This window comes from Vombatus ursinus, unplaced genomic scaffold (assembly GCF_900497805.2).
Source record: "Vombatus ursinus unplaced genomic scaffold, bare-nosed wombat genome assembly UNPS02014801.1, whole genome shotgun sequence".
NCBI classification, from domain to species: Eukaryota; Metazoa; Chordata; class Mammalia; order Diprotodontia; family Vombatidae; genus Vombatus; species Vombatus ursinus.
In genome coordinates, this window is record NW_020954579.1 from 4,473,425 (window position 1) to 4,542,499 (window position 69,075).

At 47.1% G+C, this 69,075-nt stretch overlaps 5 protein-coding genes across 6 annotated transcripts; all 5 read right to left on the reverse strand.

Annotated features, from left to right (window-relative positions):
- Nucleotides 1-13,727: 13,727 nt before the first annotated feature.
- On the reverse strand, nucleotides 13,728-16,305 carry HOXB5 (homeobox B5). The gene is made up of 2 exons (XM_027873216.1): nucleotides 15,701-16,305; nucleotides 13,728-15,003 (listed from the first exon to the last, which is right to left on the reverse strand). Exons 1-2 carry the CDS (start codon nucleotides 16,254-16,256, stop codon nucleotides 14,756-14,758), a joined length of 804 nt encoding a protein of 267 aa, XP_027729017.1. The 5' UTR covers nucleotides 16,257-16,305; the 3' UTR covers nucleotides 13,728-14,755.
- A 2,527-nt stretch (nucleotides 16,306-18,832) lies between these two features.
- HOXB6 (homeobox B6) lies at nucleotides 18,833-21,390 on the reverse strand. The gene is made up of 2 exons (XM_027873217.1): nucleotides 20,917-21,390; nucleotides 18,833-19,764 (listed from the first exon to the last, which is right to left on the reverse strand). The coding sequence occupies exons 1-2, from the start codon at nucleotides 21,326-21,328 to the stop codon at nucleotides 19,505-19,507; spliced, it is 672 nt and encodes a 223-aa protein (XP_027729018.1). The 5' UTR covers nucleotides 21,329-21,390; the 3' UTR covers nucleotides 18,833-19,504.
- A 10,877-nt stretch (nucleotides 21,391-32,267) lies between these two features.
- On the reverse strand, nucleotides 32,268-35,558 carry HOXB7 (homeobox B7). The gene is made up of 2 exons (XM_027873095.1): nucleotides 35,079-35,558; nucleotides 32,268-32,536 (listed from the first exon to the last, which is right to left on the reverse strand). The coding sequence occupies exons 1-2, from the start codon at nucleotides 35,476-35,478 to the stop codon at nucleotides 32,283-32,285; spliced, it is 654 nt and encodes a 217-aa protein (XP_027728896.1). The 5' UTR covers nucleotides 35,479-35,558; the 3' UTR covers nucleotides 32,268-32,282.
- Nucleotides 35,559-37,996: 2,438 nt separating this feature from the next.
- Nucleotides 37,997-39,563, reverse strand: HOXB8 (homeobox B8). Of its 2 annotated transcripts, none has more exons than XM_027873121.1 (2): nucleotides 39,140-39,563; nucleotides 37,997-38,325 (listed from the first exon to the last, which is right to left on the reverse strand). In XM_027873121.1, exons 1-2 carry the CDS (start codon nucleotides 39,561-39,563, stop codon nucleotides 38,021-38,023), a joined length of 729 nt encoding a protein of 242 aa, XP_027728922.1. In that variant the 3' UTR covers nucleotides 37,997-38,020. The 2 variants fall into 2 exon arrangements, with proteins under 2 accessions (XP_027728922.1, XP_027728921.1); XM_027873120.1 differs by having other exon boundaries at nucleotides 37,997-38,328.
- Nucleotides 39,564-46,916: 7,353 nt separating this feature from the next.
- On the reverse strand, nucleotides 46,917-52,604 carry HOXB9 (homeobox B9). Its single transcript, XM_027873118.1, has 2 exons — nucleotides 52,027-52,604; nucleotides 46,917-48,931 (listed from the first exon to the last, which is right to left on the reverse strand). Exons 1-2 carry the CDS (start codon nucleotides 52,535-52,537, stop codon nucleotides 48,696-48,698), a joined length of 747 nt encoding a protein of 248 aa, XP_027728919.1. The 5' UTR covers nucleotides 52,538-52,604; the 3' UTR covers nucleotides 46,917-48,695.
- Between the last annotated feature and the right edge of the window lie 16,471 nt (nucleotides 52,605-69,075).

The window sequence follows — 69,075 nt, forward strand, 5'->3', positions numbered from 1 at the left end:
ACTTTCCCATCCCAAGCTCCCTTTAGATATAAATACATATCGAGGAGACCGGCTCCCGTTTCTTTCCTTTTCCAAGTCAACAGCCTCAGTCGTTTGGTAATTTTTATCCCTGGTGCTGCCCCCCCATTCATATATATAATATATAGGTGTGTGTGAGGTGGGGGAAGAGAGAGTTCTTTTTAACTGTGGTCTCCTGAGAAAGCTAGAAAGAGGTAAAAAAAAAAGAGGGAAGAAGCCAGGCTGTGTGGGTTCCCTAGGGCAAGGAGCTGAGATCTCAGGTAGATAAAAACCTCCTCCAATAAGGAAAGAGAGAGAGCGAGAAAGATAGAGACATAGGTACTCAGGACTTATAGAAAAAGAGCGCCATTCTGGTAACATCACTGGATCCTCTTTATTCTAGAATTTTTATTTGCTCTTCTGGGAAAAAAAAGCGGAGTGTTTATGTCAACTACATATTCCCCTAGATACGAATTTGTGACCACAAAATTCCTTACACAAATTCGGATCTACAGGGTATATACAGAAGACAGAGAGATCTTCTTGGCATAGAAATCCTTCAGTTCGTTTATTCTGAGAACAGTCTTCGTTTTTTGTTTTTTTGTTTTGTTTTGTTTTGGGTTTTTTTGCGGGGGGGGGGCGGGGATAGCGATTGGTCTGGTTTGGTTTGGCTTTTTGCCTGTTTCTATGAGAGTTGAGGACAGAGCAGAGCTCCGTGAGGACTCGGCGGGGCGGTTCGCTTAGCCTGTATTATGGGGTGTCACTCTTCTTCCAACCCCTGGAAATAGATGCGGCTGATTCCGAAAATTCGCGCGAGCTAAGACCGTAAACTGTTCAACAACCAGGCGCATGAATTATGAGACATAAAGATTGGCTAAGTACAAAAGAAGGAAGGGTCACCCAAAGGCTGAGGAGCAAAAGCCAAAATTTGTCCCCTTTGGCTTCCCTCCCTCTCGTCCCCCGTCCCCAAAGGACTTTTTATTTCAAAAAAGAAAAACAGAAGACAAAAAAAAAAAAAAAACAACCCAAAACACCAACCCCTGCACACAGAACAACTAGGGCTCCCTTCTCCCATTTCATCCTGCAGCTCTCAAACGAACGAATACTCGATAGTTATTTTCTCTGGTGCTTCTCAGAGGAAAGAAGAGGAACTAAGGAGCGACAGAGTGGAAGGGGAGAGGGTGTCATTAAAGTCCTTTAAAAAAAAGTCTATTGTAAAAAAAAAGAAACAGCTGTAAAGAAAAAGGCAAGGAGGTGAAGCAGATGGGGCCGCGGGTATTTAATGATGGGCAATTCTGTTTACAACCTGAGAAAAAGATCAAAGGCGTTCCATTTCCGAACGAGGGGCGATGTAAAACAATAAAATATTCAGCCAGATGATGCAGTAACCCCTACCCTTCTCTATTTGGAAGAGAACTGAGTAAAGAGAGAGAATATTCTATGAGGAGAGAGAGAAGTCTCTGACTTCCCAGCTCCAGGCTCCTACCCAATCCAGTCACTGATGTCTAAACTGCCTTGCATTCAAGTCACCTGGCTGCTTGGCAAAAAAGAGGTCCAGCAGAGGGAAAGAAATAGGGAGAGAATAGAGCAGGTATTGAAATGATCTGCAAATTGTCTTTAACCCTCTCCCAAACTCTGCTAAGAGGATAGGCTCTCAAGTGAAGAGATTCAGGGGACTGAGTTTAATTAGAGATGAGGTTCTAAACCTGGGGTCTACAAATCCCCAAAGAATGAATGGCTAGATTTCAGAGGGTATGTGAACTTGGATGGGGAAAATATACATCTTTATTTTCACTAACTTCTAACTAGAATTTATTATTTCCTTCAATTGTTTAAAAACATTATTCTGTAAGGTGGTCCATTGGTCTCAGCAGACTGCCAAAGAGCACATGATACAGTTAAGAATCAATGCATTAGAGCGAATTTAATACTATTTTCCACCCCTATCTCCCAGGTGATTTATTCTCCAATCTCCCTGTAGATCTTTACTAGGCATGGGGAATTTGGAGGGTGACTGGAAGCCCTCTTCATTGCCTAAAATGTCCATATTATAACACTACATTCTCTACACAGTCCCCGAGCCTGGAAAAATGTTGTTTTCTCCAAATGAGGACAGCAACAATAACAACAATAATACCCCTCCTTAATAAATACTCAGAGAACTGCTGTGTTTTCAGAAGGCCAAAGCCTCTGACTTGGGATACTGGGAGACTCAGATAAGACAGGATTGGAATTGCTCACCCCTCTCTCTCTCTCATTTTAGATACCTAATTTCAAATCCAAGAGTTTACAATTCTCTTGTCCCTTTCTTTCCCATGTGACAGCATTATAGCTCGAAGGAACATTATTTAATGCTTTTCCTTAGACCCATTTAACACCAATGGCTACAAAGGTAGTGATTGTTATTGCTTTTTTCAAACTCAGATTATTTAGGTAACAATTTGCTCCGGAAGATGCAGGGATATTTGAGTTTATTCTGGACAGCAGACAAAAGGAAAATGATAGGAACATCTCCAGCACCCCTAGCGTCTAGCATGGACCTTTCGAAGTCTTGTGAGAAGCTATGCTCTGTCTTGTACTGGTCTCCAAGGCCCCCATCAGTCCTGGTCCTCACTCCTCACCTTCTCCGGTCCATTCCCCACACCCCATATCTCCTTTCCTTTTCAACTAGGCCCTTTGCTCATAAACCCGTCGGCATTTCGGAAGTTTAGGAAGACTGATCTGCAGCTGGGCTATCTCTACCGTTTTCCATTTCAAAAGGGGAACCGGCTGGGGGAGCGAGGGAGATTGCATCCCCTCAGGTTTCACTCCAGGGAGCATAGGGAGTGAGACTCAACCTCCGCTTTTTGGTCATGACAACCGCACAGTAAGGAAAAAAAAAACCGAGTGGGGTGAAGGGAACTTAGGGCCTGGCCATGAAGCCCGTTAAGCCTGATGTACTCCCTCCTAGGACTAGACACCTGCCAAGATGATTCTTCCCTCACACTCCTTGACCTGCATGCACAATCCAAAGACGCAGGAAAGAAGGAAAGAAAGTAACTTTTAGAATCTATTTCGTCTGAGATATCGGTTCACTCCAGAAAATACTTATTGATGTTATTAAAGGGCCAGTGTCCATCTCCCTCCGTCTCTGAGCGCGTATCCTCGCGCTTCTCTTCTTGCACCTCTCTCCGAAAGCCACAGGTTGAGAGCGTGACCTCTCTCCCGCTTCGCCGCCTCCTCCCGCAGATGTACCTTATGTCAACTGGAGAAGGGGGCTAAGCGGCGCGAGCCATTCCACCCCTGCGCAACTGCTCCAACATCCCTCCACAGCTCAGCTCAGCTTGGAGGGAGAGGCAAAGAGAGGGGATCGGAGGGGAGGGGGCAGAAGAAAGACTGAAAAGGGAGTCAGGAATACTCACAGCTGTCGGGTTAGGTCCTCCCTTCGCTTTTCTCGATAAGATAAGCTCTCCTTTTCCACTATTGTGGGAGAGGCGGACGGAACCGCGGCTGTGAGGAGAACCAGTCAGTCCCAGGCCCCCTCCGAGGCTAGAATAGGACTTTTTTTGGGTGTGTTTTGTTTTTGAAGCCTCAAGTTTTCGTATTAATCTCATACTTTGGCAGTCTTTGTTAAACAGCTAGGCGTGTCACGAGTCTCCTGAACATTTTAATATCTGTTAGACGCCGTGACCTACGTTTCACCCCTCTCCCGGCCTCTCCCACTAGCAGGCCGTTTCTATAATACGCTCACATAGTTCGCTCGGTCATATTGAATTTTACTCAGGTCATTACTTGGGAGAAAAATGACATGGCAGGAATTTTATTCAGCTCTTCCTCGCTGGCTTGAATTTTCTCCAGAGCCGGTCACTTCCAATCCTCCGCCTTTCCCCTACCCCATCCTTCTTTAACACCCACATTTGGATACAAACTTGCCCTACCCTATACGCTACCGCAGCAGTCGCTGGGATTTTCGAGTAATCAAATATGTTTTTTGGCCCTGGGACTTGTTTCCACCGAGGGCATGAGAGTTTGGGAGTCTGGGCATTTTCTCCTGGGGCTGGTTCGCTCAGGCAGAGTCGGGCTGCAGAATGGGGAAGGGTGAGGGGCAGCCGGAAATATGGGGTTGTATGGACCCGAAGGAATCCGGCAAAGAGCTATTGACGGACGGATGCACTTTTCCTTGCCACTCGCCCCCCACTACTGCCTTTCCACTTCCAGGGCATCCTTCCTTCCCTGAGAGCACCACATACACCTACCTTCTTTAAGGCCACAGGTCCTTAGGCGATAGGGTAACCCATTCCCTATTTTCCCAATCCCCGGGAGAATCGGATTCCTGGGACATTTGCGAAAATGACAGAGAGGTAATGGGCCAACTGGGGTGGGAAAATTTAGGGGCATTGGAGAGTCATTTTTTAGTTACATTAAGTACAAAGAATACATTGTGTCTTAAAGAGATTAGATTTCTTCTTTTCTTTTTTATAAATCAGATCTCATCCTTTACAGCAGGGAGCAGATGGTGGAAGCATTTCAAATGTAAGGGGATATTTTCTTTTCCTTCTCGTAATACGGGTGAAATATATTTTAGATAGCGAAACTCATCCCCTCTGCCTCTTGTCTGTCTGATTCTAATGGAAAGGGAGAGGCCAGAAGAGGACGGCTTCGGGCAGTGAGAACTACCTGTTCCCCACAGGTCGAAAACCAGTTTCGCGATGCAGAATTTTTAGTAGCAGAATTCGGGGGCCAAATAAATGACAGGATTGTGCCACATCCCTCTTGATTCTGATGGGAAGCAGACGGATTGTCATTTGAGAAACACTGTACCATTCAAATGCATTTCCACCTATCTACCGTTGGCCATCCCCAACTCTGAAATTCACTGAAATTCCCAGATCGAGCACAGAAAGGAAGAGGAAGAGAAAAAAGAGACACTGAGCCTGCCTTTTCTCAGGGGCTCCCTTCTCTCTTCCCGTTTCCCGAATTCCAAGGAAGCTAGTCTTGTCCCTTCTGAGACATCCAGGAGAATAAGAAAAAGGAGTGGGAAAGGAAAGGAGGCCGGTAGTTTAACCAAAAGACAGTCAAGCTGTATTTGAACAGCATCCTTACCCATTTCCCTCTACTCCTTGCCTTATCTCAAACTCAGAGTGTACTATAAAGCCTAAAAGCTAGGATTATCGTTATCCATGCACACACTCCAGGCTTTCATATATGAAATACTCATATAATGATGTGATGACATAGTATAAAGTAACACGCATTCATTTCTACGCCTACAAGCAACACATGCGTCGATGTTATGATTACAGCCCTTCTCTAAATATATATATTTAAAATCGTTTGACCTGTAAATTAAATTCTATAGGGTGTGTCGAAGATTAATATCTGTTGACTTGTTACAAGTACAGGAGATAAATAGATAATTGTCTGGAGGATAATCTTCCTTCTTGCTTTGCCTCTTTGCAAATGTGGAACTAGGTAAGAAATTTGACTGAAAGCAGAAATTGGGGGGAAGTAAAGATATTGGTGGGGCTTCAAAGTTCCAGGAGATCAAAGAAGGAAACCCAGAGATACAAGGGAGGGGTTCTGATGCCTACTCAGTTGAGGATATAACATCCCTCTCCCCCTTCCCCCATTCTCACCCTCTGCTTTGACTGTATTTCGTTAAGATTCTCTTTCAGGAAGACTTCAGAGTCTGGGAAATGAACAGGAGGGAGTTGTTAAGCCAGTCCTTCACCAGGGTCAAAACAATGTTAATAATGATGATGACCATTTTGTCATCATCATTGCCATCAACATATTTTGGGTCTTCACCTTTGAAGACTTCGTTTGGCTCTTGTTACTGTCCTGTTAGAGAGAAGAGGGACTTCTCTCTAATTGGATTTAATAAATGTGTGTGACTGGTAAAATTTTAATTAGATTCTCTTACGGTATAGCAAAGATTATGTTGAGTAGGGAAACAGGATTTAAGATTTGACACTTGAAGTCCTTTCTAATCTAAAAGTTCCTCCCTCTTCCCCTTCCCCCATTTCCTACTCTTTTTCCACCAAAACACACACCTCCTTCAGCACTATTTTCAGGAAAACGTCACAATTCTTACTCTTGCTCTATTCCTGGCTATTACCTTCCTCAACCACCCCATTTCTTCCACTCCCTATCTCTCTGCTCCTTGTCTCCTGTTGTCTCCACGCAGTCCTTCTTACCTCATCTCACTAGCTGTTTTATTTCTTTTCTACAAATAACGCCCCCTCTTCCTCTGGGCCCACAACGCCCCCCTCCACCCTTTACATAGCCTATTCAACTAGACACGTTCTCAGCTCCATACTGTTTCACAAACAGCGTAAACTTTTGACCCTCCAACTTTGTGACCTTTCCAGAAATAATGCCAACTCAATGAGCACCCCAAGGTCGAATTCTCCTCTGCCTACTCCAGAAACCCAAACTGAATGTTTCTCTCCATCCCATTACTCCTCTCTAATTCCTCCACTGTGGTCCTCAAATCTTGGTAGGGGGAAGAACATGGGGTTTAAAATTTTCCTTGTGAAATTTAATGATTTCCTGAAGACAATAGCGGATATTCCTGTCTATTCCATCAAGTCTCTGGTTGTGGTGATAGAAAGGTGACATTGCTACTTTCACCTAGTGTATCTCTCTCACCCACATCTTCTCCTTAACATTATCAAATTGCTTGCTAAAGGAGGTTTGGGGCATTTAAAAAAAATTTTTTATATTTCACTGACAGTTCATCTAGCACTGTGGTGAGCTGGGAATTTATTTCTTTTGGGGATGGAGAGTGGTGAGAAGCACTGTTGGAAGTGGGAGGGCACTATTTCTTCTGGGAGGATGGCTATGGTGTGGGAGACGTACAAGGAGGGAGTTCTGAAGTTCTTGCCTGGGTTGTAGAGACAGGAAATCGGGGGAGAAAAACAGAGGAGGCAGCATTTTTTCGTCCCCTTAACGAAGCCTCCAACTCTGCCTGGCTGTGAACTTGGTCTGAGGCGGACTCTACTGGTAGCTCCGGGACGTTACAGCTTCTGCCTCGGGTGAAAATCTTTACCCAGTTCAAAAATAAAGGAAGTCACAGCTTTGGATTTTTTTTCTCCCCCAATAACATCTCGTTATCCATCTTCCCCCACCCTTTCCCCCCTCCAGAGAAGGGAAAATAAAGTTTCCTTCTTTTCCTTCCGGGTTCCTGGGAATCATCACCCTCACTCCCACCTTTATCCCAGTTCAGAGGAGCTCTGGAGGGCAGACCAAAATTATCGAGGTTCCAGTTTTGCCTCTCATTGGGAAAGGAGAGAAGGGAAGAGGTGCATATACCCAACGGGCTCTTCCTCCACTTTCCTTCCAAACAATTCGCTTAAGGACTGCTTTCTCCCTTCTCAGCTAGTTCTCTCCCAAGGAACTACTTCATCCTTGGAGATGAGAGGACTACAGGAAAGTAAGGTCCACTCCCTACAAGCAAGGCCACTTTTCTTAGTAGCCCAGAACTACTAGGCACAGAGCACCAGGAGATGGTCTAAAGAGAAGCACAAGGGAAACTTTCCTTGCCCCTTCCCTAGAGTTTGAAGCCTAATAGGTGCAGAAGCTGCAGACTCCCCAACCAGGCCTGGCCAGTCTAGGCAAGGCGGTTAAAAAGGACTAGGGAAAAAGAAAACCCATGCCCATTCAAGAGGATTAGAATGTGTAAGGCAAGGTCCCATTCCTTCAACCTATCTTTTCTGTTGTTTCCTAGAAGAACATGGAAGCAAGAGTTCATGAGGAAGGAATTCAAGGGAGATAGTAGAAATTACTACAGGGACAGAAACCCAATGAAGGAAGGAGAAAAGGTGAAAGGGGGGAGAGAAAGAGAAGAGGACAAAGTGAAAGGGGGAGGGGAGAAAAACCAACAAACGGTTAAGGGATATTTTAGCTCTTTTCCTTCCAAACTCAAATCGACTGGGCGCTCACACATATATAAAGTCCACTTCTAAGTTGCCATTTCCCTGAACCGGCTCTGATCCAGATCTAGCTCTCATCTTCGTCATACAATTGCATAGAAAAAAGGAACGAAATCACACCGGGGGGGGGAACCCTGCCCCCTCTCCCTATGCTACACCCACCACCCCCTGCACCAGGCTAGGAGGTTGTGCCGGCGCTGACCCCGCAGTCGAGGCTAAAGCGAGTGGCTACGGTTAATGTATTCAGGGAGCCCGGCTTGGAGCCCCACGTAGCCAGCCTCTCCTGCCCCGTCTGCTGACCTCCGCGTGATCCCGGACTCTATGAATTATTGATGAGATATGAGCGTTGATTTCCCCTTTCAGGATGCAAACTCCATTATAGTGTTAAAATGGCGATTTAATCGTTCAGAATAGCTTTGGTGTGTTTTTTTTCCAACTCATTTGTGTCTCCTTCCTTTTCATTTAATTCTCTTAATTAAATCCTTTAACAGATTTTGATCACTTTTGGAGGGAGGACCATTAAAAACAACAACAACAACACTCAACAGCTATCAAACCTGTGTCTTACTTTCAGGAAGTTTGAGGTTTCAGGGAAGATATGCCTAGGAGCGGGAGATGGGGATAAATGTCCACAAAAAATGGGAGAGAAAATGATTTTTTCGTGGAGACACACCCCGAAAAGAAAGACTATTCTGTCTGGTAGAAAGACTATTGAAGCCTTTCTTCTTGAGCTCAAAGGGATGACAAGTTAAGAAGGGTCTGTGGGAAGGAAGAAGGGTTGGAGAGAGAAAATAGAATTTGATTCAGCACCTGAAATGCTTATGTGGTGCACAGGCTGCAGCTGACACCTAGAGTGGGGGGGAGGTGGCATTCAGAGTTTTAGGGTGAGTTAGCTCCATTATTGTGGGGACCCAATATAGTGCCTTTAAATCTTTAGGGGTATTAGGAAGAACTAATTCCCCTTGAGGTCCTTGGACTTCTCACCCTAAACCTCTCCAATTCCAGGCTCAAATCTAGCTTAATTAATACAGATGTGTAACAGTGATTCACCAATCGATAAACACCTCAATAGAAAGATTCCTGAGGCCTAATAATTTTATTATACCAAGAAATAAGAGGGGAAGGAAAATCCTGCCCAAAGAGCCCAAGTCTCTTATCCCTGTCTCCCCTTTTCTGTTTACTAGACTGAAGACATGAAGCCCAACCTCCCCAAGGAAGGCCAGTTTATTCAACAAAAGTTCAGGGCTCCCCATTCTTTCATTCCCTCTACCTCCTTCCTCCTCCAGCAAGAAAGGGTTTCAGCTGGATGGAGGTTAGGGCTGGACCATATAGTCTCCCTCAGTTGGAATCTGCCCCCCTTGGAGAATCTCCAGCTTCCTTCCTCGGACAAAAATTCAGACCCAAAGGAATAAAGAAGAAGGAGATGAGAGAAGAAAATAGGGGGAAAAAAGGTGTTTCTATGGGAGTCATGCCATGTCCTTCAAACTCTTTGTTAGGAACTATTTGAAGGTTTCTACTGTGTCCTTCAGTCACTGAAAGGTAGTGTCCTCTGTTTTCCATTAAGGAGAGGAAACAATAAAATATGGGCCATATCCAAACTATGTTCAGGAGTTCTCTTTCCTGTTTATACTTCTTACTTCCCCTCCTATACCAATGAAAGAAATAAATAAAACAAAATCAAAAGAGCAAAATTGGAACTGTTGAAGGCTGAGTCTTAGGATGAACTCAAAAGGAAAATTAAACCTTAGTATCTGGTTTGCTTCTCCTCTTATTCCTTCTCCTCTAGGAAAGGTAATGAATCCTGACCCCTAAAATAAAGTCACTTGAGAGGAGAGTTAGACCCTCCGCTGCACAAAGTAAGCTAGAGAGTTCTAGGCCTGGACCAAGAGAAGAGGCCCAACCTAAAGAGGAAATGGAAAAGAAAATGAAAAAAGGATGAGAGGCCAGGAGAACACCAAAAGGGGAGCAAGGCAACAATCTAGAGACAAACCTCTGCCCTCGAGGCCACATGGGGCCCTTTAGGTCCTCAAGTGCAGCCCTTTGACTGAATCCAAACTTCACAAAACAAATCCCCTCAATAAAAGGGTTTGTTCTGTAAAACTTGGACTCCATCAAAAGGCCGAACATGAGGACCTAGAAGGCCACATGTGGCTTTGAGGCCACAGATTTCCCACCCCTGTTTTAGAAAAACTTCTTTGGGGGAAGGTGGGGGCACCTGGCCTGCAGTAGGGTCAATCTCAGTGAACAGCTCTTAACTTAAATACCTCCTCTCTCTCTTAAAGCACACCCTAATTTGGGTGAGGGAAGCAAAGAAGGGCACTGGCTTACTACATAATGTAGGATTAAGATGTAAGGAAAAAATGGAGAAAGAAGGAAAGACATAGCTATAAAAGAGCTTTAGAAGAATCTTCTGAGAGATTGAAAGGAGAGCATGATATTATTGATCTCTATCTGGACCTCACAGAAGGAAGGAGGCAGTCTCATACTGAGCTGCTCTTGACCATACCGGGAAATCTGTCCTGATATCTCCAGCAGATGTCCCTGGGATGCCCTGCTCAACAGCTCTTTATCAGAGTTTGCAGAACTTATGTTTGGGAGAAAAAATTATCTCCAGTGCAGGCCTCAGGCTCTCTGTCTTGTGGCTCACGAGAAACCTCTGGCAGGGATGGATAATAGGGAGCATTATAAAGAGGGCATGTTTTCTGGGACAGTATTGGGGGTGTGGTGTGGACACAAGAAATCAGTATTCTTCCGAGAGGCTCAGTCAGCTAGATGGGGGTGGGGGAGTCTTCATTTCCATTTTTCTAGGTTTTTCCCCCAAATGCTCTGATTTTTTCGTTTGGGAAGGGGAGAGATTGCAAAAGGGTATCTTAAAAAAAAAGGCAGATATTCAGAAAAATTTGGAAGTTAAATGGTAGTGGTAAAAAGGTCATAATGGAAGTAGGAGTTAGGGTTAATTATTTTAAAATATAATTGTCTGTGATCCTGCTTTTCCTGCACAGAGATCAATGTGTTTTGGGAGAGATTTTTCTTTGAATTGGGAGATGAGAATCCAGACTACAACCACCTCAAAACCCATTCCTGTCCTACCTTCCATTTTTCTTTTTTCCATGCAAAGGTTTAACAACTTCTCATTTGTGGAAACCAGGGAGAGAACGAAAGAGAAATGGAGGGAAGGTGAGGAAGGAGAATATTATTTTAGGTAGGAAATAAGAGATAGGACCTGCTTCCTTGTCAGAGGAGTTTGAGCATCTCAGAGAACTCAGATAACTAGAGTCCTTCCACCCCATCACCAGAGAGAAGGCTGGGTGATTGAATCTTGAAACAGCAGCGCAATGATAGGGTGAGGAGTAGGTGGATGTTGGGTTGCTTTGGGGAACAGGAGAACTGAGGGAAGGCCTTCAGGCCTCCAGGTAAAGAAAACTGTCCTTTGGAACATTCTTGAATAAGAAATTAAAATCTCAGAGCTCTTCTATGCTCCCACTCCCCGGCAGAAAAATAAAACGACCTCTTGGGTGAGAAGAGTTAGAAAAGAAGGGAACAGAGAGAAGAGGGAAACATCTCGCCTGATTTTTCTCTCCTAACTGTTAAGCCTTTCCTTCTTTAGAGAATCATATTCACTTCCCTTGAAAGACTTTCAGAGAGTTTTTTTCATTTCTCCCAGGCCTCCAAACTAAAAAGCAGCCTCCTATGCCTATTTAGAGCAGTCCGAGGTAAGAGTACGGTTGGGCAGGTTCACCCCAGTTGGACAGGTTTTCCTTTCCCTCGAATTTTCCTCCTCTCCAGTCCCACTGCACTTGAGGACCAGAGGGGTCTGCTTCCAACCCTGAAAAGTCACGGGGAGTAACCCTAAAGGAGCAGAAGTAGAATTCTATGGCTGAGAGTTGACTCATACGAAACCAGTGTTTAATAGCGCCCAGGGCCAAGTTGCTGCGGAACTCCATATAGATAGAATATCTTCTCCCTGATCATTCATCTGGGGTAAGGATAGTGGAGACAACTTTCATCTTCCCATACCCCTAGGCGGACGAACTACACAAGTTCCTTTACTTTGAGGAAGAGGAGTGGCCCCAAATTTCTAGCACATAAACTTGCTACAACCCCCAGGCCAGAGTCTTCCAACGTCAATCTCATTCGAACTTGCTCCCCAAGTTTGAGGGAACTTTGTAGGTTCTGGCCCTATCCAAAAGCTGACCGGGTGCCTCAGCCTCAAAGTTGACGTGGCGCTGGAAAAGCTCCCCCCAAACTCTCGAGAAACACTCCCCCAAACAAACAATCGACAACGCCCCAGATTTAGGACCTTCGCAGAGGCCACCTCCTTCCTCTGGCTAGCCTGCCAGTTAGGAGAGGGGGCAGAACAAGGCCAAACTGCCCCGCAATAACGCTCGACAGCCGTGAAAGCTACCCTTCCCCCACCATCTTCTCATCCAACCCCCAAGCCCCTGTTGCCCTAAAACACCAGGGAGAGGGGGAAAGGAACTGGACTTACTTTGGCGAACGCTGGGCCTCGGGCCTCCCTCGGCTGCCGCCGCCGCCTTTGCTGCTGCTGAGGCCGGGCCCTCGGCTCCTCTCAGCTGGGAGAGAGCTCACCTACCTCTGCCCCCTTCCCCGCCACTGCGAGCAGTTAAAGTGTCACTTACATTCTCGAGAATGTGAAATATACCGCGCGGTGTCAACTCCCCAAAACCATAAAACTAACTTTATGGACCTCACGTGACTTTCTCGAGCCAGTGAGGGGTATCTGTCTGACTTCTCGGCGATTTTTACGATCTAACTTCGAGATAAAACCCCTATCCATTTGACATCTAAATGTCATAGCGACTTTTGGGATAGTTTGCTAACGATAAAGGAAAAAAAATAAAGGGGGGGAGGGAAAAGGGGGGCGGACAGACTCTCCTGGACTCTCGACCGGTCGCCTCCCTAGCTCTCCCTCCCCCTCCCCCCAAGTCCTGTAAGAAGTTTGGCTAAGAAGGGAGAGATTGAGCTGGGTAAGTGATCTAACTCGACTTTACTTGCGGCGGGCGGAGGCTGGCTTTTGGAAGCTTGAGACGCCCTGGCTCTGGGCCAGCCAAGGCTGAGGCGGGGTATGGGAGGAATAAGAGGGGAACCCCCTACTCATCAGGAGCGAAGGTTCGCTAAGGTACCCTGGTGGGGAGGGGAGAGAGAGAGACAGAGAGAGACACAGAGAGAGACACAGAGACACAGAGAAAGAGAGACACACACACAGAAAAAGAGAGAGACAGAGACAGAGACAGAGACAAAGAGGGTTAGGATGAGGGTAGGAGAGATGGGGAACAACGAAGAGGACACCATTTAAATGGAACCGAATTTCATTTGGCGGGTGGTAAATGGTAATGGGATTTGGTGGCTCATATTCTACCACAATTGTTACCCCTTTTCCCAAGCCAACCCCAAAAAGGATTAGGGCCTCAAGCGAGAGGATTTGGGCCTAAGTAGACTTCCCTGAGGATATTCAAAGATGACTTTTTGGATACTAGTGTTAGTGAAAGAGCCAAGAGTGGGCACTGGCCTGGCCTTCATTCTTTCCAGTTGTTTTTTGTTCCTTGTGGGGCCTTTCAGTAGTCAAGCAGGGAATAAATCTATCCTTCAGCATAAGACAGAGAGAAGGAAGAGAGTGGGACTGAGCATCGATAAGTGGGGGACAGTGTTGGGGATCAGGGATGGAGCAGAAGGGAAAGGGCCCTTCTCACACCAAACCAAGAGAAAGCATTTGGGGACCGTTTTGGTGGTTTTTGTTTTTGTTTTGCTGGAGCCGATGAGAGAGGCCCAGACAAGAAAAGACCAGGATGAGGGAGGTGGAGTAGGAGAGATGTTTATTCGACTTCAAGAAAAGCTACAAACAAATACAAAAAGCGTATCACTGAGACGGTCCGGCAAAGACAGATTTCACACAGAACACAGCATCCACTCGGCTGACTACAAATGGTCTTGGGGGCAGGAGGACTGGGGAGAGGGTGCATCCGAACCTAAGTATTCCAATATTTACACACCCTGGGGCCTTGAAGATTGGCCTGATACACACCTAGATTTCCCATTTGATCAGGCTTTCCCGCTCCCCCCCCCCCCCTTTTTGGCTTCCTCAAAGTCTCAGGTCCCGGCTTCTTTTGCTGAGACTGAGACTTGCACCTTAATATCCCCTTCTGACCAGTCCCAGGCCTATCCCTCTGCCTCAGTCCCACCCAGGATTAGGCAAAAAGGGAGATCCAGACCTGTATGAGAAGAGGAGAAAGGGAGATGGGGAGAAAAATATATGTATATATATTATATCTTTTTTCCCTATATTGGCAGTTAATCTGAGATTATTTTCCTTTCGTTCCCACTGAACGTCTCTCTCCCCATCCCAGGCCCCCACCTACACCCAACTGCAGTTCAAGTACAGAGATTCCAAGCTATAAACGCAAATGCATCCATCCTCCTTTTATAAATAAGTTAGAACACAGAAAGGGGAGGGGAATTCACATTAAACATGCGAGTTTCTTTCCTTTTTTGGGGGGAGAAGCAATCACGGACACGAACATTCAGAAACACTGATGGGGTAGAGGAGGGCTTGGAGTGGGAAATAATAATAATTATTAATTATAATAACAATAATAACCAGTCCAAAGAGGTTGTGGGAAGGTAGGGAAGGAACAGGAGGACCTAAGACCGAACGGAAAATCTCAAGCCACAGCAATGCTGTGGAGCGTTCGCTTCTACGGCATTAGGAGTCGGTTCTAAGTCCACAGAGAGCGACAGAAAGGAAGAGGCCGGCGCCTGGAGACTGACTGTGTGTGGAGGGACTGGGGGGTAGGGGGATTGACTGTGGGTTTGGGCTCCTCCAGAATTTAAGGCTGGAAGGCGCTGCCGGCCGTAGCCAAACTCATGCTCTTCAGTTTGTTATCTTTCTTCCATTTCATCCGGCGGTTCTGAAACCAGATCTTAATCTGCCTCTCCGAGAGGCAGAGAGCGTGGGCGATCTCTATCCTCCGCCGGCGGGTGAGATACCTATTGAAGTGAAACTCTTTCTCCAACTCCAGGGTCTGGTAGCGAGTGTAAGCGGTCCGTGCCCTTTTTCCATCCGGGCCGGTCATATCTGGAGCAGACAGACAACAGGGCAGAGAGACTGCAAGGTTATTCCGGTTAAGGGGAGGAGAGATCTTGGGGGGGACCCTAACATGCCCTGCACCCAGCTCACCAATGAGTTGAAACTCCTCTCCCCCCCTCAGATGCCGAAATCCTGGCTGGTTTTTCAGCGCCCCCCCCCCCACCTTCCAGTATCCATCTCTGCAGGCGAATTAAGCTCGCTTTGTCTACTGCCTCATTCCCCTCTCCCTGCCTCGCCTTTTGCTTGGATTTTCGTCCTCCGCTCTCCCGTGGAGAAGAGGAGAAAGCCGGACTTTTGCCCGGATAGTGCCATTTTATCTCCCCCCACCTTGCCTTTCTCACCCCACACGATTCACCTAATATTGGGGGGGGGTGGCACATGATGATTTCATAGGCAGCATCACCCCCACCCCTCAACACCCAGAAAATATAGCCAGGAGAAAAGAGAAACCCAATCATAAAAATAATTTTAAAAATATATCCACCCCCATGAGAACTTCGTCTAATTCTCTCCCCCAAGCTACAGGGACGCCTTCGAAGACCTCACTCTCTTAAAATATATTATTTACATACATATTTTTAAAAATCATCATCATCTCATCTTTCCTCAAATGTAAAAGAAGAAAACAGACAGGATTTTCTTCCCCCCCCCCCCCCAGGAAAAAACAAAAAAATCAAAAATATACCGTGGCTAATGTGCAGCTTCCTCATCCAGGGGAATATTTGTGGAGTCTGTCCCTCCGTTGTCGCTGTGGAGGTCGCGATGGGTTCTGTCTGGGCTCGGCTTAAGCTGCTGTTATTTAACTGACTTGCTTCTTCGGGCTCCGAGGACGCGCTGGTCTCGTCTATTTCTGTAAAATTGGTGTTGGAACTGGCAGAGGTCGCCTGGTCAGAGGGGGACGAGGCAGAGGGCTTGCCTCCGTGGTTGTCGCTGTTGGAGCAGGGCAGGGACTCAGGAGAGGACAGGGAGCAGCTTGAAGCCTGCCTGAACCGGGACTCCTGGCTGGGCGAGGGGAAGGCACGCGAGGTCTCCCCCACCGCCCCAAAGTGGCTGGAGGAGGCTGAGGAGCGGTTGATGCTGAGATCCATCCCATTGTAATTGTAGCCGTAAGAGCTGGTATGCATGGTAGCAGAATCCCTGTAAGAACCGTTCAAAGAGCTGCTACTGCCATAATTTAGCAACTGATAGTCCGGGCCATTTGGATAGCGCCCCGAGAACGAGTTTACAAAGTAAGAGCTCATTTGGGTTATTTTGGAGGGCTTGATTTGTGGATCGTGGTCGTTATAACCCTGTGCTTCACGATTTATGATGTATTAATGAATTATAGCAATGCACTGTACTTCGTTTTGCTATGTATGCGGCCAAATATGGGGGGGGTAAGAAGGGGGGATGGGGGGGCGTTGGGGAATCACGTGCTTTTGTTGACCAGTCGTAAATTCTCGCTGATGACCTCAAGAGGTAATTCATGCTCTATGGTTACAAATAATGACGATCTGAGAATCGTTAGGGCCGATTCAATGCAAGCCTTCCAAAAAAAAAAAAAAAAAAAACCGAAGGGGAGAAACAGGGAGAAGGTTCGAAGCAGCCTCTTAGCATAGCTCGCCACCTCCCGGCGACAGTTGGAAGTGCAGGCGGAGGCCGCGATGGCGGCTGCCTCCCTCCCTTGAGGAAAGTGGAAAAGAGACTGAGGAAAAGAGAAAAGACGGGCAAAGTACAATTATTTGAGAATGGTGTTGAGTCGACCCTTCCTACAGGAGGGACATTACTCCATCTTCTGTTATCTCTCCTTTTAAATGTGTATACGAAGCTCAGAATACTAACATTCTTTTCTCTTAGTCCCCTAACTCTGGTGCTTTTTCCAGTGGGGGAAGGGAGAGTGTGTATGAAATAACTATTTCAACCGATTTTCCGTAAGGTTCCAAGATTGGGAGAACCCAGGCTTGGTCTTGGTTCGAAATCTCTTAAATGTTAGGGTAGACATGGAAAAAGATTTGGAGACTATAGAAGGGACTTCCAAAAGAGCAAGCAAGCAAGCCCTTTTACTTTCCAGGAAAATCTGGGACTTGATTCCTGTCCTCTATTCTTACCCAAAACTCTAGTCCTGTCCAGGGGAAGGGAAAAGGGGAAATACAGAAGCAAGTCAAGTTGATTGTGAAGGAGATAGTAGGAGAATAATGAGATAAGTAACTGACAGTTAATTTGGATGGAAGAATGAACATTTCAGAATATGGACGCTGGTGGAACCTCTAGAAAGTAAATTGGAAGAGAAAAGAGGTTCCAAGGCTCCAAATCCTTTTTTGGGACTAAAAAGGACTCCAGGACTACCTTTTCTTTCCTATCTGCCCACACTCCAGGGGATTTTGGCAGAATTGAGCTTGTCGACTCCTGTGATGCTTTGTTAGATTTCCAGACAGTTTTGGAATTTTCAGAGCTTGCTTGCATATCGTAATTACGTGCCATATTGAAAGTGACACAATTATAATAATTAGGGACTCTGAAAAGAGCCCCAGCGATCACAAAATGCCCCAAAGCTGGAACAGCTTATGCCTAGATTGTGAAAGAAAGAAAGAAAGAAAGAAAGAAAGAAAGAAAGAAAGAAAGAAAGAAAGAAAGAAAGAAAGAAGGAAAGAAGGAAGGAAGGAAGGAAGGAAGAGGAAGAGGGAGGAAAGGAGGGAGGAAGGAAGGGTGGAAGGAAGGATGGGCATCATTCCCGTTTTCTTTGGCAGGAGAAAAGTGACAGACCAGACTTGGTGTTTTTTGAGGGAGCAGAGGACAATTTCCCTTCTCCCCTTCCCTATCACCTTCCTTGATCACCCTCTGCTCTAAGAAACGGGTAGAAAAACCATAATGAAGCTCCTCCAGTTCACTCGCGCTTCCTGTTTGCAAGTCGCAGATGAATTGACTGCTCTGACCGGGAACTGAGGAGAAAAGCGGAAACCAAATCCTCTACCCCAAACCTCAAGGCTAGGCAGGCAAGAAACCAGCCTTTCTGTGTTTCCTCTGTGCCTCTTCAGACTAGGGAAGAAGCAGGAGAGTGGAAGGGAAAAGGAACTCAACTCACGAAGCTTCTTTCTCTATAGCTGTTTTGATTCCTGGGACCCTGATCCTCTCCGCCCAGATTTCAGGGTCCTCAGCCTGGCCCTGGGTTCGTTACTAAAAAACAAGGGGCGAGAAGTCGAGAAGGGCGGGCGGGTGGGGGATGAGGTTGGACAGTCTTAGACAGAGGCCCCGAGGTTTGAGAAAGCGAAAGAAGAGAACAGATGTTGGAAAGATGTAGCCCCAGCATTGGCGAGCCTTCCTCGAAGCCTTGGGGGAATCACTCCCCCTTGCTCCGCGGATTTATAATGTATGGGGGTGGGGTAGGGGTGGGATTCCTTAACACAATTGTCGGGTTGGAAATAAAATAGGGGAGTAGAAAAGAAAAGAGAAAGTCGGACTTCAGGCTGTGAATGCCATCCCAGAGTCGGCGGTGATCTTGGAGCTAATGTGAAATGTAACCAAGAAAAGAGGATTGGGGAGGGAGGCTTCAAGCATTAGGACTGAATATATCTGTCTCAATTGTAATTTCCGAATTCTGTCTTGCCCAGCGTATCGGCCTCATCCGAGCCAAACGAGTGACCCCGCTGGAGAATCTGGGCGTTACATCGGGGTTTACTTGCAACCAGCCGGCGGCCCACTGGGACTGTCTTCAGACTGTATGGGGGCTTATTTTTCCCCGGAAAGAAAGAAGTGGGAAGGGGGGGGGTCAACGACCGGCCGAGTTTTCACATTTTTATTATTATCATTAATATTAATAATAATATTATTATTACCGCAGTATTTCACTTCGGAGAGCTAAGACAAAACTACGAACACAACACATAAAAAAATTAATAAAATAGAACTTTTTTTTCTTCTGCGGCTGCTCTTCTTCTTCCTCTTAGGTAGTCTGTGCTCCTTCCAGTGGATTAAGGGGGGAGGGGAAGAGGCGACAGGTCTGGGGGACAGGGGAAGGCCCCCCCCCGAGACCTCCCCTCTCAAAAGGGAAACCAAATCTCTAATTCAACCGTGCATGGGACACTGTACAAAATGAAGACAAGACAAGGAAAACAGCGATTTGCTTTGCTTCCGGGAAACACAACATGAGAGGATTCCTTTCGGTTCTCAGCCGCAGTACACAAACTGGGGACCCCAGGTAGCTTGCGTGGGAGGGTTAGAGATGTAAGAGACAGAGAAGAAACCGTGGAGTGGGAACCTATCTGGGGCTCTAGTGGCTAGCAGCTGACGGGAGAAATCTGCAGGGTGGGAGCTCCACAGGGAATGGAATTAGTCCGGCCTCTCTCTGAGGTGCTTAAGAATTTCTCACCCACCCTCTTCCTGCTCCCTCCCACGAAGGCATATGATAATATTGATGCTTATTTTCGTTTTCCCCACCTCAGCCACCTCCCCTGCCATTCCTCTTCACTTTCCTTCCCTCCCTCCCTCCCTTCATCCCGGTCCTTCCTGGAGATCACTCTGTGGGCTTTTCTTCCTCTGCCTCAGGGCTGAGCTGGGAAGAGTTGAGCATCTTGTTCTCCTTTTTCCATTTCATCCGTCTGTTCTGGAACCAGATTTTGATCTGTCTCTCGGTCAGGCACAGGGCGTGCGCGATCTCGATGCGTCTCCTCCGGGTTAGGTAACGATTGTAATGGAACTCCTTCTCCAGCTCCAGGGTCTGGTAGCGGGTGTATGTCTGACGGCCTCGCCGCCCGCTGGGCCCAAAAGAAGAACCTGTTACGTGGAAAGAAGACATTAGGACACGGTCACCCTCTCTCTGTCCCCTCCCTCCCACTCCTCTCTGGGGGCCCTGACTTCAGAGGAGTAGGGTTGCCTTCCCTTCTGGCCTTGACACAGTTCCCCCTCCCTCTTCAGGTCATCTTCTTCTCCACCTACCCTTTAACCTCCTGGCCTCACTGGTTTGCTCTCCGTTCCTTCTTCCTCACTTCGCTTTGAGGAGTTTGTTGCTTTGGTGGCTGTGGGGGGATCCTACCTGAGGCTACAAGGCTGCTGGGGAGGGGTGGGGAGAATTAGATATGTGCTAGCCAGGTGTTTGTACTTCATCCGCGCCTCCAACCTCTTCCACTTCACTTCCAGATGGCTAGCCTCTCCCCCTCCCAACTGGTGATAGATTTGACCATTTAATCCACAATGACGTGAATCGATCCGTGATACTCTGCATTAACGGTCCAACACTTTCCTGTCCTGCTAATGGACATCAATTTGGGACTTAAAGACAACAAATAATCTGATCTGATAGAGACGTCTCTCTTGGTCTCTCCTTATCCCCTTGATAATGAGGAGACAGGATCTCTATGATACACCTTCTCTACCTTTCCTCTCTAGGATTACCTCTACACTCCATGGAGCACAGATCCCTAGCCTCAAGCTTCCCTTTCTCAGTTTTTACTGCTTGCTTCCCTCCCGCTCCCGACCAAGACACGACTCATTCCATTTCTAATGGGGCCGGCTACATGGGAGTAAGAGTAGGGGGTCGTGAGAAGGGGGGAGGTGAGAAAGGCAGGTAGCAGGGACCTTTTCCCCATTCCTCCTCAGTGGTAATCTTCCTTTCTCTTCTTTCCGACTTCCCCACCCCCACCCCAGTGCCTCTCTCTGACTGTCTAGGAAGGGAAGGACTATAAAGTTTAGAACTCCAACTGCGAGAAGAGAGAGACCCATCTTCACTCTCTGCCTACCTGGAACCCCTCCCCCCTCAAAACACACCTTTCTGGGGGGAGTCCCCGGGCCTATGAGGGAGGGGGTAGTGAATGCTTGATGAGAGCTCCGGGTTGTTTCCTGTTCATGTGAGGAGGGACAGGACCAGACAGGCCCAGACAGGCTAAAGGGTCAGGGGGAGGGAGAAAAGTATTGAAAAGCCTCACTCACTGTTGCATGAATTCATCCGCTGCATCCAGGGATAGACAGGCGTGGAACACTTCTGCTCCTCACTCTCTCCGAAAACATTTTTGTCTTGGGCGCAGTCGGACTTCCTCGGCTCGGGGTGGAAGGGGGTAGGCTCTTCGCCGCTGGAGAGGGCGCAGGAGGACTCTTTCTCCCTGTAGAAGCTGGCTGGCCCATAGTCACAAGCGGCAGCCCGGCCGTAGCCCCCGCTCGTTGGTGGGTAGTAGGAAGAAGAGGCAAAGCCCTTGTCCTGGACCGCCCCGGTTCCATACGCCGCGGGGTAGTGTCTTAAAGGATCCGCATAGCCCGAGGAGTACAGCGGGAGCTGACCCAGGAACGACTCCTGTCCGTTGGACAGAGTAACTGGGAAGGTGGAGTTCACAAAATAGGAACTCATTGGGAGGGGAGGCGCGGCCGGTGCTGCTGAGCGGGCTTTTATGATTTGTTGTGTTTTATAGTCCTAGCGCCTTAGCTATTAGTAGTATATCCGAGATTGGGTTTTAGCTGAAGGGGGATGGCGAGGTGCCAGTGAGGGACAGAAGGAAATACAACCATATGATCAAACACTGACCAATAGCAGAAGCAGGAATTGCCAAATAGCACCCATGAGGAGCAGGGCTCGCACGAGGGACCCCGGCGCACAAACCTATCAACCTCTTTTTTCTTCTTCTTCTTCTTCTTCTTCTTCTTCTTCTTCTTCTTCTTCTTCTTCTTCTTCTTCTTCTTCTTCTTCTTCTTCTTCTTCTTCTTCTTCTTCTTCTTCTTCTTCTTCTTCCTCCTGCTCCTTCTCTCTCTCTCTCTCTCTCTCTCTCTCTCTCTCTCTCTCTCTCTCTCTCTCTCTCTCTCTCTCTCTCTCTCTCTCTCTCCCCCTTTTCCTCTCACTCAACAACAGAAACAGAACGCACCCTTCCCCATCTACGTAGGAGCTGCGAAAGAGGCGTCTGTTACCGCTAAGAGGTGGGGGTGGGGAGGAGGTATGGGGGGGGACTTAGAAAAGAGACTACTCCCCCCTATCTCAGAATGATGAAATAAATATATTCCTGCTCCTGTTCCTCCCCTTCCTTTCCACCATACGACATGGGGAAAAGTTAATTGCTGTAAGAAAAGTTAATCCCTGCAGTCCTCCTGACCCCCGTTCCCCCAAGGGGAATATGTGAGGAGGAAAGGTTCGAGTACCCCGTTGAGATGGACTGAAGAGAAAAGGTTTTATTCTCTTTTTTTCCCCTTCTTTTTTTAAATGGAGGTAGGAGGGGAGCGGAGTTCTCAGCTGTCTAATTAGCTTCGCTCTCAGGAAGGGGTGGGGGGGGACCGCGGCCCTGGTTTCAAAAATCGTCTTTCCTGTTTATCTGATCGCCAGCTCTCAGCCCAGCCCCAGTCTCGAATTCCTGCCTTTCCCCAATTCTTTGTGCGTTGGGGGGCAGGAGGAGTGGAAACAGCCAGTTGGAGCCCAGCTGCTGGAAGTGGGGGACGGGGGAGAGACGAAACGGTGAAGAAGGTGCGCGTGTTGGGGAGGGGAATGGAGAATACCGAAGGGTACCCCATCCTGGACCGTACCCTTTCAAGTTTTCACTATGCCCTCTGGGTCACAGTCGTCCTCTTCCCTAGAGGAAGGTTGCAGTCGCAAAGAGGTGTTTCTCACTGTTCCTCTTAGCAGATCTTAGCAAAGGTGGGGGGACTGGAAGTAGGGGTGTTCCCTTTTCCCCTTTCCGTAGTCGAAGGTGAGAAGGCAAAAAGGGGACCGTCGCCTGAATTTTATCTCTCTGTTCCAGATTCTGTCCTTCTTCGTTCCTTCCCACTTCCCAAGAAAGTTAAATATCTGGCCCATAAATTCTTACAAAAAAAAAAGTGCTTTGAGAAAGCTCAAGGCATTAGGATTTTTTTTTAAAGGTCAGTAAAGTGCTGACAATTTCCCGCCACTTGATTTTGTCCCTTCAAATTCTTCCGTGCTCCTAGGGGACATGGAATTGCCGCAACCAAATCTCCTCCTCCTCCTCTAGTTTCTCGGAGGAACTAGCATAGGTTTTAGAGAATCTATCCTCTGGCGTTTTGATTGTTTGTTTGGTGAAGGGGGAGGTAGGGTCTGTAATTTGGACCAGTCTTACGTGGAATGAGCGAAAAAATACATTGGGATTTCCCCTCCCCACCCGCTCCAATTATCTATCCCCAGCAATTTCAAATCCCTTCTAGGTCTATCTTTCTGCCTCAAATTCTCTGCCCTTTAGGGTATGCAACCCCAAAATAATGCTGCTCAAGCTTTGGACACTGTCTCTTGTCTCAAATCCCTACCTCCTCCCCTTCTCTCCAGAGAAGCTGAGTATTGCAAAGTTAATAAATTTTAAAACATTCTATTTACACGGGGGGAGTCACTCTTGTCACAGACAACAGCTTTTCGGGAGTATGGGCCACCCCTAGACAATCGGGGAAAAGCAGCCTAGACAGTAGAGGGTGAACTCAGCTTATCTTTGCTTAACTGCCTAGCCTCTAGCTCGCCTCACGTCACGGTCTCGCTTTGTGTGGGAACCGGACCCTCGCCCAAGTAAAAGCAACCATTTAGGCAAGGAATGGGGGTGGCAGGAAGACAAGGCAGGAGAAAACCAAGAGGAACAGGGCTGACTTTGTGTGTGAGGGATAGAGGGAAGGTGTGGAGTAAGTGGAAAAGTTGGTCAGAAGAAAAGCGGCAGCGGAGATACCAAAGAACACAGAGAACTTCAAGGCTTCTAGACCCGACTTTACCCCCCAAGTTCTCTAGTTCTGTGGTCCCCAGCTCCAGTTCGTCGTTTTTATCAGACTTAGAAGATTTAAGGAACAAAACCAAAAGAAAAAGATCTGGCAAAAGTGGAGGTGGGAGGAAAGCCCAAAAGACAGTTATCGATCTGACTCCCCATCGCTATTGGGCAGTTGGATTCCTGATAATTGAATGAATAAGTAGTTAACCCAAACTGATTTTGTCTACTTGGTGGTGATGAGAACTATTTGAGTTTCTGGAGAGAGTCAAGGGAAGATGCTGTGTGCTCCCCTCCCCCCTACCCCTGCAAAGACCACCTGGGATTGAGGACAGTTCCACCGACAGCAGCCCTCTAGCCCTCACCCCTTTCTCTCTTAATTTATTATCATTCGAAGTCATTGAGATTTGGTCTTCGCAGCTTGGGGCTGGTAGTGGCTTGTTTTCTGAGAGCTGTAAGGACTGTAGGAAGAGGGAGGAAGAGCTGGGAAAATTCTAACATCATCAACAACAATAATCTCTAAGTTCCCCACGACTCTCGACAGTTGCCTGTCGGGCTGTCAGCCGCAACTGCCGGGGTCCAGGGGCGCCTGGAGCCGGCCATGAAAGAAAATTGCGGCTCATTGCTCTTATCTAAGCCGAGAAGTATTTATGGGCGTTTATTCGTCTGATCCGTTTGTTTGGGATAAAGACCAGGCCGAGAGTGCTTGGTCTGAACCGCAATAGGGTCTGGAGCCAAATCTTAGTGGATCTGTTTGTAGCTGTGTCGATCTGTCTGTAGATTCGGGTGCATAAGTAAATAGACACGTACATAGATTTGTGCCTGTTGGGAGTATCTCTACGGGTCTGTAGTTCAGTCTACAAATGTGTATGTGCCAAACAGTGTGTGTGTGTGCCAAAGTCTGAAGTAACCACACAGATTTGCATACATGCACCTGGGGTGGGGGTGTCAATCTGGGATCCATTGACTTTTTAAGGGACAGCCAGGGGATCTGTGAACTTTGATGGGAAAAAATTACATCTTTATTATTAATCTCTAATTGAAATTTCGCATTTCCTACAGTTATTTAAAACTATTATTATGAGAAGAGGTTCATAGGCTTCCCCAGACTGTCAAAGGGATCCACAGAACAAGATTAAAAACCTCTAATCTAGTATATCTTAATCTTATAATACTACTGTCTATCTAGTTTAACTATCTGGGAATGTGTAGGGTTAATTTTGAATATAGTATACTATGGCCATGTGTATACACAAGCATTTGTGTCTCCTGTTAGTTTCTCCTAAATTATGCTTCCTTAACTGGTATAAGTCTCCTACCTATCTGGTTTAAGAAAAGGAGGAAAGTGGGAGTACATAGAAATTGGAAAGACTTGTCAGTCACCTTCCCTTGAGTCACTAGATTTCTCCAGGATGCCCAACCTTCCTTGGGTTAAGGAACTTTAATTAGGCTTCTAGTCACTCAATCCCACCCAGAAATTCGGCTCCCCCACGAACTATTCTTAAAGCCAGGGGCCACTCTGCATTACAGCAAAATCGGTGAATTTATGGAAAGCAAAGGCAGAATAACTTGGGAAAAGATCAGATAAGAGTTTTCTATAAGATTGCCCTAAATCCTAAATGCCATACAAAGACCTAATTTGCATTATGGAAATTGGTACTAGAAGTCTCTTATTTTCCTTTAGGGCTGCTTATATGAAGCTCACACCTTTCTCTATTTCTCCTCTCCTCTTCCAGATTGCTCCAAACACCAGAGTCACAGATATGAAGCCTTTTTCATTTCCCAGCCCCCACCCTCATCCTCTTCCTCACTCTCACCCTCACCTTCATCCCAGGCTAGTCCTGAAAGTAGAACCTGAGTTTTCCCTTCCAGTAGAAAAGGAATAGAGCCTTTTAAGTGCCTTTTACTCCCTCAGCCCCCTCAAGTGACAACACAGCGGTGGCCTTAAATCAGGGGACTTATTGAGGCCATAAAGTCTACTCACATGAACAAGGCTCTTGAAAGGACAGAGGCTCTAGTTATAGAGCCCTGGACAGCCCCAGAACAACGGGGGTGCCCCTTCCAACAGTCCCTACGGGGAAAATCCCTACAATTTCTCCCTGTTCCTCTTTCTTGTTTCTGCTCCTCCTAGCCCAGGTAGCTGAGACCCTGAATTACTCCATTCTGAGGTATTGCTAATACTCTCTAACCCCTGAGCCCTATTTTGAAGTTTTTGGGGGTAAGGAATTTGTCACAGCTACCACTCACCCCTCATCCCCCAGAGCTAAGGCCCTGGCCAAGTTACTAAGGGGGCGGATTGCACCTTGAAAGGAAGCAGGCAAAGCTTGCTCTTTGCAATTGTGAAAGGCCTGAGCTAATCAGTAACTCAAGAGAAGGGGCAAAAATCCAAAAGTGCCCACATAATCATTGCTTCCCCCAACTCCAATAATACCTTTGGCAAAATACTTCATGGTTAAGGGGAAGGAGGTTCTGCAGGAGGAAAAAATGAGCAAGTTATTTATTATTAATTCCCCCCCCCCATACAAACAACCGTACACACATGAATACATTGAGTGTATTTTTCTTAAGCATGATTTGCATTCATTTCAACTTCTAGAGGGGCATGGGGGGGGGGGTAGGGAGCATCGCACTGTTTTAGGCACCAACAGTTGCCAGGAAACTATGTGTTATTCTCCCCCCACTACGAAAGAACCAGTAAAATGCTCTGGCCAACCAAGGAAAAAAACAAACCCAGTCTGTCTTTTGACAACCAACTGTAACTGCTCTGGGCCGGCAACCTCCAGAAGAGCTCCATGTTCCCTTCCTCCTGGTTTTGGCCCACTTGGCCAGCACGAAAGTCAAATAAACCTTTTGCAGCTGAATATCAGTCAACCTCTGATCACCTCTCTCCTCTCAACCTGCAGCAATACCCTTCCAACCTCCATCCAGTAACGTTCCAGCTCCTATGTCTTTAATTTCTAATCTCTCTCTCTCTCTCTCTCTCTCTATCTATCTCTTTCCCTCCCTCTCTCCCTCCCTCCTTCTAATCCTCCTCAGTCCAATGTTATTTCTTTATATAAATCCGTTTCAAGGGAATGAGTTTTATATGCATTCACGATTTGGCCTGTATTAAGGTAAAGGACAAATGGATCCCTTTGCCTTAGGAAATAGATTGAGTCGTGAATAAATGAAAAAGGGAGAGGGAGAGAGAGAGAGAGGGAGAGAGAGAGAGGGAGAGGAGTTGGTCCTATGAAGAAAATAAACAGAAAAGGGAAGGAGTGGAAATCTCAACATCCTCAGCTTCCATGAGTAGTTTCAATAGTATTCAGTAAAGGCAAGTATCTTCAATAGCGGGAAGCTGTCTGTCTCTGGACAGTAGATGGCAGCAAACTGCATAATTTGGACCAAAGCGAACTGTTAAAAGGGCGATTTATAACCCACCAGGGCTTCCAGAGAAAAGGACCTTCCGTTTCGATGGGTTTTTTTAAACTCTTCTTTAAAATATACAACAAATGCCATGTTTATACACCGAACATTCCTACACCAGCTACTTACCCGTCTTATTCATAGACATTCAGTCGACCTAGGCCACTAGAGCAGCACAGAGGCTCACCCCAGGTTGGCCAGCCCTACTCTTTAACATCTCTGCTGCCACAAGTGGCTACCACAGCTCGCTCTTTGGGGGGTGCCCTGAAGAACGACTGGGGCACAGATACCTTTCCATTTCCTTCATCCCAAGTTGGATGAGAAACACAAGGTAGAGAGGTCCGTATCTGGTCTTGAAAAATGAAGTGGGGGGGGGAGGGAGTGCATACCACACACCCACAGACCACACTAACTCCCAATCCATCCTGGCTTCCATACTCACACGTCACATGGCTCGGTTCTCTTTAGCTTCTGTACAAGGAACCCCCAGATGCCATTTTTTTAATGCCTCAAGCCTCAGCTCAAGCCTCCTTCGACCCCACAACTATTTTCAGAACCCCTGTCGCTAACCCTGATTTCTTCCTATTCCGTAGTGAGGAGAAAGACGTGTTTTGGACAATCAAAATCAAAAGCCACATAAACAGTTTTCCTGCCTGAACTGAGAGACAGACGGAAAAGTCAGAATCCACCCTGTTCCTGCCCCAGAGATTAACAGATTCCCCTTTGGCAAATCAGGCATTTATATCTCTAGACACATTAGCTATAGAAACAATTTCACTTAAAAAAAAAAAACAGTAACGTTCAAGCCCATGAATTTTTAGAACTACTGGCATAGAAGACTCAAAAATCAATATTTTCCCCACACACCACAACAAATATCAACGCAAAGTACCACATAATAAACGAGAGGAACATCACATATGCAATAACGTAAACAGATCACAGAATAACTGGGGATAGGCAAAACCTTTGGAATATTCTGTTCTTTTTCCTTTGAGTTCAGGTACCCTCTTCCTGCCCTTCCCCCACCACTTTTAAGGTCAGAATCTTCCCAGAAAAGAAATAATGAAGCTATTAATGTGAACTGTTTATCCATCCCCGCTCTCTCCTCAGCCAGTTCCTCGCCCTTAGACAAGGTCCCAGTTCTTGCCACTCTTTTCGGAATCGGGGCCTCCAGGGATCTTCCCCAATTCAGCCTGTTTTCCATGCCAACTCCACTTCGACGCCTTGAAAACCCAGCTTCAGGGGAAAAAACTCAACTGGTACAATTGAAGAGGGTGTGAAGAGGGACTTGAACCCTCAGAGGCTAGTGAGGTAAGAACTGGTTATATCCTTAAACCGCAGAGAGACAGGGTAAATCTTCTCCCATCTAACCCTCTTGGTATTCTCTCCCCATATTCATTTTCTCCACGATTAAAAAAAAAAAAACCAGCAACAAAAAAAACTTTCCTCTTCTTCCTTTCACTGTCTCTTTATTTTTCCTCCTTCCTTTGACATCCGCTTTCCATTCTAGAACCGACTACCGCCCCCCGCCACTCTCTGCAAAAGAATTCCCCGGAAATTGTGTTCTCTATTTACCCTGAGCCTGGGGGTTCAGATCCACCTTCATAAGGAGGAGTGGAAGTGAGGGTTTGGGGTTGGGCACATCCATAAGTTCAAGAAAAAAAAAAATCATTAGAAACGAAAGGTAGAAAAGCAAAACGTAGAGAGTTCCCTTACCTTTGACGACCGCATAATTTTTTTTTCCCTGGGATAAAAGGGTGTGGGGAGGGGGGAGAAGCGTTCCGTTTATCGTTCAGCTTCTAGATAATATTGTCCCAACCTGAGAGCCGTCGCTTCCCTCTCTGTGACTTGGGAGAGAGCTCCTTGCGTTTCTGTCATTTGCATAGAAAATGGAGTAAGTTCTCGCTTTGAAAAATGGTATCAGGCTGCGGTCCGGGCAGATTCTCCATTTCCCCTCCATGGCTACTAAAAATCCCAAATCAGCAAGCAAATTAGCTGAGAAATTAAAATTATTTTTGGTTCTCTCTCTTTTGTGTAATAATCACCCCCCTTCTCTCCCTCTCTCCCCCCTTTCTCTCTCTCTCTCTCTCTCTCTCTCTCTCTCTCTCTCTCTCTCTCTCCCTCCCTCTCCCTCTCCTTCAGCCTATTGAGCTGATATTCGAAGTAAAATATATATATATATGTATGTATGTATGTATATATATATATATATATATATATATATATAAAGAGACGAGAGCCCTAAAGGACAACACTGCTCCGACCCAAGGTGTGGTGTCCAAAAGAATACTGCATTATAACCACCAGGGAAATGATAAAAGTTCATGTTCGCGATTGCCCGTCCACATGACCGGCGCTGGCCAATCGCTGGATTCAACCACTCATAAACTTCTATCACAAAGTTGTAAATTTTCATAAAACAACAAGGAATTTATTGCATTTCTTCATGGCTGCTCCAACAGCAGTCCTTTTCTCCGTCGCCATCTTCTTTTCTCTTCTTCTTTTTTTGGGTCACCCCCAATAAAAGAAGGGGCAAGGACTTGGGGGAAGGGGTTTAGAGCAGAACACCAGGGGGGCGAGATGTGAAAGGAAGTCTCTTCTGCCTATTTACGTTCCTAAGGATCCACCCCCACTACTAAATTAAAAAAAAAAACACTACAACACACCCACAATCCTTTCTCATGCGTACTTATATATATGTATATATATGTATACACATGCATATATACACAAATATATGTATATTGTTTGCTGTTACAATTCTAGAGAATAGTGAAAGCTTCAAAGGGCTGCTGCAGAGTATTCTAAACCCCCTATTTCCCTTTATCCCACCCCAAAATCTGGGTTGGAATGCTAGCCAACAGGCTGGAGACAGCCACCAGAGTGGGTGCCCCAAAAGCTCCTGTTCTTTCGATCGTAGCCCAAATTCTCCCCTGAGGGAGAAGGAATAATATAAATCGGGATAGCGATGGTAGTAGCGGCTTAGGCCTGACACCCCCAAACTGTCTCACGTGAACCCCTGAAATTCCCCTTTAGGAGGTGGGGCATAGACCAGGAAAGACATCAAGGTTGAAGTGGAAAGACAAGATTTTAGGAAGAAATCCAGACTGCCAAGTGGGATTTTGGAGACTTTGGGGGTGAAATGGAGAATTTAGGCTCCTTTAAAAGAAAAAGCAAAATTTAAAAGGATGGTTAAAAAAAAGTCCACTCAAATATTCTTTCCTCCATTCTTCCCTGCTTTCCCTTTTTCTCCTTTTGGTGCTTTTTTTAAGTTAATATAAAACTAATCTAGACTATTTAATAATACACCCTACAATTCGAATGAATGCCCAACATACTTTGGGCATGGCTGGAGACCTCTGCTTGAGAATCATTATATTTCTTATTAGAAATATATGTGTGTATATACATACATACATACATATATATATGTAAATACACTCCCACTCCCACACCTTAATTCCTCTGCCTCCCCAACACTCAGGGATTTTTTTCGGGCTTTAAACTAGGAGGAAAACAAAGACCTTATTTCTGTTCTCTTTCTTCAGATAGATTTAAGGGAGTTCGACCACGCTCGGGACCATTAGAAACGGAGCTGAGGAAATGGGGAGCCACTAGGAGCCTGAAGGCCCTGCCCGACTGACGCATTGCGGTTGCCTCTCTGGTCTGAGGAATCCAGGCTCCAAATGACCTGCTCTTCAAACCCCAAGTCTACTTATGCCCTCTTAGGACTCGCTTCCTTTTTCTTTCCTCTCATTCCTTCTTTTCTTTTTTTCTTGCTTCCATCCATTCACACACACACACACACACACACACACACACACACACACGCACACACCGCAATGGAAACATAATGAAATCAAATAAAAGAAATTAAGGCCAAAACAGAGCTTGCTCAGGAAGGCGGTTAATAAAAGGAAGCTGGTTTGAGGCACTTGATTTCCCCGTCTAATTGCCTTCATTGGCTTTCCCTACTTTGATGTGGAACAGGATTTGACGATAATAAAATAAGGACTTTCGGTCTGCAATAAACTCATCTCCACCCAAAACCAACCAAGCCTTCTTTCCTGCATCGTCCTCTCGGGGTGACTCGGGAGAAAAAAGAAACATGTATTTTATTTTCTTACTGCTGCACTTTTCAGTCTCTCCCTTCTCCCCTTTAATGTTTGCTTTCTGAGGCCTAGAATTTCGTTTGTTCTTTCTCCTTCGTGTATTGTTATTGTTGTTATTATCCTCAGACTTCGTTTAAAGACAGAAAAAAGTAAATGGTAACTGAGATAAAAGCTCTTAAATCGTAGAGGTGAGGCGGAAAGGCTTAGAGATTTAGGGAAAGGACAAGGGAAAATGTGGGAGGAAGGCCCTTGGGAAAAGAAATACCTGCTTCCCAGGCCTCAGATCCAAAGAGAAAAGGTATTTTAAAAAATACGCACACCAAAAGAAGCCCTCTCCAGGAGATGTCGAGGCTGAGAGGGCCGAGCTGCCCAGACATTTTGCAGCCTACGAATATTTATAAAGAGACGCAGCAGAATGGCCCCTCGTTTGTTTTAATTTCATTTCGTTTTGTTTTATTTTTATTATATTTTAATACCTTTCAAACATGTAAAATTTACAGACAATTACGGCACTGCCACGAACAAGCACGGAGGGGGGTGAGGGGGCAGAAGAAGTGGGATAAAAGTCGCAGGTAAGAGAACTGCTTTTCTTCCCGTTTCCTAAGTATTATATACACAAAGTCTTTCTCTAAACAGCTTTTCCAGAGCCCTCTACTCTGAAAGGAACAAACGGGTTCCGGGAAGGACAAGACTGGGAATAGGAGGTGGGGGTGGGGGAAGAGAACCACATATTACGCCAGACCCAGAGTCCACAAAGATACCGTTAAAGGGTGAATACAAACAGGAAATTTTACAAAGACCTTACAATAGACCCACAATAGAAAAGAAACGGTATATTCTGAAAAGCTACATAACAGGTAGGTAGATATTATTCTCCTAATGTACAAAACAAACCCCGAATGGACTTTAATATAGGTAGTATTTTTTTTTCAGTGTTAAGAAACCATAAAGGTTGACCTCTCTCTTTCACACGCTCTCTCTCACACTCTCCCTTTTAAATAGTCTTTATTTTTTTCTTAATTTATTTTTCCTGGTTCATTTTAGGGAATGTACTCTCTCTCTCTTTCTCTCTCTCTCTCTCTCTCTCCTCGTTTTCTCTCTCTGTCTCTCACTCCTCCTCATCTTCCTCAGCCTCTGGTTTATCTGGGTTGTTGGAGCTGGGACAGGTGGTCTTGTTCTCCTTTTTCCATTTCATCCGTCGGTTCTGGAACCAGATTTTGATCTGTCTCTCGGTCAGGCACAGGGCGTGTGCGATTTCGATGCGTCTCCTCCGGGTTAGGTAACGATTGTAATGGAACTCTTTCTCCAGCTCCAAGGTCTGGTAGCGGGTGTATGTCTGACGGCCTCTTTTTCGGTCTGTCCCTGAGAAGTAAATTGAGGCAAAGAAATGGAATCAGCTACTGAAACTGCTCAGGTGCCACCCTACCACAAACCTCCCACTCATATTTCATAATGGGCCAGATTTAAGACCTTTTTACCCTCCTGTACTCAAACCCACTTTCTGAAAACTCAAGTTAATTCCCCCAAACTTCCCTGTATTACCAAAGGCACATACACGTTTCTACAGACCACGAATGAGGCAATGAAGACTCCCATTTTATTCAGATAATCAGTGAATCTTTCTCCCAGAGAGAGCCTGGGAAAATCTAATTTATCCCAGGGAAATTGATTCATTTTGCACACACACCCCTCTTTTATGGGGAGTCCCCCACCACTTGATAATAGGGGTTCTTTCCCAGATCATTCTTCTCTCTCTCTAGAACTCAGAGATTTCTACTTTTCCTGCAGTCTGGAGAAAGCTAAAAGGCCAGAGAAAGGATCCCCAGAATTGGAGTGTCCAGGGAAGGAGCCTACAGGTCCACAATATTTCTTTCTTTCTCCTTGAGGAGAAGAGTAGACAAAAGGAGTCCAAAGTTTCCCAGGCTTACTCCTCAGCCCTGTAGTTTGTTGGGAAGAGAAATGAAAGCTAAGTTCAATAGGAAAGAACGACAGATGGAGGCCTGGAGTTGGTTTGCATTGGGTTTATTATGATTATTTTCCAGTAGCTATTTCAGGGAAAGGTCTTGCCAGGCCTCTCACCCTCCCCACATGCCAACTCTCCCAGTGGAGCACTCCAAAGAAATCACTGTTGTGAGCTGAGCCTGGGGAAAGGGGAGTGAGAGGGAGAGCAGCCTAGAACAGTTATTAAGCATTCTTCTTGGAAGGTGAATGGACAAGATAGGGGAGATCTTACCAGTCCAGAACTAGTTCCTCCCCCCCCCCCCCCTACACATATCTAGGCACCCTAAAGACTCTGGCCCCCTTTGAAGGAGGTGTGGTTGGGCTTGGGTTAAGGGAGGTCTCTGGGCCAGGCAGTTTGCAAAGGATGTAAAGGGTGGTGGAGGGGCCAAGGGGCCCTAATTTAAAGTCAGATAAAAGCCAGCTGAAATGTTTACGAGCAGAAAAATTTGGGCTTTGATAAATCAACTGTAAACATGGATGAATTATAGAGCAGGTAATGGGAAATTTGACCATCAATAATTATCTAGGAATTGCAGGTTTGACGAAGCAGGGAGCAATGCTCTCAAAGTGCCCAGGGCCCAATCTCTATGCTTCCCAACATTACCTCCATCACACTCTTAGGCCAGGCCCCTGGTAACCCCTCAAAAAAAAAGAGCCAAGGGCCCAAATTCTCCTCCTGAATAAAGAAAGCCAATGAAGGTTCCAATACTGACCTCTTCTGAGTAGTTTGGGGCCAGGAGGAGGCTGAGCAAGACCTTCCAAGAATTGTGCTTTCCTGGAATGAATGAGTTCGCCTCAGCCCCCTGGGGCCAGCCTCCCCACTTGGTCTGTTGTTGGACATTCTCCTGGGGCCCAGTTTTGTTCATTGGCTTTAGGTTCCGCATGCTAGTAGGTTACTTTTCTTTAACCAAAGTAACAAACTTGTTGGCCACTTATTTCTTGGATGTAATTGACAGTACCTCCCAGGCGGGAACGAATGAGACAGGGCAGAAATACACCTGAGACATCAAGGATGATGGCTGACTCTGAGAGGCTTCTAATGCACCTTCTTTCCCGAATTCGTGGAGGGTGGCTCCTCCTCATGTTTCTCATTTTCCCTCTCCTCAAACTGCTTGATCCCTAAGTGGACCTGAGCCCCATTTTCCTATTCCTCCTCATCCTGGGCCTCCCTTAACCTCCTCCATCACGGTTTAGGGAACCCAACTCTAATTACCCTGACGCCCACCCAAATTAGAATAATGGCTGAGAAGGGTTGGGTGGGAAGATGGGGAGGGGGGCTTCTCTTAGCTGCCATTCTCCTTTCCCCTTCCCTCCCCCGACCCTTTCAAGACAGGGGGTAAGCGACACACCCAGAGAGATGAAATCACCAACAGGGAAATGGGGTGGGTGGGAGATTGAGACTGCCGAGGGGAGGGGGAAACCTAATGGCTATTCTTCCTACAAACCCCAGCCTTTCTCACCCAGACAAACTGCCTCCCCCGAGCCAGTCCTGGCGCAGCTGATTAATATTTAAAGCTAAAAGGCAAGGATGGGGGGGGGGGGGCGGTGAGCTAAGGGGCTCTGGAGCCATGGAGAGAGGAGAGCGGTCCTTTCGGAAAGGCAAGAGGCCCTATATGGTACGGGAGATATATTCGAATTGGAGGTTCAGGCCAAGGTCGAGGTTTGAGGGACCCTCAGGAAAGACCTATTCTGCAGCCACACAAAAGCAGCCCAGTCTCCAGGAGACAACAGGACAGGGAGGGCGGTGAGGGGGTTAGGGAGGTGTAAGAAGACAACCTCTCGTTGGGGGAGGGGGAGAAAGGGAGAGGAAAAGAAGGCGGGTGGGGGTCTAGGGAAGGGTGGGGATTGGGTGGTTATTTTTTTTTTCCTTCTTTCATTCTGATTCCTCGAATTGGAGGATTACCTGTGCTCCGCATCCACGGGTAGATCCGGAAATTACTTTCAGCGGCCAAGTCGGACTCCCTCTGGTCCTTGCCGCCGCCTGCCTTGGCAGAGTCGCCGGGACACATCACGGAGAGGTTTTGCTCAAAGGGCGCGCAGTGCATGTTGAAGGAACCCGCCTCCAGCCCGTAGCCGGCCGTGTAGACGCCGGCCGCGCTCTGCCCCGCCATCCCCCCCCCGTTGGGGTACAAGCCCGGCATGGAGGCAGCGAAGGAGGCGCCCGAGCCCGCTCCATAGCCCGGGCGCTGGGCGTTGGGTGCGAAAGCGCAAGAAGTTTGTTCGGGGAAGACTCCGGGAGGGAAAACAGAACTTGCGGCTGGATATTTAGAAAATAAAGCATTCGCATAATACAATGAACTCATAATTTGGCCGGATGATTTGTAGGCAGGGACGTTTTAGTGTCGGGTTTTACGAGATTCCTTGATATATTACGGAATTAGAGTCCAGATTTACACCAAAAAGGACCCCCTTTTTCCTCGGTGGGCCACGTGACTCCCGCCCACGTGACGGTTCTTCCTCCAATGGCCGGCCAGCCTCCCCACGGCTCCCGGTAATGTGGAAAAAATTGTGGTGGCGTTGGGTTTATAAAATATGATCAATAATGAATGGAGGGCCCAAGCCCTCTGCACCCGGGCCCTGCCGAGGGGGCCCCGGGAGGGGGCGCGCGGGGGCCGCAGTCCGGGATCCGGGGACAAGGTGGGGGCACTCGAGAGCCCCCCGAAAAGGGAGTGTGAGCCCAGGCTGGGCTGGGGTGAGACCCAGACACCCCCCACCACACACACACACACACACACACATTCATGTACACTCATGCACACACATGAACGTCGGGCACCGGGCGCTATCCCTCCAGCCCCGGCCGCCGGCTGGGAACAGAAAGAAGGCAGAGACGAATGGACGCGAAAAGCAACTTAGATCTTTATTGATCCCAGCGAATCTCTCTATGTCTTTGGGGGAGTTGATCCCGATTCTCCTCCCTCCGGAGCATGAGACAGGAGGAAGAGGGGGCCAAGGGGAAGGCCATCCCTGGAGCGCCCCCCTCCCCCCTCTTCCATCTCCCCTCCAGACAAATGAGTCCATTGATAACCAATACTTCACTCTTTTTTTTTTTCAAATGCCATTCAACGCTATATTTATGTATTCCGGGCCACAGGCGTTGGGCTGCGTTAGAGCATCAGTTCTTGGTCTTCGTGTAGCTGAGAGAGAGAGACAGAGAGACAGACAGAGACAGAGAGAGAAAAAGAAGAAGAAGAAGAAGAAGAAGAAGAAGAAGAAGAAGAAGAAGAAAAGTGGTGGATAGAAGTGAGGGGGGAAGGTCCTGAGCATACTGATCCCCTTGTTCCACAAGGCAGGCAGGAAGGTTCCTTTCTCAGGAACATTAGAGCTGAAGGGAAAAGGCCAGCCAGCTGCTGCCCTGAGAGCAGGGGACAGATCTCCAAACCTTGGGAAGGTACCTGTTCTCTGAGAAGGAGGGGAAGGGGAAGAAATCTCCCTCGTTTGCCCCTTTCCCCCCACAACGGTCTTCCTAGACCCTCAGAAAATAGAAATATCTCTGTGTATCTGGAGCCTCTCTCTGGCCCTCTGGCTATACAGACACATAGACACAGAGGACAAATACTTAGACAAGGGGGGGGGGACACCACAGGCACAATCCTCAATGTCCCACAGTCCAGCCTAGTAGCCTCCTTCTCAGGGGGCAGGAGGGCAAACCCGGGGGGCCTAGGAGGAAACAGGGAGAGGAATTCCCTTGGCTCACCCGCACCCCCCTTTCCCAAGAGTCTCACAGCTCTCCAATCACACAGAACGGATCCCTCACCCCAAATCCCCCTCAGGCCCCAGGGCTCCCACCACCTGCCTCCAGTCCCCCTCTCACCCTCCCCCACTTCCCCGCCTCCTCTGCTCCTGGGACTGGGCGCCGCTGGCCAAGCCCCCTGCCTGGGTCCCCCTAGCTCTCTGAGGCATCCTGGAGCGAATGATACAGAGCAGCCCCCGTCTTGTCACGGGTTCTCGCTTGTAAACTTTATTGTAACTCTTCCGCCCTTTTCAGGCGCAGACAACAGAACAAAGTATAGAGGCACAACAAAATATATAATTAGTCCCCCCTCCCCCCCATAAAGCAATTCACGGATACAGGATACATTCTCTTCACAGTAAACCTAAGAACACTTTAACAATTGTTCCACTGTGCGCATGCTAACTAAAGTAACCTCTTTTGAGAAACACTTAAGACGAAATTGTCAACCAAAGGGAGAAAAAAAGAAAGCGAGCGAGAGGGAGGCGAGGATGGGGGAAAGAGGAGGGGGAGAAGAAAGGATCGAGGCAATGAAGACGGGGAGAGATGGGGAGAGAAAGAGAGACAGAGATAACTACAGCATAAATAGGCAGTTTCATGTTGTTGGGATGACTTATCAGAAATAGATACCTCAGTCAATACAAAGAACCACGAAAAGAAAAAATCATAATTGCACAATGCCAATTTTTACAGAAGGGACTCTAGCATCGAAAGCGGGGGGAGGCCTTTGTGTTATTTTTTCTAGTAATTTTTTTTTGGCCCCGTTCAGAGAAAAGGAAGAAACTCAAAGAGAACTCACAGTTATGGTATACAGAAGCTAGTACGATACACTATCACTAGAAACAACCGGCATAGGCGGAGAAAGCTGCCTCACTGCTAACCTGCTTAGAATAACTTGCTCTTTGCATATAGTTCGGTTGAATCAAAGGTCGATCAGGAAAGGTGATGCATATAGCCTGGTTACAGCCAGAGCGGGGTGACTAGACGCAGGGAGTGGGGGGGCAGGGTGGGCTTGCTGGCTCCCTGGCGCCGCTAGGGAAGGGAAAGAAAGGAAGGAAAGGGGTGTCGCACGACCAATCCATCCACCGTCCCTCGCAGTCTGTCGGCAAAGCCTATTTTTTGTCTGCTTTCTGTCCTTCCCCCTCTTCCTCCGCCTCCTGGGCCCGTTCCATTTTCTGTTTTTCCAACTCTTCCTGCTCGCACTTGCTGCTGGGAAACTTATCTTTGTTGTTCTCCTTTTTCCACTTCATTCTCCGGTTCTGGAACCAGATTTTGACTTGTCTCTCTGTCAGTCCCAGGGCGTGCGACACCTCGATCCGCCGCTTGCGAGTCAGATAGGGATTAAACAGAAACTCCTTCTCCAGCTCCAGTGTCTGGTAGCGACTGTAGGTTTGTCTGCCTCGCCTGCGTCCGGCGGCTGCTGGGAGTGGGGAAAGAGCGGAGAGAGAGGGGAGGGGAGGTAGGAATGGAGGGTGGGAGGGGGGAGAGAGGAAGAGAAGGTTGAAAGATACGTGAAACAGGCTAGGAGAAGAGTACAATAAAGACAGAGGATCTTACACTCGACGAGGGGTGGGGATAGATGGGCAGGGGGGATGGGGGTGGAGGCAACGGTCAGCAGAGGGGAGTGGGAGATGCATATGGGGTGAGGGCAGGGGGGTCAGATACAACCGAATCAAAAGAAGTGGGAGAAAAAAGGGGGACACTCCCCACACACACACTGCCCAGAGCCCTCTTCGGGCAGGGCTACAGCGTTCCTAATCATATAAATGCGCCACAAACTTTGGAAAGAAGGAGGTGAAGAGAGAATAAAAAAAGGGGGGGGGCGGAATCGACCCACCTTGAAAAGCCCCCAGATCCTCTACCCTGAGAAGAAAAGTTTTTTCAGGGTAATTAAACTATAAAGCAATTTACAAGTGCAAAAGTTGAGCGTCCTCCACCACCACTAACCCCAGCCCCACTCCCATCACCCTGTCTATATGCCCCATAAAACAGTTTACAAAAATAGATGGAAGAAGAAAAGCAGTAGAAAGGTTGGGGGGGGGGGTTTATGGGTTCAGGAAATGTTTCTTAGCTCTCCCCTTTAGTAAAAACACACGCACGGACTCACAAAAGCTCCCTCTCCCCGGCTCGGCACCCCTCGACCGGCTGTTTTTCCCCGCCCTCTGCCGTCCGCCGGCCGGTCCTTCTTGTCTCCCTCCCAGCCTCGCTCCTCGCTCCTTCCGCAGCCTCACCTTGCGGTCGCATCCAGGGAAAGAGCTGCGTGGGAGAAGGGCTCTGCTCCGAGCCCTCGGCTTCCTCCCCGAGGCCGTTGGCGGCGGCGAGCTTGCAGTCGGCATACTGCACCAGGTCCGAGTCCTGGGCCCCGAAGAGCGTCTGTCTCTGCAGCGGGTCGTAACCGTAGAAGTTGCTCGGATCCCCGTGACAAGCCACCGCGCACGGGTTCTGCTGGTACGGGGACGTGGAGAGCGAGGACGCCCCGTGATAGAATTCCTGAATTTGCGTCGGATGCTGGAAGCTGCCTCCGGTACTGGGTCCATACACCACGGTGGGTCTTCCGCCCAGGTCCTGGGCGAACCCGCAGTCATAATAGTTGGGGCGCAGGGACTCCCCAGTTTTGTATTTGGAGAACAGTGAGTTGACGAAATAGGAGCTCATTTTATTGAATTTTTGGTGGCGGCGTCGGTGTTGGGGGTTATTGGGGAGGGGGTGGGGAGGGGGAAAGGGAGGGAGAGAGAGGAAAAAAAAAACCACGAATCACCGGCTCTAGTGCCCCTCACCAGGCAAGGAGAGGGAAAGGAAGAAGAGAGGAAAAAAAAAAAAAAGAAAAGGCGAAGAAGATCTCGAAGCCGCAACACTTTGTTGTGATTTCCAGGAATATAAAAGGACAGGATAATCGTCAAAAAAAAAAATCTAAGCTTGCATGGTAGCGAAGACTCACCCTCCCTCCCCCCCACCCCCCCACCCCCCAAACAAAAATATACCGCCACTTAAAGAGTTCCTCGCTTTACATTTCGGAGAAGGGACGGCAGTTCATAAACAGTTTTCGGTGATTTACTTCCCTGCAAATGAGTTCTTTCATATTTTGCACTGTCTTTTCATGATCATTTGCATCCATTAGAGACCCCTCATCCTATTGGCTTCTCCGTACTCCTCCCGGACTGAGCGAGCGAGCGAGCGCGGCGCGGTGGCGAGAGCGAGAGAGGGAGGGAGGGAGGGAGGGAGGGAGAGAGAGAGAGAGAGAGAGAGAGAGAGAGAGAGAGAGAGAGAGAGAGAGAGAGAGAGAGAGAGAGAGGAAAAACACTTAAGGAGAGGAAGAGGAAAGGAGGAGATGGAGAGAGAGAGAGAGAGAGAGAGAGAGAGAGAGAGAGAGAGAGAGAATACGGATTAAATATGTTTAACTACCTACATTAATGAGATATATCTAGCCTCACAACAAATCAAATACCTTAGAGGACCACCCCCAAAGAATGATGTGGGGGAGTCGTGGAAAGGGAAAGGAAAAAAAAACTGGGAGGCGTCAGGCCCCGCTGTTAATTTCGCGATTTTAACGAGGCAGTTGGAGTCTTTCTAAATGTCAGGGTCGCTTTGGAAAACTGTAAAAGAACACGGTTTAATTGCGCCGAGTTTTAAAAGGTCCTATAAATGTAATTGGTATTTTAATACAAGTTATCAAATCATACAGCTCCTTCTCCTAAACATATTTTAAAACAAACGAGGTCGTCATATTTAAGGTTTTAATGATCAATTTCCTTATTATTGATAAAGGTTTAACTATCATATGGAGGGAATTGGCTTTGTAATAGGGCCCCCAAAAACGGCTGTAAACTCTTTAACAAACTATAAAATGCCATAAAGCCGAGGCTGTTGTTGTTGTTTATACCACAGCGCATAAAAGCTGTTAGCATTTTACGAGTTCCTTCCTCTACAGCTATAAAATCGCGGGTTCGATCGGCGCCCTCCGCCTTATTGCTAGATGTTGGGGGTGTCAATGGCGAAATTAAAATGATTATGGCTTTTCCGGCACGATCGGCAACTTTGGCAGGGGATTTGCACCCTTCCTGTTGCAGAAGCTGGGGGTCTTCCCTCCAACCCTAAAACTGCTCTTCACCGCCCCCCCCACACCGCGGATTCGCCCCCACTAGAGCTTTTCTCTCTTTTTCTTTATTTCCTTCTTTCTTTTTTTAAATACAAGATACTCAGGAGAGGGGGGGCTATGGGAGGGGCTGGGGGAGAGTAGAGGAGGGAGGGAAGGTGGGGAAGGAAGGAGAAACTTTACCGAGGTTGGAGCACGGAGCAGAGTTCGCCCCAGGACTGCAGACACCGCAGTTTTGCTCAATCTCAGCACTGAGTGGGGGAAATAAGGAGGGGGCAGGGCTGGGAGAGAGGGAGGGTGTGTGGGGGGGGGACAGACTCCAGAAGGCTCTCCGACCCAGTCAGCGCTTTTAGGGATGTATTTTTTTGTGTCTGAGATAGCACAGTCGGGCTGTCACCAATCCCTGAAAGGACCAAGGGCCAGCACCCACACCTCCCAGATTAATAGCGGACTGTTTTCGCCACACAAACTCCCCCCACACACCTTTGTGTTTTTTAAAAAATATTATACTGCATATAACATTCCTACCCCAACAGAAATAAGGCCCTCCCCAATAAAAAGCAACATATAAAAGGGAGAAAAGGACCAGCTACCTTTCGGGGTACCAGCTTTGGCGCCGAACTGGCTACCAGCTTATGCCTCGGTCGCCCAATACTGAGGGTGTCTTTGAGCTTTGACTGTAAGCCTGGGGGGGAATAGTTTGTTTAGGAGGGGGCCCGAAAATAATCAGATCTCCGTAGGCCTCTGTCACCTCCTGACCTGAAGATAGGATAGGCAAGGTGTGTGTATGGGAGAGATTGGAGAGGAAGGTTTGGGCACTCGGAATCTTCTATTTGCAACCGGGTTCCTCTTGGCCCAGAAAACCCGGCTCTGCGAAAGGTATTACAAGAAGCAGTTTCTGAGGCCTGGATGTAGTTCTACTGGCCAGGACCTATTAGTATTCAATGTGCCCCTTTCTCTGCTTCACTCTTGACTACCATGGGGTGCTCTGACTCTGTCGGGCCCTAAAGGTCCATCTCTTTCTTGAGATCGTTTTCCTTGCAGGGGGAAAAAGGGAAGTTAAATGGATTTGTATCCAAGATATTAGTGTTTTTGTTTTTTTTTAATTGACCTCAAATGTCTTCCTGTACACTTCTCCGAACTGGGCTTAGGCCTCTATTTTTCAGAACCCTTCGAACATCCTTCCCTTCCCCGACTTATTGCTTTGGTTTAAAATAAGAAGTGCTACTCTTCTTCTTTGAGGAGTACCCCCACCCCAGTCGCAGCTAATCTCCTGCTGAATGTCTCCTCCACCCCTGCCACCTCAGCGGGGCAGAACTTCCAGGAGGAACTCAATAGTGGATTCCGGAGAATGGGAGAGAGATACAAGAGAAAAGGAGAGAGACGGGAAAGGAGAGGAGAAAAGCAGAGGAGACAAAGGGGGCGCGGAGAAAGGAGGGAGCCAGGGAAAACTGGGGGGAACGAGGCAAGAGTGAAGCGATTGTAGGAAGTTAACATTTTTATCAAGTTCGGAAGCTTTTTATGCCTAAGGCGTGGAGTGAACTCACCAGCAAGTCAGGAACTCACCACGAGAGGGGAAGGCTCCTCCTAAATCATTCCACTACTGTACCGGAGATTCCCGAAGAAAAGAAAATGTTTCTATTATAAGAGAAAACAAGAAAGAGTGAGAGAAGAGAATTTATAAACACCCATCGGAGGCTAGATTTATTAGGGGGGTGTAAGCTGAGGGGAAAACTGAATTTGCAGTCTGTGTCCTCTCTCAGGTAGGGAGACACGGGAATTCCTGCGCTAATCAATGCAGTAGGACCAAGGCCCTCTCATTCCGCTCTCGTGGTGGGGTAGGGGAGACCCGGAATTGGGGAAGGACTGAAAAATCTCCAGGGAAGCCTAATTGTGCAGTCAAGGAGGACAGGATCCCAAGAGGACATCCCCCTACCCAGTTCTCTCCAAATCAAGATTTCTGACCTCAAAATAGCAAAAAAAGGCAACAGCTTGCTCTCCTCCATCCCTCCCAAGTGCCCCCGAGATCCAAGTAGCTAGGTAGCCCAGTATCTCTCCTTGATGGAACCAGACAGACTCAGTCATCAAGATCTTTAAGAAAAATAAAAACCCCACACGGAAAGGGGCATTTTAGAACACCAGTGTTCCCGTTGTCGAAATCCGAGGTGGAGAAGTCTAAATTATCCCTCAGTTCCAGGGAGAATAGACGTATGGAGGCCCCAGGAACCTTAGAATATCTATATGGATAAGTAGACAGGTAAGTAGGTAAGGTGTACAGACAGACGACAGAAACAGGCAGACAAACAAATTAAATCCCTTGAACTTCAAAGACCCACTCCTCTAGCTCCCTTATTACAAGAGAACCAAAATTCCAAAGGGTGTCCCACAAATGCCTTTGCTCCGAACCTCAGGAAAGTGTCATTGCTTGACCTGTTTCCTCCACAGCCTGCCTCTCCTGCAGTCAGGCCCAAGTCCCCACAGTACCGACTCTAAAAGTCAAGATTTCCCCTGAAGATGCCTTCTTCCTAACACCTTTGGGCCATCCTCCTTTCCCTACCCCTTTTCACCTGTACTTCTCTATATCTAGGAATCATTCATATATATCCCTAAAAAATCCTGTACCTTGGAACTACTGCCTCATGTTTTATCTGGACATATTATTAGTGATTTAGTGTCCATTTTAATATATTTGTTAGACCCTTACCAAGCCTTCCACTTGGGGAACAGGGATAGATTTCTCTTCAGTGAGATTCTAATTCCTTATTTCCTAGGAAAGGTGGGAACAAATATTTATATATGTATGTATATATGTTATATATACACACAAAATTGGGAAATGACCATAATTAGCCCGATATCTTTATTACGTTCAAATTATCCATGAGTTTCGGTAAATGTGCAATTTACTAGCTTCTGGGACCGCTAAGGTGATGTTTGAAGTCCTGGTGCCCTAGAGCCAGCGCTCCGGGGATTTTAGCATGGAGCAAGGGCGCCATCTAGCGGTCATCCCTCGACAAGTTCCGACCTGGGGCAGCAGTCCAACCTGGTTGCAGGGAGAAAGGGAAAGGAAAAAAAAGACAAAAACAAAAACAAACCAAGACCTTTCGTTATTAGCAAAGGGAGGAGGAATGCGAGAGGAAGGAGAAGAGTTGAAATCAGGAAAAGGTTCATGAAGTTTTGCGGATAGGCCAAAAAAAAAAAAAAAAAAAAAAAAAAAAGAAAAGCTTTTTTCCCCCCATTCCCCCCCCCCCCCCTTTGGCCTGGGAGGGGCCAGGCCCGGCACCGTTTAGGGCCCATACAAGGGGGCGGGGGGGGGGGGGTGGCCGGCGGTGTGGAAGGAACGCTTTTGAAAAGCCACGCAATTGTTTCGAATCCTGAGACTAAACAATTGGGCTTTCTATAGGGAATAAGGGACAGAGAGGACGAGAGGGGAGAGGGGCTGTAAATAGATCAGAGCCTGCCCTGATCCAGACGTCTCGCCTTAACTTTGTGTGTGTGTGTGTGTGTGTGTGTGTGTGTGTGTGTGTGTGTGTCTGTAGAGCTTCGTTTACGACTCTCGATTCTAGAAGCCTGCAACTGCTAAGTGGGAGGGAAGGGGGGGTGGAGAGAACAAAGAGATGAGTCCGGAATGCAATATCTAAAGCGTCTGTGACAACAAAGTCCCCTTCCCTCCTCCCCCCTTTCTTTTTTCCCTTGTTACGCCTTCCCCCTTCCCCCTCCTCTCACCCCTACACCCTACGCCACCCCTAGTATGTGTTTGTGTGTGAAACTTCGAGGTGTCCACAGATGTAGCCCCTGTCTCTGCCCACCCCCGCCCTCCCTCCCCAGCCCCAGCCCCAGCACTAATTTGGGAGAACCGAAAAGTTTCCGCTCACTGTTTGCTTTGCTGCTATTTAGTTTCTTAACCTTCAGAAATTTCTACGCTATAAAGTTTTATAGCGGTCATATTCTTTTACTGCAGCGCACACTGCATTGAATTCGCTCTCGGGGTCTCTTTGCGTCCTTCTCTCTCTCCTTGTATTTTTCCCTCTCTTCAGTGACAAGTGACTTCCCAATCTCTTTCCCTTCACAAGTCATCTCTACCCTCTTTGTTTTCCCCTTCAAAGTAGCCACCTCTCATCCGTGGGACCCCGGCGCCACTGAGAAGTCCCTTTCTCTGGTTCCCTAGCTCTGTTTCCTGCTGATGTCCGCTCTCCTCACTGGGCTCTCACTGTGGAGAAGAGCTCAGCGCTATCTGCCGACCACAGAGCCGCATCAGCAGGACCGGGGCCAATTATTATACATGTAATATATTTTCTATGACCTATAATAAAAGGCGGTATTTTCTATTACTTACATCATCCATAGGATGTGAAGAAAGCCCCTTAACACAAACGTCCAGATTTCTTTCCCTTAATAGTTTTCATTCCCATTTATTTATTTTTCCTTAGTTTGAGAGGAGTAGGCCTCCATTTAATTTTCTGGGCTCCTCATTACTGAGTTACCTCCCTTCCCTTAGAACCCCTAGTGAGTAAGAAAGGGCCCCCTGGCATCGGCAGGTTGAGGAGCAGCTTGGATTAAGGTCAGAGATGCAAGACTTACTGGTACTTATACCCAGGTCAGGCCAACTCAGGCTGTGGGACCACACTAAAATAATTATAAACTTCTACTTAGAAGAGGTGGGGGAGGGGGGAGAGGCTTGCTCCAAGGTCTAAAGGCGATCTAAGTCCATCAGAGAGAGAGGACACAGAGCCTCAAGAATCCAAATCCATGATTGTCAAAGGGGGTCCTGGAAAGAAAAACAGCTCAGACCCTTCATGTCCCCAGCAGAGTCTCTCATACTTTCTAAGAATACACCCCCTAACTGCTGCCTGTGATTGAGGTAAGGCAAAGGAAAATAAAAACCTTAAGGAAGACATCCTGACTAAGCACCCCCAATCTCATGCCCTGCAAAGGCTAACAAGGTTAAGTGAAGAAGGGAGACAGGAAAGAAAAAGGGAGGAGAGGACTTTTCCAAATGAATCCAAATGGGAGACCCTTGGCCTGGTCAGGATTTCATTTTTTTTTTTTTCCGAGAGGACAGGGGATGGGTACTGGAATAATTCCATGGATGTTCTGAACAGACTGGTTCTCCTCCTAGAGAAACCTGAAAGAAACAGGCCTTCTCGTCCAATTCTAGGAATTCCCGCTTACAGCAAACCAGTTAAGGAAAGCTGATTCTTGAGAATGGGTAGGGGTTTCTACATTGGAAGGCAAGTAATATTACAGGGCCTTAAGCATTTACTCAGCGTTTATTTACCTGTGACTACCTAAAGGTGACATTCTTTAGCATGGACATAATTTGTTCAAGATAAGGAGACTGGAAGAAGAGAGAAGCCGGTATTTAGACCGTTGTTTTAATCCCAGTAAAACGGTTTAGAATAGGGGGAAATAGCAGAGTTCCCTCCAGCTCGGGATATGGGTGGGTGTGGAGAACCTGAGAGGGAGAAATCAGCGCTCCCCCAACCCCAGGATCATTTCTTCCGTTTCGTCTCCTTTCTTCCCTTCATCGGATTGGGGCTCGGGCTTCCTAATTTAGAAGCTCGTTCCCTGAGAGCAAACAGAGCCCACGGTTTCTGGGAGTGGAAACGGTGGAGGAGGGAGTAGAGGATAGTTCCCCATCTCTCCTTATGTAGGGTTAAGGGGGTTCCACCTCAGAGAAATCTGATAATTTTTTTCCCTCCATCAGCCTTCCCGGGAACAAGGCAACGGCTTAGGCGGGTGAGAGGAGAGACAAGAGATGCACGCAAAAAGAGAGATTTATTTTGAGATATATATATATATTTCGGGGGTTTTTTCCTTCTTTTTTTTCTTCCAAAACGAACAATCTGAGCTCTGGGCTCACCCCCTCCCTTCCCGTCTTCTTCCCCTCCCCCCTCCCCAAAATAAGTGGCAACCGAAATCAGGAGGCATGGTCACCCCCAAAAAAGCACAAACACTGACACAACATTACAACACCCAGCGACATAGCAAAAAGTTCTAAGCGAGTTCCCCCTCCGAGCAGCGGGGGGACAAGGAGAGATGGTTCCTCCAAAACGTGGTTTGGGGAATGCGGGTACGGGGAGGGACTGAGGAGGGACGGAAAGAAAGCGTCAGTTTGTCTCTCCGAAGACTTCCATTCGTCCTTTCCACCCGGGACTAGGCCCAAGGGAAGGCGCCCTGGTACAACGGTGGTCCCAAGTCCGGGACCGAGTCCGGACTTCTGCGCCGCGCACAGAGTCTCGGGATTCTTTTTCCAGGGCGAGATGGAACACAGCGGGACCTATCATTCCTTTTCGAGAGGAAACTTCGGGAGCCTACGGATTCTACTGGCTTTTTGCAGACATGTTGGGCCAGAAACAAAGCGGTATGAAGGAAAAAGAGAAGACCTCCGCGGGTCCTTACAGGAGGCACAACTCAGTTTTGTCATTCACAGCTCCTCTTGGAAGGGAGTGAGGAGGGAATCGATTCACAATAAATTACAAGTCGGAGTCTCCCGGCCTTGCCTCGGTGAATAGAGTGCCGAGTAAAGTGAATGGAGGGAGCTGGGTTTACTCTCCAAGGTATTAATTAGACGGTCTGTCCGGGTTGGGACTGGACTATTCCAAGGTTCAGGGCCTGCGGGAAGTGCTCCGAGCTGGGAAAACTGCAGGGCAGGATCTGGCATTTCGCAACATAGAACAAAAACAAAAATGGAGATATGGGGGAAAAAGAAGATGGAAAAAAAGGAGCGAATAATTGGCCTGTCTTTAGCATAAAGGTACCAGGAGCCTGTCAGGGAGTTAGGTAGCGGATTTGGAGACAGTGAATTAGGACAAGACCCACTTTGCTCTTCCCGCACCCCACCTCAGCTTCCAGCTCTGTGCGGCGTTTTTTGGTGGGTGTATGTGTTTGTTCGAATAAACGAGTGGATCATCTGTGAGCAAGTATGGAGCGAATGAGTCTTCTCTAAGATTCTAAGAACAACACCATGTATGTATGGGGAGGGGGGGCGAAGAGGCAGGGGTTGCACCAGACCCTTTTGTGGAGCTGTATCCTGGATGGAGATCCTGCTAGCTTAAGTGTAATTTTATGTCTCTATGCTTACGTTTGTTTAATCTGAGGGAAGCTTGTTCAGATAAGTATAGGTATATAGGTAGGGATGTGTGTTTCTTGTATGAACAGTGTACGTTTGTGTGTGAATAGCCCACAGTTCTAACAGTGCGGTCGGTGCTTCATGCAGTATTCACCCGTGTATTAATACAGGCATCTATCGGGCTTACGTGTTGAAGGGTCTCCAAGGGCGGGTTTCTGTGTGGCCAGCAAAAATGGTGTCCTAACCCACTACAGGGACAGAGAAGGAGGCAGCCAGACTGATTTGGGACATATTTTCCCATCTGCTAAAAGGATCTGAACTGGTTACATCTACTTTCTAAACCAACTACCCACCCTATCCCCACTTCTACTGCTCCATTCTGGAGTTCCCCAAAGCATCTTCAGCTAGGAAGCTGGAGAGCCCAAAGGAGGAGGAGGAGGAGAAGTGCGAAACCAGACTTTGGGCATAGAAAAGTCTGCGACAGAGTGAGAGGGACCCCCTCCCCGCTTACATGATTGAAACCTTGGGAGCATCGTGTTGTGACCATCGCTTATAAATAAGATTCGATGGAAGTGAGGGGGTAAGTGAGGGTGTGGGAAGGGGGTGGGGAGGGTCGAGCTGTCTATTCTTTGCCTTGTTCCTTATTCATTTTCTTCATTTTCATCCGTCGGTTCTGAAACCAGATTTTGACTTGTCTCTCACTCAAGTTGAGAAGTCTGGCCACCTCGTGTCTACGGTCCCTGGTGAGGTACATATTGAATAGAAACTCCTTCTCTAATTCCAGCGTCTGGTATTTGGTGTAAGGGCATCGCTTTTTCCTGGAGGAGCGGGCATGCAACCAGTTGGCAGAGGGGTTGGCTGAAAGAGAAGGAGCGATAGAATCAAAAGAGAGGAAGAGAAAAGATGGCCAGGAAGAGAATCGATTCCCCAACCTTTATAGTTTTAGGATTTGGCCCCTGACCTGCCCCCTCCTGTCAGCACTACACATGCATTTTGGGCCTCAGTACTTCAAGGGGACAATAAATACCCAGTTCGTTCATCTGCCCTCTCCCCCCTCTCCCAAGTCATCACCTGGAGGTGGGAATTCACCTAAAAGAGACCGCTAAGAAATTAATAATAATAATAAATAATGACGACACACGATTATATAGTACTTTATGACACTTGCCTGGTTTAGATTTTCCCGATTGGGACCAAACCCTTGCTTCTTCGGCCTTCAGCCAAATCTCTAACACTTTCTAACAGACCAAAGCTCTTTTCTAAACTGGATAGGGCTAAAAAAAGCCCTCTTCTATATTGCTCAGGATTAGAACATTGTAAAAGGACAGGTCAGGATGAGAGAGAGATAGGGGTGATATTCTAGACAAAGGGCAGAGGGTTGGGGTCGGAAACAGATGAGTTCTCCCCAATACCAACTTTCCTTCATTATGGAAACTGCCCTGAGCCACTGACTAGCCTCAAGGGACTTGTATGTTCGTGTCAAAACACACGCAAGAACACCCAAACTCACAAGCACACAGGCACACGAGTGCATCGGCACACACATTCCAATTGCAACCATTTGTCAACTCCAATCCACGCGACTTTGCCGGTGGCTCTGAAATAACTTATGAAAGCAATATTCTCACCTTGGCCTCTCTAGGCCTCAGAGTTTAGTTAAGCCAAGGTGCAGGGAAAATATGCACGGAAATTGAGGAGGATGGGTCAGGGGAGCAAGAGCCCTGGTCTCAAGTCTCCCGCTACACACACACACACACACACACACACACACACACACACACACACACCCCTACTTTGCTCAATGCCCATACTGTGAGCAAAGGTGGGAGAAAGGGGGAGAAGAATCAGGGGGGGAAGAAACAAAATAAAAACTAAGAGACAGCCCTCTCTGCCTCCTCTTTACGATTCTTTTCGAATTTTCGAAATAAAAGCTCAACCAATGGAGAACAACAGCCGGCCTGAGTTGATTTCCTCTCCTGAAATGGAATGCCCTGAATATTTTAAAATAATCCGGTTAATCTGACGCTATAAGTACCGTGTCTCACCAATTTGCTGCGCTATTTCCTTAATGTGATTGACTGGGCTGGGACATGGAGCAACATTAAATATTAAAGAGGAAGAAAGCTGTTAATAATTGATGCTGGCGAAGCTGCTCCCTCTCTTTAATGGGATTTTGAAGCCGAGTTTGGGGCTTTGGGGGAGGTTTTGTGGGCGTCCTCCTAAAATACAAACTCTTTCCGTTTCAGTCCCGCCAGTTCGAGGGGAACGTTTGTTCAGTAGAGAGAGATAGTTGGGGGGGAGTCGTCTTTTCCAGCAGAGCTGACCCAAGCTCTAACCCTGCTGAGCCACCTCCTGTGCCCCCACCCCTTATTGCCGTCCCTCTTCAGACTACTCTGGCGTGGAAAAACCATAGGGAATCAGACAGAGGGGAGCCAGGACTGCAAATTGTATCTTCGGCCCCAACGGGAGGAGAGACAGAAACAGACAGAGAGAGAGAGAGAGAGAGAGAGAGAGAAACACCTTGCCATGTCTCATCTCGGCTTTGTTTATTGTTTGGAGGCATGTTTTTTGCCCAAGTACCTCCTACCTTACTTCTACTCGACCTCAAAAACGGGGACAGGCAATACTAGGAGACTTGCTATTTCTCAAAGATTGGAGCATCTGGAAAGAAGTATATCTGAAGGTTTTTTTTTTTTTTTGGAGGGGGGGGAGAAGGAGGAGCAGTGCAGGACAAGGTCCACCCAGAAAAGTTAAGCTCCCCTTTAGCCCCCACACACCCAATCAACTCCATCAGCTCTCCAATATAACTGGAATTTCGACCTGTGTATCAGGAGCCATAGGTCCAGGGAAGTTTAGAGCGGACTCCTGAGGTGTCAAAGCGTTCCAACTAAGGCGTGATGATACAGCTCACAGAGGCTACTGGGCGGGGGCACTCCTGAGGGAGAAGTTTGGGGCTGGGTAAGGTGAATCATCCTCAGCTGAAAAGAAAGCACAGACGATGTGGGACTGGCTCGAGCTCAGAGGGACCAGGAAGACATCCAGGAGGTGTGAGGCTTCCCTTCTGGCTTCTGGTCTTTCCAGGCTAGCTGCGCCCGTGCCCACATTAACTCCCGACCCGGAGGGGGAGTTGGCGAGGCGGAGCTGGAAAGACTGAGACGGGATGAGGGCGGAAGTCTTGGGTACTATTATTACGTGGTTGTTTTTGTCCCTTTCCTTCATCTTTCCCTCCCTCCCTCCCCCAAACAGGGGATGGAAGCGGCGCGTGATTCAGTTTGAACAATTCACCAAGCTGTTGCATCTCAAATAAAACCCTAATGAGGCGCCCCCTCCCTCCCTCCAGTTCTTCTTCTCTTTGCTGTCTGTTTGTTTTTACTGTTTGCCCGTGGCTCAGAAATATTCATTTCACCGACAGTGAATTTAATCTAAGAAACGCGAGTACTCTGTCTCCAAGACCTCTCCCCATACACACACTTTCATAGTCAGAGAGAACTTAGCAGGTTAAGTCTCGGGGCCAGGGATCTCTTCGAAGCTTCCCAGGTTCCCCTTACGCCTTGTTTTGCTCCCCCTGGTCCCTGACACTCTCCGTGCCAGTTCAGTGGCCCTCTCCCCTCCAACTTCGCTCCAATCCAGCCAGCAACTCCCTGCCTTCGAGTACGAAAGAGAAAGACAGAGAACTCGGGAAACTGGTCCAGCATGCCTTTATTGCCTGGACAAAGCTCCTCATAGAATTTTAAGGGGACTGCCACATCTACCCCCTTTCCCGCCTCCTGGGGTAGTTGGCCTGCCCCACTTCCGAATAACCCGCCCTCCTTCCTTCTCACTCTCTCTCAGCCCGACACCGTTGTAACTTCACATTGTCCGGGGTTTATTACCTCCCTCCCACCTCCCCACCTCCTCCCTCCCACCCTTCGCTCTCTAGCTGCCTTGGCATTTCCTCACTTTTTATAACTTACTTTGATCAGGCCTCTCTTTGTCTTCGCTTCCTTCACAAAGTTTATTGTCTCCGTAGCCGGGTCTTTGATTAGATAGGATAGCTTCCCTTCCGGACGAAGTTTCTAAATTGTACTCCGGGGTGCCCTGCTTAAGGAGCTCCCCTGAGCCCCCCAGCAGCGGCTCGGCTTTCACCAAGGGCTGTCCGGGCCCCCCTTCGCTCCTGGGCACCGGCTCCAACCAGGTGCGGAGATACCTGCTCTCCGAAGGCGGGACGTTCTGGTGTTGTATATACGGGTGGTAGACAGAAGGGAGGCTCCCCGATGAGTGAGGGCTCAGAGGCGTCCACGAGGCGCTGAAGACGGGAGCTTTGGGCTGGAAACTACAGGAGGGGAATTCGAGATGCTCCGCGTGGCCGGCTTGGCGAGGACTCGTGTATTGGCCGGAAGGAAACTTGGCTGGAGGCGCGTCTTCACTCTCGTGACTTATGATCGAGTCAACATAATAACTGCTAAGCGTCCCAGAAATGGACATTCTCAGACATTATACAGGGAGCGTTTTCAGGGAAGGGAAGCGCTAGCGCGGAGGCGCCCTATATCGGGAGAGGTGGCTACAGGACAGGTCTGAGGGTTTGGACGCGACCCCCCAACCCCCCACCCACCCACCCCCACCCCCTGCTCAACTTCTCAGCCAACAAAGTACAGTTGAGCAGCCGGGCTCGGCGCTTCTTGCAAAATGATTGGTCAAAGTTTTTCCGACTGCCTGATAAAGCGTCAGCTTCGACGTAAATCAATCGAGCGAGGGGGCTGCGCTCCCGCTGTCATCCGCGCTGCATTCCATATCAAGGATGAATTGTTTTATGCAATGTGGCAACACGTCAGGGCTCCAGCGACCACGTAACCTCAGCCCGAGCTGCCGGCCGCCCGGGGTCCCCCCCCCCGTTTGGAGGAAGGGGGGTTAACTCTCAACATGGGCGGGGGTGGGGGAACAGGCGGAGAGAGCTGTATGCTTCGTCGGAGGGACTCTGGCTGCTCAGCACTCTCCCCTGGCGGGTCGCAAAGGGAAAGGGCCCCAGCCTGGAGTACAGCCGGAGAGATCCTAAGGAATAATTAAAAAATAGATGGTTTCCGCTCCTTCACACTCCCACACCTCACTCTCCCACCCCTGTCAAGGCCTCCTCTTCCTTTCCCAAGCTACTCCAATAGTAATTTGTTCTTATTTAAAAGCAGAGTAGTTTGAGATTGGAGTGAAACTGAACGAGCTAACGAAAGAGGAGATAGATACACGCAGAGAAACAGATCCAAAGTGGCGAGTTTGAGAAGAAATGTGTGGCCTGCCTTTTAAAATCTTTACTGCGCTTATTTTGGGCGGAGCGGGATTGACAGTCCTAATCGCTCGGCCTCCCTTGTCTCCTTAAATAACGGAGGAAAACCCCCCAAAAACAAACAACAATGGAAGAGAAGGGGGGATCAGTCCAGCAGCCCCCCCCCCCCGCTTGAAATCAGAGTCCAGCCTGAGTTTAAGGGATTAGTAAAATACAATGAAAGGAGTAAACTGGACCCGAGAAACTTGTGCCGGGTAAATAGTTTAACACAAACTTAACGCGAGATACCTCTGATTTTGCACTAGAGAGGTGGAGGCTGGGTGCCCTGGAACGGGATGCAAGGAGAACTTCCCTGTGGTTTGCACCTCTCTGCGACCCCAGCCCACAAAGTTAACCCAATCCCGTCAAGTGAAGGATTATTGGTCAGTACTTTGGGGGTCACTCCAGTTGGAGAAGGGAAGGAAGAGGGATATTGGCCCCCAATGTGAGCTGGACCTTTGGGTTGGAAAGTAGCTATCTACTCTTTCTCATTTGTCCTTCAGGCCTCCAGTCCCACAACTTGAGGCTGCAATGGAGAACGGGGGAGGAATAGGTCCTCTCCCCCTCCTCTCTCCCTGAACTGGCTTCTCTAAGGCAAGCTACCACATCCCCTCCTGTAAGGCAATCATGAGGCAGCCGAGAATAGATTGAAGAAATGGTCTTCCACCTCACTGGCAGCCTAGCCGGTGCTTCCGAAGAGCGCATTTCATTGATATAAACTTCTCGGGCACTTGATAGGTCCGATCAACACCTTGGTTCATCTCGCATCTCACCAAGCTTCCTCTCCTCCTCCTTCCAGAAAACCCGCCAGTGGTCTGCTCCTTAGTTGGGGAGCCCCAAGAAGTTTGAGATCTACTCTAGCAAAGTGTAGTGTGGAGGAAGGGAAAAAGAAGTAGAGGGAAAACTTTATTGGAATATGATTGATTACTTTGGGCCAGGGTTTTTTTTTTTCAGTTTCTGTTGTGGGGTGTTTGAAAAGTGAGGTGCTGAAAGTCTCAGTGGCCTGCGCAAGAAATGTCTTGAAATGCTTAATCCCTCTGCAGCAAGAAGAGTCTTGAGAAGACCGAGGGGATTAGAGCAAGCTGTCTCCAATTGCATGTCTTTCTGGTAGCCCTGTTACCTCAGGCCCCCTTAACAAAAGGACATAGGGTCATTCCAACTTATGATTTTTCGATTTTTCGCTGCCTTCAGGTCATCTTTTGGGGGGGGGGGAACTCTGCCCTTCCTCCTTCCTTCCCCCTCTTCCTTTCCAAATGAAGCCATCTCGTGTCGTTAAATGTGAAATACGAGGGTGAAGCGCCATATTTCTTTCCATGATGGCGATTCCAAAATGATTTTTTAAAGATCAATCCTGACATCCAGTACTGCCCCACCACCCCCACCCCCATCTCCTCCTCCTTCTCGAATCTAGCTCTCCTGAGGGCAACAGACCAGTGGACCCAGGGCCCAAGAACACGCGGTTCGCGGGTTTTCCCCCAGGCTGCTTCGGGAGAAGGATCCCGGTGTGGTTTGCTCCTAACTGGCTCAGGGATGCTTGGCAAAGACAGGAAAAGACGCAGCGAGGCTGGAGCATAGAGGCAGAGAGGGAGAACACCGAGCAAAGAGTCGTCCTGAATCAATATTAAACTTAAACACCTGTTCTCTATTTGTGAGACGGATGGAGCCTGCTGTCGGCTTACCTGTAATAAATATATTCCCGAGGAAAAAAATCCCTCCTCCCCTACCATAAATAACAGCGTTATGAACCATGGCAGGGCTGAGGATATAATTTTCTGTAGTATATAAACTAGAGCTCAAACTGATGTGGAGGCTGGAGGCTGGGATATACAACATACATACATATATACACACATATATATACAGTATATGTATGTGTGTACATATGTATATGTGTGTACTATATACACATATATGTGTGTGTACACACACACACACACACACACACATATACTCACGAAGCCGAGCTTGTCTGTTGGGTTATTTCCTCCTGAGACTTCTTAGCCCTTCTGCTCTCGCCTGCTGCTAACCTCTATTCTTCCGCCTTCAGGATGCCAGAGTCCCCCTAGCTTATTTCGACTGGCAAAGCTCATTCAAAAAAGAAAGAAAGAAAGAAAAATAGGAAAGATTGCTCAAAAAGGAGATTGTTATTTAGAGGTTAACAGGGGCAGAAGAAAGAGGACTGTAAGGTTTAGCACCTTTCTTCTCCTTACTCCCAAAGAAATGGGGGCAAACATGAAAAGTCCCAAGAGATAACGGTTCCTTTTTGAGTTGGCGTCTGGATTAGAGTGATCAGCGTGGGTTAGAGGGACTTCTGCCCTGGGATTCTAGAGAAATTCTGCGTGGGAACCCTAACAGTGGAAGGTGATTGGGGGGGGGGACTGCAGCTTCTCTCCTTCTCTCCCTTCTTTGGGGGATCTGGAGCTTCCACTTCAGTTGTGTGTGTGTATATGTGTGTGTGTGTGTGTGTGTGTGTGTGCGCGTGTGAAACTTTCTCCCATTGAAGGTTTGTGACTGAATCCACCCCAAGAGCCTTTGAGAGGTAGAGGAATCTAGATCAGAGCTTTATGGAAAACTTAGTTCTCCAAATGGAGACTTCTGAGTTCTGAAGCCCTCCACCATATTAATTTTGATTAGGGAGTCGGTGCAGACAAAAAAGTGAGATCTAGGCCCAGAAAACTCCTTAAAGACAGAAAGCGCTGCACTGTAAATGTCTATGCAAGCTACCTTGTCTTCTGGGGAAGAGAAGAGGCTCTAACACTGAGGGGCCCTGGAAGCAGAGCAGAAATTTTATTTCTCTTTTCACTGAGATCAAGTGTAATTGTTGTTGTTGCTACTGTTAAATTAGGTTTTAGAAGCCCAGAATTAGGCTTCGAAAGGCTATTTCTAGAGAGCAACTTGAGTCCTGAATTATCCTGTCCTAAGAAGGTGATCAAGCCCTTCCCCCCCCAAACAGGAAAAAATCCTAAAGAGCAAAATATCTTTTATTTTATACGCAGAAGACCTGTCTTCTCTCTCAACCTCTTGTTATTTTCTGCATAAAATCTGTGGCTGAACACAGTCAGCTGGGATTGGAATCGAGGGGAAGGCGCCTTATGGAAACCAGAACATCTTCCCATTTGACTCTCTCCCTGCATTTGAGGGCCCCTGGGTTAGAATCCTTGAGAAGAATGGAGTCCGAGACACTGGGCAAGGGACCTCTGGTGAGTTCATGCTAGGATCTCTGGCTGAGTCCTGGAAGATTCCCTTGTTGACATCCAGGGAGAAAAAGAGGGACAGTGAGAGAAAGAATGACCAAAAAAAAAAAAAAAAGACAAGGGAGGAAGGAAAGAAAGAAGGAACCAAGGTGGAAAGGACAGGAAAGGAAGGAAGGTAGGAAGGAAAGGGAAGCAAGAAAAGAAAGAAGGAAAGAAAGGAAGCAATGAAGGAAATAAACTAACAAAAATGCAAGCATTTATTTTATGTATGTCACATCAACAAACATTTATCTAGTGCCTACTACTTCTGTAAAGCACTGTGCTAAAATATATACATTTTATATATAATGCATGAATATATAAGTGTGTATGCTTATGATAGATACTAAGTCTGACTCTGACTCTCTAATATTTAATTGTGTATATATGCCTCTATGAAATATGTAATGCAAATAATAGAGTGCAACTAAAGAACAGATAAATAGTGACTTGTGTATATATGATAATGAAACTCATACATTTGCATATGATGTGCCCCCCAATATTCTATTGTATAGCTATGTTATAGATAATATTATATGTGTATGTGTATGTACCCTTCACATAGTAGATGTTTAACAAAGTTTGCTAGACTGTGTCTAACCTCTGAACTTCTGTGTGTATAAGCAATATATTCTATATATGGTGCAAATAGATGCTAATTTATGTTTGCCGTTTAATTTTAAAGTACTGAGATGGTTCCTACAGAACACAGAGAAAAATCAGAAATCAGTCTCGCTACTTTATAGTCTGGACCTGATTACAAGTCCCCAGAACTGATGTTACACACACTTATGTATTACATATAAGTGTATTGTGTATTTGTGTATATCTGTCTAAGCTCTCAATAAAATTCAGATCCACAGACTGTCTTTTGTAAGTGAATTAAATGCACACAAATGGGTGCATGAGACTGGGGATTTGGGGTATTTCTCTTCTGTACAAACCCTGCACAGGCAAAGGGAAGAGAAATGTTTATTTTAATGTATGTACAGGAATGGACCCTAATTGTCCCTTTTTACTAAAAATCATACATGTATAAGGATACATATATATGTGCATACATGTGCTAGCTAGGTAGGTCTGCCTAGAAGCTCCTGATGTATCACTTAAGAGCGGTCATACACTGTTCTTCAGCTGGTCCGGGTTTCTCTGCTCCTATACCAGTTGTATTGGGGGACAGAAAAAACAGGGAGGTTATTTTCTGGAGGAGTACAGGGAAGAAGATTTTTGTGGTTTCAAAGAGATATGCTCCAAAGGGTGGGCGTGCTATAGCCATTGCCCACTTCCATGCAGTACAGAATATACCCCGGTATGTGCAGAATCCCTCTGCAGAGACTTCCAGATACTCTTACCAACTTTAATGCCCCAACCAGCATCTGGGTTGTAGGAGGAAAATGAAGGGTGGGCCATTGTATCTTTGGGTGAGGGGCTAGAGGAACCAAACGGAGACTGGGGAGGGAAGGCGAGCAGGCTGGGCGGGGAAGGATCCGCTCCAGGTAAAAGGTTATTACAGAATGACTTCCATAAAACCTGTGGTTGTAAACCTCTCTGCTTTCCAAAGATTCTTTATTTCTCTACCCCCTCCCCCTCCTTTTTTTTTCTTTCAGGGCTTTTCCAGAAGGGGGTTGTGTTGGGGGGGGGGGTTGAAGGCTGTTGGGGGTGGAAGGCAATCACTGAGCCAAACTAAAACTTTACAGGAGCTGAAATGGTCCGAAAGAAAAGTCAGATAAGGTCTAGGGAAATGAAAAACTCTGACCTCTTTCCCGAACCCCTGAGTCCCAGAGCTGGAAGAGAATTGGTCTTGAGGACGAATTCTGGGGAAAGATTGTATTTTGAATTCTCTTAAAAGGCGGGGGTGATTAAAAAAATTCTTGGGGTTCTTTAACCAAAGATCAGAAATTCCGAAATGCCTCACCCTGGGCCGGAGAACTCTATTACTTGTTCACCGGAACTGCCTACTCCCTTTGCCCCATTCTCTCGGCCTGGGGCAGTTGAGGACTGAGAGGGCTGGAAACAAAAATCCCTTATGCTTTCTGACTTCCTCTGCCTTCCTCATCCCCACCACCCCCGCCCCGGCCATCGGTTCAGGACCCTACAATTTAATAACCCCATGGGCAGCCACAGCAACTTGAAAAACCCTAAAATTTGTGAGCTCCTTGCAAACTTTAGCATCGATCTCTGCCCTGCAGTTTAAAGTCTCTTTCACCCAGGAGCTGGGCTTGGCCCCATTCAACACTGAGCCTCTTTCAAGAAACTTTATCCTTCTCTTCTAGTTTAGTTTCCCTTCCCTCAGACCCACTGACTCTTTGGAACCGAGTGTCCGACATGACCTATGAGAACAAGAGCTGATCGAGCTGCTGGAATGGCTGACCAGTTGGAAAGGTCACTTTTGTATCCTACTGTGGATAGCTAGGGATTACTCAGAAAGTGTAGGGAGCTGAGTGTCCTCCCTAGGAAAGGAAAAGTCAGGAGCCTTCCACATTTCTCTTGTATTGGGAATTGCAGGATATTAACACTCACAATGCTATAGTTTATAAAATCCTTGACGTCCTGCTCGACCTTGAGGTAGCTCTGAGAACTCTCTTCTCTCCCCTTCCTCCGTTTGTAGAAGAAGAGGCATGGGTCCCCTACTTGCCAAGGAAAAAAAACAGCTAGATTGACTTCCTATGAGTTTAGGATAAATTACCTCCCTAGGAAGGGAAAGAAATCTCTTCTGGGGTCTGAGTCCAGTCCATCGACATTTGGGGGCATTTGGGGCTTCTTCAGGAAAACCAATAATGATTTGAAAAATTTGGGAATCACATTTCTTTAGCACATTTGATTCTCAAGGTTAGGAATCTGGGGCTTCTTTGGTTTTTGGAAGGCCAAGAATGAACAAGAACTTTCGAACTGGTGTCCCTAATACGTTCTTCAGTCGCCAACCCCGTGGGGGCGAGGAATAGCTACATCACCTCCAGCAACATAGAGATCTAGTTTGCTGAGTCCGAATCCCGATGAGAATTTCACCACTGGGGCTTGACAAGTCCAAGGGCCACCACCGCTCATTCTGACACCACCTCCAGGTCCACTTAAAGAAAAAGACAGACAGACAGACAGAGAGAGCGAGCGCGCATGTTCTTTCCCCAACTTTGGCTGCTCTTTCTCTTTCGCCTTGTACCTTCCCGGCTCCCAGACCCTCCCAGGCTGACCGAGGAGCAGTAACTGCAGTGAATCAGGTGGTTTGATGTTCTTGTGTTTAGAAATCTAGGCCCAACAACAGGAAACTACCTAACCCACTGAGCAGTTCTTATCCGCGCTCTGGGTCAGGGACGTGGCTGACCCAAGGCGAGGCCTCCGGGGCCATTTTGTATGATGTCAGTTGAGAGTTAAAACCTTCCCCTCAGTCCTCTTTCTTAATAGAAAACAGTTGCTAGGAAGCCAAAACAACAAAAGAATCGATTCTGAGGCAGGAAATCAGAAGTGAAATGATTTCATATTTGCCGGGGGCGTCACCCTCCTCCCTTCTTTCCCCCAAAGATTCTTGGCTAGATTGAAGGGAAACAGGCTGAGACAACTTGGCAGTCAGAGGGATCCCTTATTTTCCCTCCACTATGATGGTTCTTCACCTTGTCTTCAATCCAATCTTTCCAACTAGCAGCTTTTGATGTCAACAGATTAAAGGACTTAAAAAAAAAAAACTAGAGACACAACACTTTCTAGCTGTATGACTCTGGGCAAGTCACTTAACCCCAATTGCCTCACCAAAAAAAAAAAAGGTGAAGTCGGGGGCGGAGGGGCGTCTACACTTGCCATCTGGCCTTCAAGTTTACACTTAACTCTCTCCCCAACTTCTGAGCTGTTCAAAGCACAACCCATTTCAATCGGTGAGAATCCGAGAGTTAGACAGCCCAGTCCCCAAAATCTGCAGCCTTCCTCCCACAACGAGATCAGTTGGGGAAAGTCAAACACCGAGAGACACACAGAGAAGGAGACAAACACAGAGAGGATGCCCAAAGGAAGAGAGGGCAGAGCAAAAAGCATGTAAAAGAATGAAAAGTTTGGCAAGCTGGCTAGGGTTTGGGATTTTCTTCAGAAGAGAAGGGACAGGGGTTTCCGTTAAGGGAGGAAGGGCAATTGGATCCGATATTAAAAACATCATTTCCAACAGGAGCTTTGGGCTTTGACTCAAAAGTGAGGCATTGAGAATGACCTCCATTTGCTTCCTGACCTCAATTTCCAGACATCCCCCCCCCACTGATCCTCTCCCCAAACTCACAACACATCCTCACACAGACTGTCTTCCCTCCCCCACCTGAAAGCAACACAGTTTGGGTAGCTGGGCTCTGCTCATGGAAGCCCCCGACTCACCTGAGAAGCTGATGCGTTGGTGGAAAGTTGGGCTAAGAATATAGGAAATAAATCCACCTCCCAGTTCTCCACCCCCAAAATCAAGTTTTTGAGGAAAGATAGTGCTCTGAGGGACTGAAGAGGTAATGCCTAGTCAAGGAAGTCCACAGGGAGACAGAGCCAGGCCTAACTCAATGCCTCAGCCTTCCTCCTCCACTCCCCCTGCCCGGGTGGGGCTAAAGTATAAATCTAAGGTACCGGAAATACAATAAAAGTTCACCGTGTTGATGAACTTCCAACAGTTTACATCCCCTCAAGCGGAGAAAAGAAAAGCAACTGGGGGTTGGGAGTTGGGGGGGTATGGCAGGCTAAAAAGAAGGGGAAACAAATTTACGAGCGAGAAATAGAAGGACCAGCCTTGGTCCCTTTCTTCTCTGAAGATAGTACTTTGTACTGAGAGAGAAAACCAGCTCTGGCCTCCTTTAGAATATTGACTTAACCATCCCTCACCACCCCCACCTTTTTGATGCTGCTAAATGTTTCCAAAAGAGGCTTGGCCCAGTCCTGACCAGAGATGTATGGAATGAGAGGAGGAAGGGACAGGAGACAGACTGATAGAACTTTAGGGCTAGATCTTTGACTCTTGAAACAATGGGAAAAACAGGAAAAAGTCATCAGCTCTGGGCCAGACCCACATCTCAGCCTTGGGGCCTGAGATCCACTGGGGTACGGAGAGCTTGTCTCTTGACTCCATTCAGTTGGAAACTACACATCTCAAGTTCCCTTACAATCTACCAGTACAGCAGAAACTTGGGGGTGTTTCCAGGCAAAGACTCCTTCCACCATCACCCATTTTTACCTCAGTTATCTGAATGTTTTGATGGAAAATTAATTTTTAATTGTTTTGTGGTGGGTGGGGAGGAAATCATTGAAATCCTTGCCTTTATTCTTTGCTTTGCTAACATAGATGGACATTTGCTTTTCACCATAGAGTTGGTGGGGGTGGAGGGTGGAGGATGGGACAGGTTTTAAGGACCCTCCGGAAGAAAAAGAATACAGGTGAAGATCCAGGTTCCTAAAGGCAAAAGGAAAGAGACAGAATGAATGACTACAGCCATGGCCAAATTCTGGCTAATTAGGGTGCCTCATATCAAAAAACCTGCCTTTGTCTCCACAGTAGTTTGTATTATTGACTAGGTTTTGTTTTTGTTGTTAGGGTTTGTTTTGGTTTGGTTTTGGTGGGGGAAGGGGGAAATAGTAGTTGATTTTCTTTTGTTTCTCTGGAGAAGGGAAGAGAACCCTTGCTTGAGGGCCAGTTCAAGTAAGAACAGGGGGCAATGCAGAGCTGAGAGAATTTTAAGGATACTTTTGACCATGCAAAATTTTGCAAACAAAACCACTTTTCCACCAAGCTTCTTCTGCTCTCTTTTTCTGATGACTTTGGCTGGGTAAGGAGAACCAAATCATAGCTAAATCTACATCAAAAGGAATCCACTCATTTATCTGAATCATTCCAGCCACTCATCCCTTTCAACAGAATGCCAATATTTCAGAAAAAAAAAGATGAAGGTAAGTCCCAATTATTTAGTTACCTTCCCTGAGTGACAGTTTCCCAGGTTATATGCAATCCTAGAGTCAGAAGGTAACTGGAACACCAACTGCACCGTGGTAACTAGCTTTCATGAACCCCTTCCTCTTACCTTCCCCTCCATACACACAGACTGAGCACTGAAACCCATGAACCCATCACTGGGGCCTCAATTTTCTGGGTAATTGTGGCTAAAATGGGTTTTATGGTTTGTTTGGTAAAGGCTGGGAAGAGCCAGGTGGCTGTTTTCATTTCTATTAGGAGAAAAGGGAGGGGAGCCTTGGCACCAGAAAAATCCACGTTATTGGACTACTCTTCCTGGATTGGCCCTATAATTGCTAATTCTCCATGATATTCTATAGACAGAGAGTGGGGAAGGGTGTTGGGAAGGCAATTTCCTTCTCCCTCTTCAGAGAAAGGGAATGGAGAAAGACAGAAGGAAAGGAACATATACATGGAGAATGACAAAGACAAGGGTGCAAGCCAGACAGGCAGATTGTGCCTGTGTGACGAGAGAGAGAGAGAGAGAGAGAGAGAGAGAGAGAGAGAGAGAGAGAGCATTCATGAATAGCTTTCAAACAGGAAGCTGTTTCTACTTACACAAACATGAATATTACAGGATATACAAAGAGCCCTGAGCTATCTATCCTCGAACCCGCCATTACAGTTGTTTATTTATCTCTTTGTAATGATATATATTTTTTATTTAAAATATTGTTATTATACGTTTTTAGCAGCCTCTCCATTTACCAGAACTGCCCCTGGGAATGGTTGGCATCCAAGACTAGAGACAAAGACTACCCAGTCATTATATGGATGTAGGTTCCCCAAATCTCCCAAAGAGTGTAGGAGAACTCTAAGGGTATTGGGGCTATGCTGATTGGCCATAGCAACCTCTACATAATAATGCTCTGGCACTGCTCTTCTGGTTGTAAAGATTTCTGACCCTAATATAGCTTCGTGATAGTCCAAAACCTAGGCACTGCATTCCTCATTATGTCAAAAACCAGACGGGTTAACTTCTCCAATCAAAACCATCAAAGAGGTGTATGTATAGAGATGTTCAGCAACAGTTAGAAAGTTTGTCTACAGCACGTAGTGAATTAGGGCCATGTAGACAATGTTTCATTTTTTAAAAGTCTGAATACTTCCTCCCCCCCAAAAAAATTGTTTCTCCAATCTAGGAAATCATCAGGAAGAAAATCAGGGTGCACAGAGAGCCAAACTATTATAATTCAGGGCAACATTACCTTCCCCTCATTCTCCTTCATTAACTGAATAACAAACAACTTGACCCAAAGCAGGGTTCTGGGGAAGAAAATTCAGAAACCATCTAGTCCAAATACCTCATTTTTTTTTTCCAGAGGAAAACAGGACTCAGAGAAGGAGATCGATTTTAGCTCTCTGACATCATTTTCTTGTCTGCAAAATAGGAATAGTAATCCCTGACCTGTCCATCCCATGGGGCTGTTGAAGAGGGAAGATGAGATATAAAATATTAAAGTGCTTTCTAACTGCAAAGCGCTATGAAAACACAAGCGATTGTTCTAGTAATTAATAGTATTATTGTAGAGCCGGACAGTGTACAGTCAGACCAGAAAAACAGTGTTTCCGTTCTCTCTGTCCCGCAGCCCCCAAAAGAGATCGCTTCTAACGCTCCCAACAGTTAGTTGTACATACAGCTTCTCTCCCTTCTCCTCCATCTCCCACCCGAATCCCGATCCTGCCTGCTCACGTATATACTAGAGCCGGCCGCATCTCTGTCACAGGGATAACAGTGCTGCCAGGGGCGACGCTCCCCGGTGGTCGGGGCTCGGTTTTTTCATTTGCATTCTCCGGTTCTGGAACCAGATTTTCATTTGTCTATCAGTCAGGTTGATGGTGCAGCTGATCTCTAGGCGGCGCTCACGAGTCAGGTACATGCTAAAAAGGAATTCTTTCTCCAGCTCCAAGATCTGGTGTTTGTTGCAGGGGTTCCGCTTTCTCTGGCCGCCCTAAACTGGTGCTTAGCCAGTTGCCCCCTGGGACATCGTCTTTGGTGCCCTCTGCCAAGCAAGACAAACATAGTTAAGCGACTTGGGGGTGGAGGAGGAGAGTTGGGAGAGGGAATGAAACAGTCATAGACTCCTAGAATGTCAGAGCTAGGAAAAACAAAACAAAACAGAACCCTGTAGTCGAACCTTCTTGTTTTACAGATGAGAACGCTGCAGCCCAGAGAGGTAAATTGGCTTACTAGACAGATGTGGGTGGTGGCAAAAGCATTGTACTTGAAGTGAAAGGACCTGGGTTGGAATTCTTGTGTGACTTTGGGCAAGTTACCTCCCCACTCTGGGCATCAGTGTCCTCATCTGTAAAATTAGGGGTTAGGGACCAGATGAATTACAAGGCCCCCTCTCCAGCTCTAGAGTCTATGATTCTGAGATTCCAAATAGCAGAGCTAGGACTCAAACCTGAATCTTTTGACTCCAGATGCCCTCAGAGGTAGAGACTCCTACTCTGGACATCACCATCTTTTTACAGAGAAAGAAAGAGGCAAAGCTAATGAGTGGTTTACCAAAGGTCACAAAAAAATTGAAGACTTTAGAGTTAGACCTTGGGGCAGAAAGATAGATCATCACCACCATTTCACAATCCACCCCCAAACAGGAGAATTACTTCAATAAATGTAGCCTTTCCTTTAAATAGAACCTGTACAGTTTCAGAACTGTTGCTCTCTTTTTTTTCTATGTGGAAAATGTTAGGAATTTTTATGAAACCCTTAAAAGAAGCCTTCTGGACATGGAGTTTGGGGGGGGGCACTTGGTTGAGAAAGAAAAAATAGAAAAATAAGAAACTGTTCCCCCCCTTCTGTGGGATTCATCCTACCAGAGAAAGGGGAGGCTCCAACGTGAACTGAGAACTAAGCCTAGGAGACAGCTTCTGGAAGAAGGCCCTAGGAGAATGTTAAAGGGATAGAGCAGCTGATGAGTGGGGAAAGAAAGTATCTTATCCTAATGATACTGGCTCCAGATCCAAGAAATGTGGAGGGGAATAAGCACCTCTTCTCTTCTGTCCCTTTGAGGTATAGAAACTCTACACTACTGTGACACCCAGAAATTATGCTAAGGTAAGGGAGAGGGTCAATATCTTATGCTCTGGACTTCCCTTCCTAGCTGATGTGGGCAATACTCAAGTCCACAGGTATTTGGCCTAAAAGTAAGTAAAAGTAAGGGAAGGACCTGTTCCTTCCTGCAGCCTAGTCCTGACAAACTCTGAGGCTCACTCCCAGGATCCAGATAGATTGGAGAGAAAACAAGGTGGGGTGGGGGTTCCTACACCCCTCGTTAAATTTGAGAGTTGACATTTGCCATGCAAACCCTGAGGAGTGAATCCACCTCCATTCACTTTATTACTGGACAATGAAGCAAAAGGTGAAGGGGATCCTTCAAAGGAAAAAGAACTAAAATAGAATGGTGGAGAAGGGAGCAGATGGGATGCTTGAAGAAACTAAGCAAATGAGAGCAGATATGAGGGTCCCATAGTAGTAAGGAACTTGGATGATTGGGGCCCTTTCTGTTCTTTTAAAGTTTAAAAAAAATATCCAGAAGTGCTTTCTAATCAGAGAAAAGAAGGATTCTTCTCCCTGATGACCAAGTATGAACATCAGCACCTCTTCTGACTCCTGAGCAATTCCTCAGATACCTCATTTTCACACCTAAGGGCAGGAAAATGTAGATCTTCTCACACAGGTTGGGGAGGCAGCAGTGTGTAATATTAGGAATGCAAAAGGAAGTGAAAGTTGGAACAATTATCAGGACAACCTAATGCAACATCTCTTCTTTCTCAATTATTTTGTTATTTCAGGCAAACGTGTTTCAGAATCTGATTAGTCTGTTTAATTGTCTTAGTTCTCCACACACTTGGAGGGACTGCTACAAGAGCTCTTTTTAGTTATATGAGAGGTAAAATCCCTATGGAGCGGCTGGACCTGGAGTCAGGAAGACCTCAGTTCAAATCAGGCCTCAGACACTTACTAGCTGTGTGACCCTGGGCAAGTCACTTAACTCTGTTTGCCTCAGTTTCCTCACCTGTAAAATGAGCTGGAGAAGGAAACAGCAAACCACTCCAGTATCCGTGAAAATGACTGAACAAGAGCAACAACATCAAAATCCCTATGCCTGATTTTCTATTTCCTAATTCCTAATGTTCTTAATTTCTTTCCCCTAACAGCACCAGGTTTCCATTCAAACATGAAACACATAATCAATAAGCAGGGTAGGTACAAAGAATTAACACTCCATGGAGGCAATTGAGAAAGAACCTGGCTATCCACAAGTAAGAACCTATGAGGCCATTATATTCCCTGACTTTTTCCAATCTCCCCTGATGAGAGGCAGGTTTGAGTAGCCCATCCATCTTAGACTCAGGAAGACCTGAGTTCAAGTGCTGCATGTTATACTTACTAGTTGTGTCCCAGGATAAATTGGTTAATCTCCCAGGCAACTCTCTTAAAACCATGATTTGGGCCTAAATGGAAGCAATGATTCAATCAAAAGTCCAAAATCCTCCCCACACCCAAGGAAGCAAATACCATTTCACTTAAAATATCTTTTCCCAAAGTCCCTGACACTGGAAACATTAATGGTCCATATCTACACCCACAGAGTGAATGGCAGAATTGAGGCGATTATCTGAAAGGTTCACTCAAGCACAAATCTACTTAAGACTGAAATGCTCCTTGATGGAGAGGAAAAAAGGCATGTGTTTGTGGGTGTTTTCTCTTTCTGTCCACTGGAATTTTTTAGACCACTGCCTCAATTACCCAATTTCAATGGCGGGACTACACATGGACAGTACCCTTTTTTAGAAAAGGAATGTGGTGTGTGTGTGTGTGTGTGTGTGTGTGTGTGTGTGTGTGTAGGAAGAATCAAGTACCCTTGAGCCCAGATGCATACATGTGTGGAATTTTTTGGGAAGTGAATGAATGATTTCATAATAGTGATTCTGAATAAAGCCTGCAGGGAAAAATACTCATTTCCTGCCCAGTTTCAGCAGAGACTCATTTTAAGTGATAGGAGTAAATCATGGCGCCTTCCTACAGCGATTCAAGCCTGTGTATACCCAACAGCAAAACATTGGAATGGACAGTGAAAGATTCCCTTCAATGTGCTTCAGACAAGCAGCTCTGAACCTATCCTTGGAGGGGACGAGACTCTTAACTCTCTTTTCGAGGACAGTTAGGTCTCTCCCCTGCCGGAAGCACACCTACTGTGATGTGGAAAGGGGGACGAACCTGCTGTGGCTGGAACTTCTGGCCAATCTCAAAGAATGCCACGTGTGTCGCCTTCAGGTCCAAAGACCTACACTAGGGAACTGAGGCGGGGAGGCAGACAGGGGCAGGGCGGGAGGGAGGGAAGAGTCCCCTCCTTTGTTTGCCAAAATGAGGCCAACTCTACGTCGGAGATCCGATCCTTAGCTTGGCGACTCCTAAACCTATGGGGGCAGGGGACAAGAGGAGCAAAGGAGGTGCAGTCACAGAGATGGCTGAAGGCTGCGGAGCCTCTGTCGGGAAGTTCTCAAAAGCACGAAATTAGTTGTGTGTGTGTGGTTTTTTTTAATTAGCGAAGTTCTGGAGCACTAGAGGAAGGAAGTGAAACCGAGATATATTTTCTTCTGCTCTAATTAAAGACCATTTAGGTCAGGCGTTCAAGGCCGAAGAAAACCAGTTCATGCAGTTGGGGGCTTTTTTTTTTAATTGGAGTAAGGGGAGAGGGCTGAATCATCTACCCAACCCACTTGGTGCTATGGAAAACCAGTTTAGGGGAAAGTTTAGGAACACAGAAAAATCATAGAACTATTTCAATACTTTTTTTTTTGTAGATAAGGAAACTGAGGCCCATAATTTGGAAATAACTTGCTCATTTGAGCAGCAAGCTAAGAACAGGGAGGGGATTTGAATCTGGGGTTCTGATCTTCTGATTCCTGTTTCACCTAGGTATCCCCCCTATCTTCCCCACCCCACCCCACCACTGCACCAGGAGGAATCACACACTGAAAGAAAGGGGATAACTGGGGGAACAATTGGAGTCATGCATGCCCCAAACCACTTTTTAAAACATCCAGGTTGATACACACAGCTAGGCCTTTTCCTTGGGGGGAAAGGGGGAGTTGCTAGTATTGCCTGAACTCGCTGGATCACTGCCTTTTTCCGGGCACCGTCTAGACGAAGCCCTAGAAAAGTAAGCGAGCCTCTTTAGCTGACGCCGAGAAGCCGAACTTATAATGGCTGCAAGGAGTCTGGTTTTTATGTCTCGGTGCTGAGGCGATCCAGATGCCCACATTTCAATTTCACAAATGGAGCGAGGAGGTGGGGGAGCCCAGTATGGCTTCCAGGAAGATGAAGAGAAGTACTTATTTGCATAGCCTATTTGCATCCAGATAGGAAGCAGCAAGAGGTGGGAAGATGAGCTTTCCTTCCTTAACCCCCTCCTTGAAGAAAAACAAACAAAACTTTACATACCCCAAGAACCCTAAGCAGGCAGGTGACTGGGCTAATTCAGTCCGGTCAAATCAACTGATC

What these genes read in the sequence shown, in the direction of transcription:
- HOXB9 (XM_027873118.1), bottom strand. Translation starts at nt 52,537, where the DNA reads ATGTCCATTTCTGGGACGCTTAGCAGTTATTATGTTGACTCGATCATA. An exon ending in CAAAGAGAGGCCTGATCAAA is followed by an intron (nt 48,932 to 52,026) that starts GTAAGTTATAAA and finishes CTTCTCTTTCAG; the next exon opens with CCAACCCCTCTGCCAACTGG.
- HOXB7 (XM_027873095.1), bottom strand. Translation starts at nt 35,478, where the DNA reads ATGAGTTCATTGTATTATGCGAATGCTTTATTTTCTAAATATCCAGCC. An exon ending in CCCGTGGATGCGGAGCACAG is followed by an intron (nt 32,537 to 35,078) that starts GTAATCCTCCAA and finishes TTTACTTCTCAG; the next exon opens with GGACAGACCGAAAAAGAGGC.
- HOXB8 (XM_027873120.1), bottom strand. Translation starts at nt 39,563, where the DNA reads ATGAGCTCCTATTTCGTCAACTCACTGTTCTCCAAATACAAAACTGGG. An exon ending in TCCCTGGATGCGACCGCAAG is followed by an intron (nt 38,329 to 39,139) that starts GTGAGGCTGCGG and finishes CCCCACTCCCAG; the next exon opens with CAGCCGCCGGACGCAGGCGA.
- HOXB5 (XM_027873216.1), bottom strand. Translation starts at nt 16,256, where the DNA reads ATGAGCTCTTACTTTGTAAACTCGTTCTCGGGGCGCTATCCAAATGGC. An exon ending in GAAGCTGCACATTAGCCACG is followed by an intron (nt 15,004 to 15,700) that starts GTATATTTTTGA and finishes TGTCTGCTCCAG; the next exon opens with ATATGACCGGCCCGGATGGA.
- HOXB6 (XM_027873217.1), bottom strand. Translation starts at nt 21,328, where the DNA reads ATGAGTTCCTATTTTGTGAACTCCACCTTCCCAGTTACTCTGTCCAAC. An exon ending in GCGGATGAATTCATGCAACA is followed by an intron (nt 19,765 to 20,916) that starts GTGAGTGAGGCT and finishes TCCACGTAACAG; the next exon opens with GTTCTTCTTTTGGGCCCAGC.